Source organism: Myotis yumanensis, unplaced genomic scaffold, assembly GCF_028538775.1.
Source record: "Myotis yumanensis isolate MYYU_CA2020_CCGP unplaced genomic scaffold, mMyoYum1.0.hap1 SCAF_16, whole genome shotgun sequence".
NCBI lineage: Eukaryota > Metazoa > Chordata > Mammalia > Chiroptera > Vespertilionidae > Myotis > Myotis yumanensis.
The window spans coordinates 28,573,533-28,645,260 of NW_027223767.1; the positions used below are offsets into that span (position 1 = coordinate 28,573,533).

Genomic DNA, 71,728 nt, shown 5'->3' on the forward strand with positions numbered 1-71,728 from the left:
AGAGACAGCTGATGGTAAAAACCACAAACCAAAGCGCCCAGACACCAACGTGTTTCCCTCATTTGCATGTCAAGGGAAACTTTCTTAAGCAAATTGGGAACCTGAGAGGGGGAGAAACCTCAGAACCGTACCCTCCGGGGGACCCCACAAGAGGTTAGTATGTTGAGTGGAATTCCAGGACTGGGTCCCAGACCCCTCCGGCCATCTCCTCTCTCCCATCCCTTCTCCCCATGCTCCTTCACTTGAAACCCCAGGAGTGATCCCATCAACCCCCGGTTAAAGATTTTTCATCTAGACCAGTGGTTCTCAACCTTGGCTGCACATTAGAATCACCTGGGAATCTTTTTAAAATCCTGATTTCTGGGCCTCATCCTCCGAAAATTCTGTTTCTTTGTTATGGGGTGAGGCCACAACATTAGTAACAAAGAAACAGAATTTCCGGAGGATGAGGCCCAGAAATCAGGATTTTAAAAAGATTCCCAGGTGATTCTAATGTGCAGCCAAGGTTGAGAACCACTGATCTAGAGGCACTGGCCCATGCCTCCATGCTGACTCCTGGCTGCTGTCCTGAGATTGTGACTGAGAGCTCAGGATTTGTCCTGCCTGCTGGCCGTCTAGATTAAGTTATCATGTGTGTTACCTTACACTTGCCCACAGGGCCGTTCATCTGCCACTTTTCTGCTTACTTGCATCATCTTCCCGGTCACCTTGGCATTTCCGGGGCCAGGAAAAGGTATCTGCAAACATGGAGATGTTTGTACTCCACTCTGAGTGCTCATAAAAGCATTTAATTCATTATTAATATAGTTACCAAATGAAACCAGTCACTGTAATGGACGCTCTTCCTTGAAGAACTCTTCCTTTCAGAGCTGTCTTCCTAGAAGCTTTCTTCAGACCCTTTTCCTGCCTTTTAGACCCCTCGGTAACCTCCCTACCTCCCACCACGGCCTCGGAGCTGAAAGTTCTCCAGGGTCCCAGGCCAGACCTCCCTCCTGCGTGCCAGCCCCTCACGCACAGCTGCCTACAGAGGCTCTCCCCCTTCAGGTTCCTCAGACCCCTCACTGCAGAGACTAAAAGTGAACTCCAACTCACAGCCCTTCCCTCCCCAAGTCTCCTCCTCATCCTCTGGCTTAGCAGCTGGAAACCTTAGTCCTCCTGTCCCTTTCCCTTGATTCTATTGGTTACCAAGTTCCATGTATTCCTCCTTCACTCATCCAACAATTGTTAACAAATGGTACACAAGAGCATGTGCCTGAAGCTTAAGAACCAGCCACATTGTCCCAGCCCCAGGTGACCTTCTCCCCTCCTCCAACCACAAAAGGCAGTTTAACAAGACCCAAGGTGGAAAAGAAAGTGGGGTAGACATCCAGACAGTTAGGGTAACCCTATTCCTTTCTCCAGTCTCACCGAATTGACTGAGAAACTCAGAGGAAACTTTGAAAAAAAAATGGTGCTATTACTTGGAGGTTTTGAAAGAAAACATGGGTGAAGGTGGAAGCAGTGACCCCCCCCCCAAAAAAAGTAAATGACCCCCTTCTGGGACAATAACTAGATGGATGCCTGTGGGATTGCCAATCTCCACCCCATTTTTGAGAAGGCTCTCTGGAACCCTCACCCTTTCCCAGAGTGCCGGCGCCAATGTCATGCCTGTGGCACTTTCTTGGGATCTTTCTATTCTTGCATGACAAACTGCCTTCTTGCAGTCCCTTTGTCCATCCGGCCAGCCTATCTATACAGCACGTGGTGTTGTGGCTGTTCTCTGTGTGTGCCAGGGAGGTAGGGGCTGTCTTTCAGCGCCTGAACCTCCCAGCCCAAGGCCTGGCCGGCCCAGGAGTTAGTCAATATTTGCCAAAGGGCTGACTTCTGACAGGTGGGCGAGATATGCCTGGCTTGTCCTCAGAAACCACTCGTCTTCCCTGCACTGATGATCCTTTGTGAGGCTCCAGGGGTCCTGCCCTCTGTACAGAGGCCGCCCGCCGGTCCTGTACAAGGTGGTGAGGTGGAGAGCAGGCACAGACAAATGGAATTCCATGTAACCACTAAACTTGCTTTTAAAGTATATTTAATGCCTATAAAAATGTTACGATGTTATGAGAGAGGCTACAAACCAGTACATATGCAATATGAGCCAATTTATTTTTATTTAGTTATAAACATAGAAGAAAATATGCCAACATGTTAACAATTGTTAAATGAGGGTTTTTATAGATAACTTTTATTTTGTTATTAGTGTTTTTCCAGATTTTTTTCAAATTTCCTCCATTGGACGTAACATTCCTTTAAATCAAGCATGTCAAACTCAAAGGCTAACACGGGCCAAATAAACGAGGCATGCAGCCCACGGGCCACGAGTTTGACATGTTTGCTTTAAATGGTGTGTGTAAATACTGAGATGCAGAGAGCTCAAAAATCTTGCCTATATTTCACCTTCAAGATCTATATGATTAGAAGGAAGTTAAACATAACTAACCTTCCTCCATGATTGTGCTTAACTTGGGCTATTTCGGTCCAGTTCCATGACCATCCCCAAAGATGAACAATATGTACTCCTCTTCGTCCCCCAAGTCTAAGGGGAGGGGAGATGTGGAACAGCTAGCAGGTAATACGAGGCTGAGTGTGACAGTTACTGAAATCAAGGTGTATGCAGAGGGCTCCAGGGAGGAAGTGGTTAATTCTCATGGCGGGGGGGGGGGGGGGGGGGCGGGCGGCCAGAGAGGGCACCTTTGAACAGCTTGCTTTTGAGCTGTGCCTTGAGAAATGAACCCTTTAACTGGGGTGAAGGGCATTCCCATCTGGGGCACAGCAAAAGCTACGGCATGCTTGGATGTGGGTGAATATCCACTGTGGCCAGAGTGCAGAGTGGATGGCAGCAGTGGGAGTAGGGGGCTCAGACAGCAAGATGAGGCTGGAAAGGCAAGGCGGCTGTGACCATGAGTGGCCTGGAACACCAAACTAAGGGGTCTGCAAAGAAGGAGTATTTGCAGGCTCCTACCTGAATTTCATAGAATATTAACATTAACTTTGACTTTCCTGAGTTGAGGCAGTAAGCTCTCTTACTGCTGCACCTGACCAGCTCCTGGGGGAAGCCAGCCTGGAGTTAAGCATTCGCTACAAAAAATCCACAGAGGTTTAAAGGTTCAATCCCAGCTTGGAGCAGCAGAGTTTAGCTCCTCCTAAACCCCCTCAGCCCAGTAAGTACAGTGTAGTGGCTAAATGCCAGTCGGGCCAGCGGACGACTAAATCCCTGCCACACCCGCTTACAATCTGGGTGACTTTTCGTGAACCGCTGAACCTCTCTGAGTTTCCGTCTCCTCTCTAAAATGATGATAAGAATCATTTACCTTTCTCCTCACTAGATAAAAAACAATAATAGAAAATGATAGCCCTGGCCGGTTTGCTCAGTGGATAGAGCGTCAGTCTGTGGAAACTGAGATGCAGAGAGCTCAAAAATCTTGCCCAAGGTCCAACAATAAGTGGTAGAACAAGCTGCAAACCCAGCACATGCCTGGCTGGCGTGGCTCAGTGGTTGAGCATTGACCTATGAACCAGGAGGTCACAATTTGGTTCTGGGTCAGGGAACATGCCCAGGTTTCAAGGCTTGATCCCCAATGTGGGGTGTGCAAGAGGCAGCTAATCAATGATTCTCTCTCATCATTGATGTTTCTATCTCTCTCTCCCTTTCACTTCCTCTCTGAAATCAATAGAAATATATATATATTTTTAAAAAAACACCCAACCCATGATTCTAACACACAATGCTCACAATATGCTGGTTAATATTTACATTGTTAATTCATTTATTCCTCACTGACCCTGTGGTAGGTGCTACCAAAAGGCCTTGTCTACACATTAGGAAACTGAGGCCCAAGTTTCTTCGAAGAGCCAGGATAGGAACTTGGGCGGTTTGGCTGCAGTGTCCACTCCTCCTCACTCTAATACACTTAATGAATGATGCCTGCTTTACTTATTGTTATTTTTATCATTCCAGGGAGGATTGTCTGGAATTAATTTGGTCCAGATGTTCAGACCTGGTTCTTTTCAGGAATGAAGATCCATGGAGGAGGTTGGGGTGGGGTGGGATAAATATTCCTGCGGGGGACTTAGGGAGCAAGGCCACAGGTGGAGAAGCCTCTGGGCTTGGGTGTACTGGGAGGGCTCCTTCCTGTTTAGAGGGAGGAGCCCTTTGCGGGTCAGTAAACGGCTAGGGAAGGAAGGAGAGGAAGCTAGTACGACCTCATTGGACTGGTCCCTGAGTGGGGCTCAGGGCACTATTGGAAATGGCCAAATATCTTATTCTTTGGCAGAAGAGCATCCCCGGGACGGCATGGTAGCCAGTTCCAGGGTGAGGGTGGTAGACCAAGGACCTAGAGAACTGAGTGATGTCTTTGAGGGAACTTCCACATACTGGATGTGTCTCTAATAGAGAAAACAGAAACCTCTCCCTGAGGAGGACTGTGCCTGGTGGGGCAAGAGGACCCTGAGGCTATGACAGGACTGGGTTCTCGGGGTCCAGACCCTCAGCCCCAGGTCTCACACTTGAGCCTGTAGGGCTTGCTCCCTTTGGGGCTGGGGAAGGTAGATTCAGGGCTCAGTTAAGCTCATTCCCTAGTCAGGGAAGTCTCACATGATGGGGGCTGGTCAGAGTTGAGGCCCAGCTAGTATAATAGCATAGAGGGGCACAGCTACCACTGCAGGGATGGTTCACCAGAAGGCTGACCTGAGACTGAAAGGAGCAGGAAAATAACAGTCATTCATTTATTTATGTATTCATGGATTATTACTTTCCTTCAGTAGCTTATAATTTATTATCATCGTGATTTCTTTTGATGCTTAGATTGTTCCAGATCTGGCCACTTGCCCCCTTGCTGGCTCCCATGTTCCTCTAATACATTCCCACCCTTACTTTCTTGTGCAATGAGACCTTTTCACCATCATGGTAAAGATTGCATCAGACCACCAATGGATACTAAATCTAGGGGGAAATTTTGATGGGGAGTAGGATATTTGAATGGCCTTAAAAGTATTTTAAGACTTCTTATTAGTTTTCCAGGGGTGGGGGGAGAAGGGGGTAACTATACAATAGAGAAACTGGGCAACACCTAGACTGGGTGATCTAAATTAGCATCATTTACAAGTGATAGGGGAACATCTGTGCCTCCAGATATGATAGCCTGCAGACACATTGCCTCAGCAGTTTTCCAGCTGAGAATGCATAATCTCACTTTAATCATGGGGAAACATCAGACAAACACAAAATGAAAAATATTCTATTTTTTTTAAAGAAAAGGGTCTGTAATTTTAATTTTTAAAAAGCCAGCTATGTGAATGTTCCAAGAGACTAAAGCAAATGCAATGCTAGACCATATACTGGAGAGAAGAAAATTAGATCAACTCACAAAATTAGACTATGGATGCTAAAATAAATAAAAGTATCATACAAATGTAAATGTATAAAGTTCATAACTGGGCTGTGGTGTAAGAACATATCTCTATTTTTAGAAAATACACACAAAAATACTTAGTGGTAAGGGTTATGTATGAAACCCTGAAATGGTTCAGGGGGGAAATATAGAAAGATAGGGAGAGCTCATATGTGATTAAGCAAGGGATAAAATGTTAACAATAACTGAATCTGGCTAAAGAGTAGAGAAGTGTTTCTTGTACGATTTTTCATCTTTGCAACTTTTTGTAACTTTGCAATTATTTCCAAATAAAAAGTTTTTCACTTTGTGTTTTTCCTGCCCAAATCCTGCAATTAGGATCCTATGGAGCAGGAGCATTTAAACACATTAAAAAAAAAAAAAAAAAGGAGGTGAATGAAAAGGCATTCCTAGCATATGGAACAGCAAGGGAATGTGAAATACTGTATAAGTGTAGATGATAGAAAGGACAGATTCTAGCAAAAGTGGGTCTTCTGAAAGGCAACTGTGGCCTCTCCCAGGGATGTAAAACGCAGCCCCCAACAGCTTCCCACAAACCTCTCCCCATTCACCCACACATATGTGATTTTGATTTAGGGTACAATAAGCTGACAGATTCGGCTATACTTCAGAGAGCCCACCTGTACTCGGGGGCACGTCATCTGTGGATACCATAGAACTGAATTTTATCTGTTTACATAGAATACGTAAAAATATTGTGCAGAGTTTAGAACGTAAAGCCGCATTAGAGATGGAAACTTCAGCTGGAGGATAGCAATGCTCACCCGACCAATCAGAACACAGGAGATATCGACCAATCACAGCTCGGCAATTCTCTAGTCGGGGCGGGGCCATCACGCCCGGAATTTTTCGTTTGCTGAGGCTCCCTAAGCGTCCAGCTCTAACTCCAGCCTACCCTGGGGGGAAATCGAGAAGCGGAGGCGGCAAAGTAGAATGAGGCTAAAGGTTGGAGGTTCCCATCCCGCCTAGGTAGGTGGTGGCGCTCCCTGTCCTCTTGGCAAGGCAGGAGGTCAGGCCTGTGCCAGGCTTGCAGCAAGCCCTAAGAGCTAACTTCCTGAGAGGATGGTGAGATTGCAGAGGGAAGCAGTACAGGTGCCTTCTCTGGATATAGCGCATGTGGGGGAGTGAAACTGGAGGAACAACTCGTCTGAAGCAGGATGCACCATCCCCAGATAGGCACCTTCTCCAGGTGTCCCAGCTTGGCAGTTCTTCCCTGCGTCTAATCTGAACCCTTGCTGCCACATCTCTGGCCAGCTGCCTTTGAGATATGTGGTGTTGTTGTTTTTTATTTAAATCCTCGCCCAAGGACATTTTCATGGTTTTTTAGAGGAGGAAATGAGGGGGGAGAGGGGAAAGAGGAAAGAGGAGAGAGGAGAAAGAGAGAAGAATGAGAATCAATCGGTTGCCTCCCACACATGCCTGGGCCGGGAAACTCGCCAGGGATCAACCTAGATATGTGCCCTGGAATCAGACCTTTTGGTGTAGGCGAGGACACTCCTACCAACTGAGCCACACCAGCCAGGGCTGGGATGTGTCTTCCATCTAACTTTCTCATTCCTGAGATGAGGATCTGGTTCCCATGCTGGACACCCATCCTCAAAATCTCAGTGTGAGGTGGGGAAGCATGCAGGAAGGCATTCGGTTCCTTTGCAGGTCTTTCAGAGAATGCAGTTGTTGCCTCTGAGCCAAACGATGGCTGCTCTTACTGAGATAGGAAATAGGAGGACCAGGTGGAGGTAGGGTATACTGAGTCTGCAGCTCCTTTCTCCACACTAGGCTCTGTGCTAAGCACTCTCTATGACCTAGAAGATTCTCAAAAACTTTACTAGGTTGGAACCATTATCATTCTTACTTTATAGCCGAGGAAACGGAGGACAGAGAGGTTATGTATCTTGCCAAGTCACACAGCTCCAAGTGATAGAGCCTGGATTTACACCCAGGCCTGTCTGATTCCAAGCCTCTGCTCTTGATTCCAATCGTGTATCACAGCACCTCCTAGCTGGCTGGCCCTTATGCCCGGTCCCACCCTAGGTTCTCTGGGGGGCCTCCCAGACCTGTTGCTGCTATCTCAGGCCTTGTTGCTTGGATCCTTGTTGTGTTTCAGGCTTCCTGAAGGAAAGTCAGTAAAAACCACAGGCTGCTATGGCCCCATTAATTTGGAACTAGTATAGTCAAACTTAGAAACTAGCCTCCCTTCTGGGGCTGCTGGACTGCCATTTTATTTGGATATCTACTAACTCCTCAAGGAGGAGTCAACCAACTGCCTAAAGTTATGGGGAAAGTTTCAGAGGGATCAACATTTACATTGGACTTTGCAGGACATCTAGGGGTTCACTATGGAGAAAATGTGTTGGAGGTCATTCTAGGCTTAGGGAACAGCATATACAAAGACCCTGTTGTCTCCTTTCTCTCTCTCTTTCCCCAACTTGTCCCTTTCTTCTCCCTCAGAGATCCCTGACAGCCACAGAGCTTCTGGGGTTGACAAAGTTGCAGAACTTCCCTTGATTAGATAGGCCACCAGGGAATCAAGGCCCGCTCTCTTGGGATGAAGCTCTGAGATTCCAGGAAGGGGAGCCCCTACCTCTTTAGCTGGAAGGGGTTCATGGGTCCCCACCAAAGGGGCGATTCCCTACTAATCACCTGAATCTTACCTGTTTCTTCAGCTACTGATAGTGTCCTTCTTCTGGCTAAGAAGAACACATCTTTTCTCCTGCCCATTGACTGAAGCTGAAGTTATTACAGCTGGCTCGGACTAGCAGCCTGGAGTCCTCTGAGTAATCGTGTCCAGCCCAGGGCGGATGCACTGAGAGGAGGGAAGGGCGTCAGCATGGGGGTTACACCACAGGAAATACAAGGACATTTTCTCCAAAATCTCTTCCTTTCCTGGGCCTCTTCCCAACTTCCCTCTTTCCCTGCTCCCCCTGCCCCCATAAACAAAGGTGATTTCTCTCTGGCTCTTTACCCACCATTTTCAAAGCTAGGAATTTCTTGGCTCATGAGCAGGGACCTTGGGGACCCAGGCTTCTTTAAGCCAGATCTCTGAGTGGATTTCAGCTGACGCTGTAGTTTGTGGCTTTGGTGGTTCCTAGTCCCCCTAAGACTGACAAACGAATTAGCTTCCCATCCCAGTCTCCAAGGCTGCCTCCCCTCTCTACGAGCAGCCCCTTGAATTGACACATCTGCTCCCAGCATTGGACCTGAGCACTCCCGGCCAGACAGAGCTGCTGGACCATTCTCTTGGTCTCCTTGCCCTTTTCAGCTGCCACGACAAAGGAATACCTCACCTGCAGAACAGAATATAGTTCTCAAATGCCCATCTTTAGCCTAGCAGTTCTTGTTCCAGGCTCTTTATAGGTGTCTTTAGGAAAAAGTGGCATTCAGGTAACAGCTGAGGCAGCCAAATGCAGGTGACTTCACTTTGAGAAAACTCCATAAACAATGTGAATTTACCTAAATACCCCAGAGAATTCTTCCTGCATAGTTGGCAGCCTCATACATCAAAGAATTTACTTCTATAAGGATAGCGATTTTAAATTCTTATTTTATGCACTCTTCAAAGAGATATTGAGGTGTTGGAAGTGAGATGTCAAGATAATCAGGGATGAAGAAATTTCTGAAATTATGATGCAAGTCAGTGGTGATACAGAATCTGAAGTGAAAATCTGTCCCCTTACCATGATAGGGCAGTTTTTGTAATGTGAAGTATACTTGACCCTCATGGTCCAGGGCCAAGTTCTGGGTCAAGTGCCTGTCTCAGGTAGCGGAAAGCTAACTAGCCCACCCCTGATGGGCTGATCCAAGGAGAGGGCTAGATTACACAGTCCAAAGCAAAGCCCTTGACCCTCCCTCCATTCATTTCTTGGCAACTTAGATGGGCCTTAGATTGCCAAAAAGTGGGCAGTCAAGAAAAACTGGAGTCCAGACCTTATTGAGTGTTCAGCCCTGAACCTGCCTGCCTGCTACTTTTATAGAACAGAGGAAGATTAGCCAGTAATCTGCCAGGGTCAGACCAGCTGTGGGGGAGATTTATAGACCCAAAATGGGGTCAAATGGTATTCTTTCAGACTACAACACTCTTTAAGAAGGAAATGGAAAGAGTGCAGGACTGAGGGCCAGATTTATTAGGGCAGGGAGGGGAAAGTGATTATCATCCCATGAACACATTGGACTGCCTTTTAGTCCAACAAACCTTGAGGACTACAGAAAAAACTTCCACTATCCCATCTATTTCCCAAACCCAGGTCTCTCCAGAGAGGACCAAACTACAGGGCCCCTTGAGAAGAGCAGGGACACCTGGACAGCCAGGACTGGAAAGATTAACTAGCAACTCGGTGAAATAACACTTCCTGTTCCCAGACAAAAGCAACACCAGGAACACTTTTCCCAGCTGTTTTCACTGACTCAATAAAGAGACTAAAGCAATTATCAGAGGAAGTTTGGGAAGCTTCAATTCTGTATAGAACAGATGTAGGTACCCACAACTTGTTCGTTAAGTGTCAGATCAATCCATCTTGATTTGCTGTCTGGTGATACTCTCACTTGGGTACTTGTCATCTCTCTCAACAGCCTCCCTGTCTTCACCTTTACATGCCCTTTAGTACTTACTAGTTCCTGACATATTATTGGTACTCAGTAAACAAATGATGGACCTAGTTAAACACAAATGGATTAAGGACCCAGCCTAAAGCCCCTTTAAGAAACTGGGTTCTGGAACATGATAAATGTTTTAAGCCCATCTTCTCTTTTGGGTAGGACAGGGGACACCTCAAGGCCTGGCTTCCTGGGATTTTACTCAAGCTGATTGGCAGGGCTACCTCTCCTGCAGTCAGCCTGGTGCATTTCCACCCTCCCATGGTATCTCCATACCAACCAGTCCGACAGTCCCTCCCCTAGACCAACTCTGTCATGTGTACACCTGGAGAAGCAGTGCTTGAAAATTTCCTCTATCATCATAGTGAATTGGTGAAGCTTCTAAGGTATTAAGCAATCCATCATAACATTTGTGACCGGTTAACTTTAATTTGTCAAAATAAATCTGCAGTATTTTGCATGTTAGTAATACAGTGCTGGTATTGACAGGAAAAATCATCATCTGCTTACAAAGAAACCTTCATTTAGGAGCACACCTTAGGAGGGAAATGAATACACAATAAAAGGCAAATGCAGGCCAAGCAGTGAGCCCTAGAGCATAACAGGCTGTCAGATTTGAGGATTATCTAATACAACTGTTTAGCTGCTAATCTGATAAAGGGGAAGCTCTCAACCAGGTTACAACCAGAAGGAAAAAACAAAATCTCTGCTTTTTCGTAGAGCGGTGGCCGTTGTGCCTTCAACACTTGGTTAAATCAGTTCATCAGCATCAAAACTCAATTCCAGTTCCAAGACACCGGAGAATTTCACCATACAACCTACTAGGTCCCCCTTTCAGTGGCCCATGCCAACCCCATCCTGCCAACTCTCTCCCTCCCAAAAGAAGACACAACGTGGTTTTATTATTGCGGACAAGCTTCTTAAGTGAATAAAGAATGCATACAAAACAGCATTTTAACTGAAGTCATACAATGAAGTCTCATTCCTGTTTATTATACAATTAATTGATAAAACAATCATTTCTAGTATATATCTTTTAATTTTTTAAAAAGAACTAATACTTTCAGGGTTCTGACAACCACACTCTAGCCTGGGGGGAGGGTCCACACCTGCCCCCACTGAGTACTGCTCCTCGGGCCACTGTGGAGGAAGCCTGGGCTGTTTGAATCATGGAGGATCGTGATTACCAGCCTCATCAGAGCTGACAGGTCCCAGCAGGCAGACCCAGAACCTGGTCCTGGGGCTGCATGCCAGGAAATGTGGGCTTCCTCCAAATGTGGCCACCACCTGCCCAGTCCAAGCCTCAGCAGGGCCATGCCTGGACCTTCCCTACGAGTCTTTCCAGTAGTCCACACATAATGCTCTACATATTAAAAACAAACCATTTTTGTACTGTGGATAGGAACAGTTATAACAAAGTCATAGCTACATATTTTTCTCTACATTTTGTTTATTGAGACAAACTAATTAAAAGGCACAAACATAGGGCATGTTTACATGGACATTATAACAAACATATACATTAAAAGTGTAGGAATGTGTTGCCTTCCTGCTAAACAGAAAGTTCCTAAGCTTTTATATATACAAAAGTTGTACAATTTAATGTCCTAAAGTACAAAAGATCATTTATAAAATTATTTTACACTAAGTACTATTTATTTTACTTTTTTACTATGTAGTTCAACCCCCTCGAACTGTTTGTATAATGACACACAGATACCTATCCCTGATGTAGGAAGTCGGCCTTAGATACAAGTTATTTTGATGCTTGAACTGACACAGCAGGGTATAAACGGAAGTCATCCAGTTTGATAGTCCTGAAAACATTCTGCAAGATTACCACACTAATTTCCATTTCTCTTAACTGCAAGATTAAGGAAAAAAAACAAACAAAACCCAAAACATATTGCAACTTAAAAATCACAGCGTCTTGGTTTTAGTAACTATTTTTAAAACACAATGCTTTAAAAACATTAACGTGTGGCATGATGGTGTATCTGTTTCCCTCGCTTTTGGTTTCTACTTTATGTACAGAGACAAAATATTCTGCTAATAAAAAGCACATGTCTTAATGTGCACAATCATCGCTGGTTTCTACAGGGAATGCAGACAGCTAGCTGTCTCCCTGAAAACACCACAAAGCTGATACAAGTGTTTTCTCAAAGGAAAAAAAAAAAGTGATGTCCATATTTACAAAGTTGAATAAATCTGCACAATAACTTGATTAAGAAATGAAAGGAGAAATGAAAAAAAACACACTCTGCTTGTTCTGAAGGGGCATACTACCTAGTTAGTGGTTAGAATAAAAACTGTATACAATTTAATATAAGACATAAACTCTAGTGAGCAACTAACATATCTTTCCCTGTTGTAACATCAACAGGCTCTGATTGGGAGAGAGGGGCATATCACATCCCAGTGCCTCCAGCGTCTTCCAATTTAAAGCAATAATTTTAAATGCCCCAAAGTATTCCTTGGCTCCTGAATAGGAGTCCCATTGGCCTCCATTTGTTAGGAGTCTGCCTGTCCGCACACTTGATTTCTCCTCTGTCGGTTGCGGTCTTTTCTTACCAAAACACAATTTGTATATTTTGGTATTTTTTTGTTTTGTTTTTTTAATTTTTTAAAAAAGTCAACTACAGTGCTATATTCCATCAGGATTAATATGCTTAGCAATATTTACATCTCCAAATATCAGGTCACAATCCCTATTATATGTTGAAGTTAGAATGATAAATTATCATATGCTTTGCATATCAGAGCTGGTATCACCTTTCCCATAGGGAATGCTGCCTGAAATTAACATATTCCCAAAGGTAAAATGCATATTCTCTGAAATGCATTTTATTATGACAATGCATGTTTTACTCATAAAAACAATAAACACAGACAATTCTACACTAGCTCTCAATCCGTGGATTTAGAACTTCAGGTTAAAATAAGCCATCCACGTTATAGTAAGAGAATTCTGCTAGTGTTTAGAATAAAATGATTTATTGGGATTAGAAACTAATGCTGTTTTTAAATTTTGAAATGAGTTTTGCTTTTTTATGATTGGTTTTAATTCTGCCATTTCATCTTGTCAACTACTATCCTGTTTAAGCAATGCTGTCAGCTAAAAGGAATTTCTGATTAAACTAAAGTGGTCCAGTGATAAGTTATACATACACCCTACTTTGAACAATCCCAGCCAAATTGGAGAAAAATGCTACTACACTATTACTAACTAATGTAATAAAATCTCCCAATTTCATGGTTTACTTTTTACTTTACTAAAAGTTGCTGGTAAATATTTACTTTAACCATATTTTGATTTTATAATACTGTTTACCAAGGTGGTGATGTAGGCAAAGCCTGGGGTAAGAAAGGCATGCTCTCTACAGGCCTCATTGCTATATTGAGAGGGGCGGCTAACGTCATAGGCGTGGGCAGGTTCATTGGAGATGTGATTGTGACAGGGTGTGCTATATTCACTGGAGCAGTGACAGGAGTGGGGAGGTTGACTGGGGTAGTGAGTGTTAAAGGAGAGGTCATGGATAATGGACTGGTTATAGTTACAGGGTGCCCTATGTTCATTGGGCTGGTTATGTTAACTGCACTTGAAACATTTACTGGACTTCTCATGCTCATTGCAGCTGCCACTGTGACTGGGTTTGACATAGTCCCAGACGACACAGAGGACGTTATATTGAATGGAGTAGTGAGAGTCACAGGTGTCGTAGCAGCCGTAGAGGTTTGGCACAGGTTAGCAGCTTCTAAAATAAGAAGACAAAAGGGCCTTTAGATTCTCAAAACAGTGAACAAAATTCACTAACAGCGTTTGAATCAACTTCTTTTAATTAAAAAGAACAAACATTTAATAAGTTAAATTAGATTTCTATCAAGTAGTGAACAGGAAGGAAGGATCCTTCTGAGCACCAGACTGGGGGCCAGGAATCCCAGTGTGTGCAAATCTCTTTTCTGATTGCTATACCTCCCTCAAGAACTGACCTAGGTAACTTGTTTAACCCTGGCAGTTTTGATTTAAAGTTTAGATTTACTTACCTACCTCACAGTGATACTGGGAAGATGAGTTAATTTCTGTAAGGCACTGGGGGGAAGTGGGGCAGAGAGATCAAGGATGGCTAAAGTATTCTCATTATCACTTTATGCCCTTCCTCTGAGTTCTAAAGACTTTCTTGGGAAAAGCCAACCACCAGCAGGCCAGGCAACAAGAGTTGTTTATACAGCGCTGGGCCAGTGGTTACACAGTAACAGTTAATCAGAAAAATCTTCTCATAAGGCACATTGTACCTAGCAGAGGGAAGTGTGTGTCCTCAATGCTATATTTACTCTCAGAGGTGAAGCCACATTCTGTTAAGGTTTTAAAAATCCAGAAGTAGAGATTGATAAACAGTCTTAGAAAAATCATTTTAGTTCAATGACATAATCATCTCCTTTATGCCTTGAGTCATTTATCTACACATATTATACACACCACCAACCATACCAGCGAGGACTTAACCAGGCAAGAAGACCCTGCAGTGAATTAGGGGGACCTGGTCCTTGTTATCCAGCAAAACCTTAAAGAAAACTTCCTTCAAAGATGACACCCCCACCGCTCAACAAAATTCAGTACCACTTGCTGGTGTGTCACAAAAGAGTAGTAAGACTGTGATTGGCTGTCAAAATGAAAAAAAAAATGTATTTGAGACTAAAGATGAAGGTCTGCACACACTTCTCAATGGGTCAAATAAACTCAGGTAGACACTTGAGTCAATGAGCAGCCCTTCCTTGATAAGTATGATGTAACTTTGGCATACTTCTGTACACCGTTATCAGGAATTCCCAAATCTGGACCATGTTCACAATCATTTAGGGAGCTTTTTAAAAAATGATTTCCCAGGAAATCTAATAGTGAGATTTAGATGGAACCCGGGAAATCTGCAAAGATGATGACCTGTCTTCCAAGTTTGGGAACATTATTTAAGCCCAATATTTAAAAAGGATATGCTGATTCAAGTTTAAGTTTTCAGGTCAGGAGTCTCTCTCCCAAAATGTGACTTTACTAACATGAATACAGAAGTTTCTAACATTAGTGATCATTTCCAGAGAGATTCATGATACAAATGGGAATACAATCACATTCTGTTTCATGGAGGTCAGAAGATGAGCTAAACAATTGAGTCTTATTGTGCAAGCAAATTGAAATACAATACCAAATAGAAGAGTGCAGAAAGAAAGAAAGAGAATGAAAGAGAAAACCAACTCACTTTTGAGGTGATGGTACCATTGCTAAGGATATTCTCTTGTTTTCACCAAAGGAGTTTTTACTCTCCCGTTTGCCGTCTCCCCACCTGCTCCCCATGTTTTCTTTTTAATCTAATAGTGTCCTTTTCTATGACTTAAAACACTTTCACTCCTTCTCTAAGTAAAACATTCTTCATAATATGCTTTCAGCTTACTCTGCTATTATCATAGCATATACACACATATACATTTTTCTGTCCCTTCTCCCCCCAAACTCCCCCCACAAAACATTTTATCAAAGTAATGACAAATCTTCAATTGGGAGACAGGAACAAGCAGCACCTGAGGAAGGGTGGAAAGCCTATCTGGACTGCTGCATTCTTTTCCTCCAATGCCAGTAGATGTATGAAAACGATGCTATTCCTTTTATCTTTATCCAAGTACAGAGTGTTTAGAGGGGATCTGAGGAAGGGAACAGCCACACCACATGAAAGCAAAGGATGGAAGAAACTACACAGCAAAGGAATTACAGAGGAGCCCACATGCAGAAGATTCCTCATGAATTTAAAATAAAACGGTAAGACATGGTAAGGGTGGGAATTTAGGAATCTGTCCTGTGGCTGATGGTACGCTGACAAAATGATTTACTTGAAATGGCTGCACAATAGTCCAGAAGTCAAACCTACAATTGGCACATTAAAAAGCTGTATTAAAAATGGATATTTCAAATGATTCTTAGACATATCTAAGAGAAAAGCAGACCATTCTCAATTACAGCAATGTCTCTAACAACTGAAGTACATACATGTGAAGCCAATGCCAGCCCCAACAGACTGAATGACACTAAGGGTGAGACCAAGAGAAAAGATATCAGCATTATAGAGTCTGAAACATGTAATAAATAAAACAATACAGAAAAAAAAACACTAAACTGCAGAAAATAGCATTGCTGTAAGAAAATGAATGTATATACACATAAGGATATTTCATCTACCTCTATAAGTGGGAATATTTTAGAAAAAAAGGGAGCTCCCTAATGCATGGAGGTTGACATAAAAATGGACTGTGACCAGCCCAGCCATTGTGGCCCAGTGTTGAGCGTCAACTTATAAACCAGAAGGTCTTGGTTCAATTCCCAGTCAGGGCACATGCAGGCCCAATCCCCCAGTAGGGGGCATGCAAGAGGTAGTCAATCAATGATTCTCTTTCACCATTGATGTTTCTACTTCTCTCCCTCCTGAAATCAATAAATATATATATTTTTTTTTTTTAAATAGACTCTGAGCATACACAGCAAAGGACCAAATTTGATTCCAGATTTGTAACAAAAAGTAAACAAAAAGAAAGAACTTAAGAAATAGTGGGAATTTTTATTTCCTAGTAAAAACTTATCTGGAAGCTTGAAAGCTTTGTTGCCAATAACTTATCTTCCCAGCATATAATATTTCCATAAAGCTGGACTCCCTAAGCTATGGCTTCTTTACTTGGATCACTTGGCATACTGGATGAAAATACTTCTCTAGCCATACTTTGAGCACTAGACGCCTCATCTTTCTTACCTTTCTTTCTTGCTTTGACAGCTTCTTCCCACAGTCTCAGTGTCTCTACCGGTTTCCCCGGCCAGCTTGTCACGTGTTGTTGCTGTTGCTGTTGTTGCTGTTGCTGCTGCTTCTGGTTGCTGGTCTCTTCATTCATGCATGCTACTCCAAAGACAAACCAGAAACACTACATTTACCTTGAAAAACTGTGGTTATTTTTTTCAAAATCTAAAACTTAGATACTTTGACTCTATGATTTTTGTCATTTGACTTGATAGAGTTTACTACAGTGCATCTTTTTTGCTACTTATGACTATATTGGTCAAAATAGACAATGAATAAAAACACTGGAGCGCTAGAGAAAGCCAATATAAAAGAGAAAAGGATGTTTTGCTATATTAAAAAGCAAGTTTTAGAATGGAACTTGGGTAATATTAGCATGGACTAACTAATACTCATCAAAATACCTAAAATACTTGGTTACTTGACCACAGTGATGTACACTAAAAGTAAATTTTTATAAAGTTAACAAAGAATGAATGCTACTTACATGTACTTACAAAGAAGCAAAAATGGATAATAAAACACATTAAGTGTTCTTTCCTATTCACTTCTGTCCACCTATTTTGAGAATTGATGTTTTCTGCTGCATAGAGTACATATATAACAGAATACATAAAGTAGTAGAATATATAACAGAATAGAATTAGGCAAATAGTTTTTTCTGATAGTTCAGGAGATCTTAAAGAAAAAGCCTGGGTAAATGAAAATATTGGATTTTATCCACAAGTCTCTGGAATATTCTATCTTCAACTCTGAATTTAAGGTAAGCAAAGCACTTAAACCTTAAAATGGATTTGCTATCCATTTCTCTACAGATTTGGGTTTGAAAAGCAAACTAATTAACACTGTTTTCATCTTTAAGGTTATTAAGGACATGTTATTAATACAATCAGGAGTTAGGAGCCACTGATGCTTGAGAATCTTCCCAATGGTAAATAAGAACAATTAAAATTGCCTCGATATGATGCAACTTCCTATTGTGGCTTTTGCTGCCACAATTCTAAATACTAGAGCTTTTTATTCAAACCCCAAAGAAGAAGGGACACAGTGAAAAATAGCTGAGGGAAATTATGCTCTTCTAACATGGGTGTTATTAGATAAGCACAGGACTGAAAGCAAAATCAGTGCTGCTTGTACACATGCATATGATGTATATTTCCAATACTAATATACACTCTTCATTATTGTGTGTTTGCACACTTTAATAACAGCAGGAAACATGCAAGGTGAACAGTACAGTCTTGAGAGTACAACAAAAATACCTTCAATATATTATAAAAACATCTAGATTTCATCCATTGAAAAGAAGTACAATGTGAAGCATCACTTACTTTTAGTGATGCCTTGTTTACACGTATTACAGTTGATACTTTGGCTCTGCCCATGCGTCTTTAAGTGGCTGGTGATGTACGCTGCGCTCAGGAGCTTCCCACAGATGTTACAGGACACCTTGCCTTCGTGGCGCACCATGTGTGTCCGCAGTCTGTCTTTGGTGGCAAAGGCAGCAGTGCACGTCTGCATGAGGGAGGAAAACTTTTTTTAAATATAGACTATCCTGTTCTACTCATTTAAAAGTACGTTATATTCTAAGCATTACCCTACCCATATCGGCAAGCTGTTAGCTGAATTTTCATTGTACGTGTTACTCAGACTTATAATCATAATTAAACACTTGGTGAATTTTAGACCCTTACATTTTAAGGGAAGAAAAAATATCAACAACAACAACAAAAAAAAGAAAAAATATCAACATAGGGTAGTGAGAAGATGTGAGCATGAGGATCAGTTAAACCTGGATTTAAATCCAGCTCCCCAATTCACTAAACAGTGTAACATTGAGCACGTTAGTGAACCTATCTGAATTTCTTTATCTGTAAAATCATAATACCTACCTCACAAAATTACTGGTGGATTAAGAGCCTGACCCAAGGTCGTGCACATAGAAGACACTCCCTCAAAATGATTACTAGCTTCCTTTCTCCAATTGGACATTTCTTAGAATTCAAATAATTTACTTAATAAAACCAGTCATTAACAAACTTAATGGAAAGGAACACACACAAAAATTTCCAACAACACATTAGAATTACTGATACCTAAAACAGTAATTTAATTTAGCAAGATTCTTAATCTTTTCATTATCACAATTCATGCTGAATAAAATCATTAACATGAATAGATTTTCAAACAACTAGAAAATGCTCCAATTTGGCAATAGCCGACACAAATCCAATAAGTGATAACTTTTGGAAGAAAAATCATATTTTCTTCTATTACAGTTAAAACGACCCCAACCATCAACCCAGAAAATAATTTAAAGCACTTCATTCATTTATTCATTTCAATACACAAACTCTGCAAGACTATAATTTTTTTCTTATAACAATAAATGCTGTTACCCAAGGAAAGGGAAATGTAGCTTAACAAAAACAACACATTTACATTTTCAAGTGATCTTGCCCCACAGAAATAGAAGCTGTCATTTATATTTTATAAAACTAGAATTCAAATGGATCACATTTACTCAAGTCAGTGATTTTTAAGACTATTCAAGAACAGTGAGATTTGACTGGCTCAGACCTTCTGGATAATGTGCATTAAGGGCTACACTAAGGATAAGTCATTTTAACTCTTACTTGGCATTTGAAGGGTCTTTCTGTTGAATGGACATGTTTTACGTGACAGCTTAAATGGTCAGGCCTGTGAAAGAGAGAGTTTCAACAGAAGATATAATGGAACACACATAGAAAAATGCTACTTACTGTGATGTTTACATACTCGGCAGATTTGGGTGAGAGACATTTTAAAGAAAGCTAGCAGAATGAACGACTCCCCTGCCCCCCGATGCAAGCCTCCTTACCTCTCTTACCAGAAACAAAAGTTTTACCTGTTTTCTCTCCTAGTCAACATCAAATCATATTAGATCTTGATTCTTTACAATTACAAAATACCCAAAGTTTTAGTACTAATACTTGCCAGAAGCAGCTACTACTATGTATACTTTACATTTTTAAAGCCTTTAAAAATGAAAATTAGTGAAATGTTAATAAGCACAGAAAAATAGAAAAACATTCTCCTAAAAGTTTTATTGAGAGTATCCAAGGTCATCCCAACTTCCAGAAAATAAGTTTGATTTACACAGACAGTGAACCTCATGGCTAGTCACCCAACTGAATTGGAATCTGGTGGTTTCTCAGTGATAAGAAGTATCAATGTGCCAAATGAAGGCCTGCATCCATTAAGGTACTTCTTAAATGAAATAAGTTAATCACTATGTCACCACTTGTCAACCACACCAAACTGAAATTCGAGCTGGAGGTGTAACACTTTATCTATCACCAATCTCCTCTAATAGCACAGGCCTACCCACATCTATTCTCACATAAACATCTAGAGCACACAGAAACTGAAGTTCACTGAATACCATAATGAAAAAAAGCAAAGCAAAATGCAGTACCTCGAGAAGCCTTTCCCACAAACACTGCAAGTATAGGGTTTGGTGATGCCTCCTTCATGAGACCTCACATGGTAAGTCATCCGGTCCTTCCTCTTGAAGCGCTGATTACAAATAGGACACTCGAAGGGCTTTTCGTCTGAGTGGGAGAGCTTGTGCCGATTGAGGTGGTACACATCGCGGAAGGCCTTCCCACACATCTCACAAGCATGGTTTTTCTTGACAGGCTTACTGGGTTTCTTGACAGACTGGGTCACAGGCATAGCTGTGGTGCTGGCACTGCTGCTGGGGTTGGTGCCCGAGGAAGATGTAGTGACTGTGGACAAGATGCCTGCAATGGTTGAGACCAGCGAAGTTCGGCTGCTGTCCCCAGCGATGGTGGAGATAAGAGGAACCACTGTAGTGGGGGTTTTCTTTGCCCGGGACACCAACTTGATCCCTGTATGGCAGGACTCGTGGCGCCTCAGGTGATAGCTGTCCCTGAAAGCTTTACTGCAGTAAGTGCACACAAATGAAGTTTTGGGTTTTTCTTTTTTAATTCCAATGGCATCCTTTAATGTTTCTGGTGCAGCCTGAGGTTTCTGAGTTATTGGTATTGGAAGTAATGGTTTCTGATCAGGGGGCTCCACAGCAGAGCTCAGGAGGGGCAGCAAGCTGTTTTGTGCTGCCTGCTGTTGGTGATGAGAGCCTTCATGGGTCTAAAACCAAACATTTACACTTCAGAAACTCAGCCTCTCATAATGACCTTCAAAATTCAACATGCTCCAAACAACAGAGACCAGAAGAAACAATCAAAGAGCCTGTAAGCAACTCTCTACAGCAGAGATCCAGCAAGCACCTAGTTACTCGGAAGAGCTTCAAGACAAAGCATGAACATCACTGTGCAGACCCAAAACTGGCCACTAAGTTGCTGGCAGTGATCTTGCTTTCAAACAGCTGACTAAACTACACACCACCCTGGTTCATAAGGGACACACCAGCTGATGAAATTAGTTTGCATTAGTCTGTCAGTGCTGAAACCAAGTTTAAATAACTTTTCAAAAAAATTACACTCCAGACGTATTTAACAGTACCTTACCATAGTAATGCACAAAACACAAACATACATATTCTCTCTCTCTCTCTCTCTCTCTCTCTCTCTCAACCATCTACTTGTCTGTTACCTAGAAAAAGAAAGGCATTATATCCCTCCCTTCCAATCAGAAAACTCTTAGTGATTGAGGAAGGAGGCTGTTGCTAAGTGATAAAAGGAATCTAACTCTCTGAATACATATGCTATTTAAGTTTACTTTTTAAATTTTCACCTAATTCTACTAAAGATTTGGTTGAAATGAAACCTGCTATTAATCAACCTGGAAGGCATCTGTGAAGATAGCCCACAGCAAAACACCTGTCAGTTATTTCTCAGTTCATAGAAGTCTGGATCCTTTAGCAACACTCATTTTTCAAACCCTAAGCTCTCGAAGACAGACTAAGAGAAAACAAACTATAAGTAATTAAAATTCCTTTCATTTTCATCTTCTTCCAACAGTTGTAGGTTTTGTTCAAGTATTAGACATTCGCTGTTAAAATGTGCTTCTGCACTCCAAAACTGGGGGCTGGCCATTGTCTGGAAATTTACTTTAGCTGCACTGAAACCAAAATTTCATCATATATCAGGTTCTTGGTATTTATGACTAATTATTCTCTTGGTTTTGATTCTCCATACCTCCATCCTGATAAACATTTAGGAAATGATGGGAAAAACATTTCAAAATTCTCCATACCTCCATCCTGATACATTTAGGAAATGATGGAAAAAAATTCCTGAAATAGTTCTTCCTAATATGTTGTACTTTACCAACATTATTGTTGAAACTCTTGACAGTGAGCCCAAGCCTCTATGCTGGAGTTTTGTAATCCTAAACGGATACATGCACTCAGAGGTTCATAGTTCCAAATACTTTAAGCATACAACGTCCTAGGAAGAGCCCATCCCATCATCTTAGATACTCCAAACACTTATTTACCCTTCTCATTGTATAACCACTAGTCCAACAGTTAACTTGATTAAGGAGGGGGAAAAAAGAGAGACACACACACTCACACAGAGCTCCTCCCCTGATGGATAAGAACATCTATCATTGCTCCATATTTACTTACTTGATGGCAGCACAACAGCTAAGCTCCAGGCTCCCCTCAATCATTGAGAGGTATGGTATCCAAAGTACCAATTTCAATTTAATAATTTTGCTTGAATCTCCCTTTGAGTCCTAGAACTGTTCATAGATATTGTGTATTTACTTATGAGTATCTTTTTGGACTTAGTGATCTTACTGAATTATAGTCCACTTTTGGAGCTCGTGTAAATGTCAGTGTTTACCCTGATGACATTCGTAGAAACTACAGAATCTGAACACTAATCTTACCCCTTTCCAACCTGGCTGTAGGATACCCAACTTTCCATACAGTATACAAACGGTTAATAGCTGAAGATAGCTCAAGATATACAATTTCAAAGGCAACAGATCAGATAATAGGGAATGCAAATCTTCTGGGCAAAGTTCAGACTTACAGTGTTTAGAGGCATTTTTCGATTCTAAACAACCATTAGTTTGATGGAGTACTAAAAGCACTTACTGCCATTTTACCAACTCAGATGTCTGTGGCAACATAAAGTATTTTTACAGCATTGCTGAAGCTCACTCTCACAAGAGGGTCACACCAGGTCCCTGCTTCTTGGGTGAAATGCTGTAGAATGCCTCGACCACTACGGAAATCTCTCTCTGAGGATTCCTAGGATCCCCACACTTGTACATGAAGCCTTCTAAGAGGGGAAGTGGGTTTCCCCAACTTGCTCTCTCGGGGAGAGGCAGTGAAATAACCACCACCGCCTGCCTTTAGTTAAGTGATTTAAAATATATGCATAACTTCTGGATAGACTTTTATTTTGTATCATCAAATCAAAGGCTTTTTAAACTCTCCCAAACCTTCCTTTTTTCTGGGACTGGCAAAAAAACAAAACAGAAATGTTATTTCATCACCCAGGTGGTAGGATATGGCACCATGAAATCTCCAGTGCCAGAGGGTAAAAGATTTTGTACTGAAACAAATTAGCATCAGTGAGTCATATCTTGAATGTCCTGTTAGAAGAATCATCCATCAAACATTTTAATAAGCATGGCTTTCACTTTCCACCAGGTTATCTGGAAAGCAAGCATGTATTCAATTGTTTTAAACTATAAATTCAATAGACTGCTCCAGGAAACAAAACAAGAGAGTTTAAGTCTCCATTTTCCCAGTGAAAATTACTTAAAACTGGAACTAAGTCTATTCATACCTTTCCATAATATTCATACCTTTCCATAGAAAAGACTGAAATATTCTCTTTACCCATCCAACTGTCCTCAGCTCTAAATTATAAGTTTTCCAACAATTTTCACTGCACACATTGCCAAGCCCAGGATCAAATATGAGCTTTCACACTTCTCCATCAGGTGGAAAAAATGATTTTAATAGCTGAAAAAAATTAAATAATATAAAATCGAATTAAACAGTTTATCAATAATAAATGCTTGGCATTTGCTTTATCCAGGAAAAGAATAATGAAAATATCCCAAACAATTTTTCAACTAGCTTTCCAACAATTAGTATGGGTTTTTCCTTTACATAAAGAACTCCTGTTATGTTTCAATCTCCATTAAGTTTATAGACAGCACACTTACTATGGTAAATTTAATTCATTCCTCACATTAAAATCACTTCAATAGCCTATTAATCCCATATTTTAAAGTGATCATTTGAAAGCTTTTCCTACAGAAGGCATTTGCCACCTTTACACCAACCTGGATGGCAGCTAGCTATATGTCAATTATTTTCCAACGCATTTTAAACTTCGTTTAATGCAATTATCAAGCTCGGATAAAACAATCCTACATAAGAATAAGAAAGTGGGGAAGTTTGTGAGTCCCCCACTTTTTTGAGTATCTTCAATTTTAAGAAGCCTGCATTTATTTCAACAACTACTTAAAAATCAAACTACTCACATTTGAAAGACTACATGTCTGAAATTAATCCAGCAGCACTACACAATGGGTAATGTTTGCATTCTCCAATGTCCTATATTAGCTCTACTGAGATGGGTCCAGTGGCTGGGAGAAGTTTCTAAAAACTCTGCATCCGTTCCTGGTTAGTTCCAAAAGGTCTCAAGAGCGTTTGGGATTTCACTAAGTTATTCAAAGTAGGAAAATAACTCCGAGAGGCGGGAAGAACGCACTTAAAGTGACGAGCTTCCTAACCTCCTCCGGTGCCGAAGTTTCTCCGTGAGCTCAGCACTACTGCCCACTAAGTGTTTCGTTTGCAAACAGAAACGAAGCAAGAAAAATGTAAGTTCCAGCCCAAGTCTTCCAAATCGGGGTCCCCCACCTAAAGCGGGCTGGCGAGAGGCTGGCCAGCGTACGGGCTGCCGTCACTGTGAAGCTTCTTGCAAAAAGCGAAGATCAACACCCCAAAGAATGACTCATCGGGGGCTTTGTAAGCGGACTTTGTTTGCTCTCTCCGCTTTCTGTCTCCCCCACTTGGTCGGGGGAAACGTCCGAGGTGGAACGAGGGAGAAAAGCGGTCCGGGAGGAGGTCTGGCCTCCGGAGCCCCGGCCCTCACCGCCCCCGCCCGGCCCGGCCCGGCCCGGCCGGGGATTCCCCGGGCTGAACGGGACGGCGGCTGAGCTGGACAGAGGGAGCGGGTGTCAACTGCCAAGACTCGGCAGAGGCTTGGGAAAGAAAACATGTAAATCCAGTGAAAAAGTTTGGGGAAGGCATGCACACAGCACCCCGCAAGCGGGTAAACACGAGGTGGGGCGGCGGGAAAGGGGAGTGGCGGGGAACCCCGGGATACCCGCTATTCGTGGGGATGGGGGGGGGGGGGCGGTCAGAAAGTCACCATAAACAAAAAGAGAACAGGGAGCTGAGAAAGGAGAGCGAGCGAAAGATGAAGAGTGTGCGTGTGTGCGCGTCTTGGGGGAAACACCACTGAGAGTGGAACCTGGGGACCGCCTTCACCCCACGGCGCGGCCCGGCCCGGCGCGCAGTGGCCGAGCGGCCCGCGCTCTGCAGCGGCCCGGCGCCCTCCTTTCTCTGGGCCGCGGGTGGTGACAGCGACCGGCCTCCTCCCTTCCCCTTCGGGGCGGGAGGGAAGGGTGTGTGCGTGTGCGTGAGAGTGCTGGGGGGGCCGGGGTTCACCCCGAGGCCTGCTCTCTCCCCCGCACCCCTGAGGCCGCCTCCTTTCACCTCAGCAGCCCCGCTCCGCCGGGCGGGCGGGCAGAAAAACAAAGGGGGATTAAGGCCGGGCCGGAGCGCGGAGCCGGGAGGGAGGGGAGGAGCGCCCGCCCGCCAGCCCGGGGCCCGGCCCCCCTGTCCCCCCCGTACCCCCTGGGAGGGCCCCCACTACCTGAAACAGGAACGTGGTCCAGTTGGCCTCCATGGCTGTGGCGGCCGACCCCCCTCCTCCCCACTCCCCCCGCTCGGGGAGCCTCCTCAGCCGGAGGAGGCGACAACAAAGCGGCGGCGGCGGCGGCGGCAGCGGCAGCGGCGGCTCCTCAACATGGCAGCGCCGAGCGCGGCCACTTCCGGTAACCTCCGGGACGCACCACCGCCGCGGCGAGCGCGGGCGGGGGGGGAGCCCCGACCCGGCGGCCGCCGCCCCCAGCTGCCCCGACCCCTCCTGGGCGTCCCCGCTGCCGGCTCGCCGCCTCGGAGCTCCACCAGTGCCTGCGGGCGGTGGGGTCAGGGCCCCCGCCGGGGGGTTGGGGTGGGGCCGGGGGCGGGGATGGGGCGCGGCGTCCCCCCCCGCGGGGGTGTGTGGTGCTGCGGTCCGTGGCTCCGGCAGCTGGAGCAGGGGGAGCTCAGGAGAGAAGATGGAGGACGCCAGGGTCTGGCGCTGGCTGGCTGGGCACCGCTGGGCCGCCGCCCGTGACTCAGACACGGTGTCCGGCGGTGTCGCGTACCTCAGACCCTCAGCGGAAGGCTCAGCCACCGGGGCCACCGGCTCCCCAGTCCCTTAGGCGCAGCACACTCCCCGCCTCCAAACTGGGGGAAGCCCCTTGCACCGTCTCCCCTCCGGTGTCCTTCTCAGCGAGCTGAACCCCGCACTCGCTGTGATACGCATCTACTCTGCGCGGCCTTCCAGCTCGAGCAGGGAATCCCACGGGTGCAGCCTCAAATCCTCCCGGTGCTGAAGGAAACGCTTCCCACGCGGAGATGTCATAACTGGGTTATTCTTGGGTGAAGGGCTGAGCTTCCAACCTCCCCTTTACTCCAGATAGGATGTGAAACTCTACCCCACCACCACCACCTCTCCCGCCAAAAAATAAAAATAAAAATAAAAACAAGTGAGAAACTGCAGTCAAGAAATTATTTTAATCCGTTAGTACAGTCAGCTTCCTCACCCCTCAAAACAAAAATCGAACTTCTGGTTGGACAGCGTCAGATGTCACTGAGGTGACCCCAGCATCTGTTTGCAGTTCCAAGTCTTCCGTGTAGGCGTCACTGCTACTGGTACTGGATGATGTCTGAACGTTTTCTATCCTTTTCTCACATAGAGGTACCTATGGGGAATAGACAAGCTATTAAACAAGTGTCTCCAGCCCTAGAAGTCTCCTGTGGCAGGAATTGAGGGGGCAGGCCGTATCAGTGATATTTCTATAAATTCTGGTTTACAAAAAATTTCTCACTATTCAAGACTTCAACATCTTTCGTAAGCAACTGTCTCCTATCATCCTCTCCAGACACATTCTAATCAAGGTCACCATCTCCAACTTTTCCCATGAATACACAATTGGTTACTGCTTGCAGGCCTCGGGGAGGAATGAGTTCTGCAGTCTGGATCAGTAGCAGAAGCAGATAAACACATCCAGGAACCAGTCAGCCTAAGACAGGAGGGGACAGAAAATGAAGTTTCTGATACATTCCTTCAGCTAAACTGCTCCCATGTCCTTTGTCTCCTATGAATGTCCATTAGTCTCCTTTGGAAAGAAAAAGGAATCAGGAAGCCTAAAGTTTATGTATGCATGCAAGATAGGGAGGGAATTAAGATACCTAAGGAATTAACTAATTTAAGACCTTTTTGCTCTGGCCTTGGACATTACATGTTCTTTCATTTTCATTCAGTAAAGAAGATGGGCTTCTTTCTGGCCTCTGGAGTTCATCTCGTTTCCTCCTCCCCTCTGTAGCCTCTCCTACTTGGTTGCCTTTCAAACTGTGGTGAAAGTGAGCTTCAAGATTGTGAAAATTCGTATTTAATGAAGACCATTATTCTAATGACAATATTGCGGGACTCTCTTGAATACCTTATCCTGGGATCTAGAAAACTTTCTCCATCAACTTTCTCCCAGCACCGCTGGAGAGGGTTTCCCACTAACAGGAAGTAGAGGTCAAGTGAAAACAGTCCAGTTCTCATTATTGAAGAGCTGGGATTCAGAAGTATCACACTTTTCTTAAGGAAAATGTCTAATTTTATCTCTGTCCATAGGTGAAACCAGAATTCCTGATTGCTCCCCAAACCCTCCCTTAAAAAGGAAGTCTAACCACTTACTAAATTAAGATGAAGTTTTAAACCTAAGAACAATTATGCAAAAACAATCAGCTCCAACTGTTTTGAGGAATATAATGAAACCAGTAAGATCAAAGACTGTTTTTTTAGAAGGGGCATTTCTGCTTATCCTTAGGACAGACAATATCTTTAATCACAAACAAAATGAGCCCCTCCACAGACCATACTGGGGTCCAGTAAAAAGACAAAGGATGGGGGGAAAAAAGAGACTAGGGATGTCTCAAGACAGTAAATTTACCTTGATTATTGTATATAACGTTCAGTGAGTGAATAAATAGTATTACCCTCAGATATGATGAATAACTAAAATGTTTGGTACCTAAGCAAAAAATACACTGTGCCTACATTCACCCAAATAAAACTCAAGATTCCCTCCCTGTCCTCTTTACCATCCTTATCCCCCTGCCCCAGATTGTATAACCTGTCAACCTTTTAAGGCCTCAGTTTCCTCATCTGGAAAATGAGGACAAAGTAAATACCTATCTTATACGGGTGATTTGTGGATTAAATGAGAAATATATGTTAAATGCTTAAGAGTATTTCCTAGAATATAACAGAAGCTCAGTAAATGTTTTTATTGGTGTTGAGTGGTTCCCCATTAACAGCTGCATAAGAGCCAATTAATTAATCCTTTCTTTTAAAAATCCTCACCCAAGGAGTGAGGGTATTTTTTCCATTGATTTTAGAAAGTGAAAGGGAGAGGGGAGGAGGGGAGAGGAACTTCGATGTGACAGACACATGAATTGGATGCCTTCCACCCCAATGGGGAGCAGGGATCAGACCTGCAACCCAGGTGTGTGTCTTTGACGACCTTGCCCTGGAACCTCAGACCCTCCAGTGTGCAGGCCTACTCTCTAACCAGTGAGCTTGCTGGCCAGGGCTATTCCTCTTCCTTTGAAGGTGACAAATTTTTCCTCATGCCTTATCCCTCTCTCCTTCAAAGAGCCCTAAGGTAAGTGGCTAAAAGGCTAATGACACATGACAAAGGAAGATGCCTATTAAGATTAGCTTTTCTAAAGATAATTTTTAGCAAACATTAAAAAGCAACAGGATATTTCCTTCCTATATTGGAGAGGACTTTTAAATCCTATGAGTACATTAAGGATTAGGATTAGATTTAGAATCCTAGGAATAGAAAGCATCTTTGCTTCATTACCTGTCCCCACATAAGACCACTCAACAAACCAAAAACAAATCAAATCCAAACTTTCAGTAGAGAAGATCTAGTGAGAAGAAGCTTCAAACTATCAAGATACTGGACTAACTCATGAAAAAAAGGCGACGACTGACAATTCACAAATCTAGTAAAAACCAAGACTACAACATTTAGAAATACCAAAAAAGTGACCAGAAATGTTATCCTTCATTTCCAGCCTCAATGCAATTGAGAAAAGGAAGCACACTTTACACCGGACCAAAGGGAAACCCCTCTCCTCCAAACAAAAACAACCAAGTCTCCTTGAGAGGAATGCAGAAGTGCTCTTCCCACCCCCTCCACTCTACCCAAGCTCCATAAACACACTTGAGGGCTTAAGCCAAATGTCTGTGGCCCGTGTGGTCAGAAGTTGGGTTTTTGTTTGAATTCTACTACTTAAAGTGGCATCACCAGTTATTTTTGTTTTAACTGTGAAGGTGAGGAAGGGGAAACAATAAAGATCTTCCTTCTTCCCTCCCCTTCCCCCTATAACTATTAAGTTCCTTGAGAGCTGGAAAATAATCACAGAGAACAAAAGAACAGGGAACAAATCTACCCATTTTCCTAGTTAAACTAGTAGTTGAGGGTTCTTCAATACTCTACTGTTTCTAAGAAGGGCACACACCCAATATACCAAAAACAAATCCAAAGCCACGGAAACACATTTATCACCTTAACGCTTCTTGAAAGAAGCTGCCATAAATCAATGCTAAGCCTATCAGTTATATCCAGAAAGCATTTGATTAGAAATACTGACATTTTACAGCTCCTAAATAGTAAGCAAAATAGTATAGGACACCAGAAGGAAAGAAACTAAGGTCAAAAATACACCAAGTAAGAAATTCAATACAACTGGAAAACATACTCTCAGGCACCAACATTTCTCCTTTGGACACCTGTTCCTCCCTGCCCTCAAATGCCCCAAGCCCAGGGTAAAGGCTGAACTTGAAAAAATTGATACTTAAAACATCACTCAAACTTGCTGGGTCTGAACCGAACTACAAAGTTTAGCTCAGTTTGCCCTAGCTGGTTTGGCTCAGTGGATAGAGCGTCGGCCTACAGACTGAAGGATCCCAGGTTCAATCCCCAACGGCACATGCCCAAGTTGCGGGCGTGCAGGAGGCAGCTGATCAATGATTCTCTCTCATCATTGATGTTTCTAGCTTGCTCTCCCTCTCCCCTCCTCTGAAATAAAAAACAAACCCAAAAATCGGCTAATTGTCAAAAATAACTTAAATCCCTGCATAAAGTTATTCTGGTACAGAAGTAAAGCTTTTTACAGTATAGCTAAAGCCTCCAACTCAAATACATTCCACTGGTTAAGAGGGATGTAATGACACTAACCAGTATTGTGCTATCCATCTACATTATCAGAAAAATGCTATTGGCAAAAAAAATTTTTTTTAAATTACTACTTGTAAATGCTCTTGTGAAGTGTAGGTAGGGGGAGAGCAAAACCATAGATATATCAAGTGAATCCTCTTTACCCAAACTCCAATAGAAACAGCTATTCAGTGTCTTCATCATACCAAATTTGGGGATAGTTCAGAGTTCGGGAAGGATTTTGTTTCTGGCTCTGTTTTTCTGATACTCCTTCCTCTCCCTTTCATTGGCTTAGATTTTTTAAAAGCTTCATTGGATAAATCTGATTTTCAACTGAGGATCCCTCCATTCCTCAGTTGAAGGGAACAAGAACTACTGAAACCTGTGTTGAGGAATCTGAGTGAGGGAAGGGAGTGTGGTGACCTAAGACTGATGTGATTATCACCAGACTACCTAGACTAAGCTTTAGGAAGTCTGCTCCATTCTGGAAAGCAATGCCAAGAGATGGGACACAGGCCAAGACAGCATAAAGGCTGGCTAAGATTCCAAGAGAGGGAATTAATTCCTGTAAAGATGTTTCTTGACCCTGAGAAGTCTCTGAACTAGAAGCTGCCTAAAGTTCTACAGTCATTGGGTCCTGGCATAAAAGCAGATACAGGGGCCTGGTAAGCTCTACGGAGGGACAACAACTGTACTCATTTCCTCCTCAGGCTGTCAATAAAACAGCAATACTACTAGAAGCATTTCACCTTTGGTTGCCTGAGCAGTGGCATCAAGCTCTCTGCTAGACCTAAAGAGGACCAGAATTCCTAGAGGGCAGGATAGATTTTGATTCGATAAACAATTTAGGATGGTACACAGGGAAAACGGTCAGATTCAGAACATCTGGATTTTTCCTTTGAAGTAACTTTAGTCTAACAAAGCAAGGCCCTACTCAACTAGTTGACAGAATTAGCTCTCTACCCCCAAGGCCTGACCCTGTCCCTGCTAACTTTGTTTCACTGATCTTACATAAGCACAGCCCCAACCCAGCTCCCCAGCTGTTTCCTCTTGTTTTTTCTAGCTCCCTCCTCCTCCCCCTCCCCTTTTACTTTCTCTCCCCTTTCATTCAGCAGTGAATGCTTAGAAAGCAGATGGCAAGTAGTGAATCCAAGCCAGTGAAAACGCTTCCTGAGCATAAAGGTATAAACTAATCCCAGAAACAGATATTCTGGGAGTTGGGATACATATTATTTCTGCCTTTTGCCTGAAGAAATCCTTATAAATGTCCCATACACACAGTTATTATGCTGGGGCAGTTACTCTGATCACCTAGGCCCATGGTCGGCAAACTGCGGCTCGAGAGCCACATGTGGCTCTTTGGCCCCTTGAGTGTGGCTCTTCCTAAGCCTTAGGAGTACCCTAATTAAGTTAATAACAATGTACCTACCTATATAGTTTAAAAAATTTGGCTCTCAAAAGAAATTTCAATCGTTGTACTGTTGATATTTGGCTCTGTTGGCTAATGAGTTTGCCGACCAGGGATCCAAGTTGGTACTAATAATCTGATTAGCCCTCTTCACCAGAACTAAGACAATTGAAAGGGAAGCTTGACTACTAGAGGTTTGTGATTTATTCCATAGTGATCTTAAAATCAGAATTTTGGGATGGAAATTCTCCTGGGAAAACAGGGAGGGAGGAGGAGGGGGAAGGCACAAGTCCAACATCTCCAATTAATGTTTAATTTAGTAAGTATCTCCTGGTGGATCCAAGTGCCACCTGGTAAACACTTGGTCCTAGAGATATAGCATGGATGATATATAGAGAATCAGCTCAGATAAAGCCCCCAGTTCAGGCTGCACTAATTACAACTAAGATTGACAAGATTTTGAAAGACTAACTTCCTAGTTCATAATATATTCTAATCAGTTTGAAGACAAAACAAAGACACCCCTTAATGTGGACTCTCTCCTTAAAAAATAGCTCATGTGTAGAACTATTCTGTAACTATTATGGTTTTGCTATTTCAGTAAACATATTTATTGAGCACCCATTGAATGCCAGAAACTGTGCTAGTCACTGGAAATACTTTTCAGAATCTCCTCCAGTAAAGAAAAGTAATTTAGACATTTGCACAAAGTGCTTAAAGAGCACTAGGAAGGAAGCAACTTTTTAAAAGGGGCTATTTGTCGTCTTAATATTAAATCAAGCCTTCACTTTATTGGTTCTCACATAAGTGTTAGCTCTGACACAGAACTGTCACCCAGGATTGCAGAATATAGAAACTGATGCCGCCCTAGCCGGTCTGGCTCAGTGGATACTGTCAGCCTGTGGACTGAAGGGTCCCAGGTTTGATTCTGGTCAAGGGCACATGCCTGGGTTGTGAGCTTGATCCCATTGTGGTATGTGCAGGAGGCAGCTGACCAATGATTCTCATCATTGGTATTTCTCTCTCTCTCCCTCTGAAATCAGTTAAAATATATATGTGTGTGTGTATGTATATATGTGTGTGTGTGTGTGTATGTATGTGTATATATATATAAAATCATAATCTCACACCTGACACCTCCAAGGCTGAATACTCAGGGCTAAGTGTAATGCAGACGTTTACTGCAAACTGGAAAGTTACCACACATTGACTTAAAAGCTATCTAACCTGCAGTGATAAAGCAATTCAATCTGGTTTTATGTCGTGGATCTATTTTACTAATACAAATTTGTGTAAATATAGTTACCAAAACAAATGCAGGTGTTTATAGACATTTACCCAGTTGTTTCTATGCTACATTTCTTAGTAGGGCTGCTGTCTAGCTAGAGTGCTAGCCAGGCTCTGGCCACTGCATGACCTACTGTCCTTTTGTGGTGCCACCCTGATGAGTAGGGGTCAAAAGAGGGTAAGGGCTTCTCTGATTCTGGCTGTGCACTGCACACTGGAAAGCCAGGGAGCTAAACACATCACTTTCTGGCTGCTGGGCTCCGGGTTATGGCCACTGTGACTAGATTAACTCCTGCTTTGGAACTGCCCCCAGAAACCAGGATTAAAAATGAATCAGACAGCACCATGGGACACCCTGGTGGCATCAGGTGGATATTACAAGCTATGTTCTAAAACTAATCCCCCTAACCTCCCCACTGGAAATGACTGGCTGGCTTTAAAAAAACAATGCAGTAGTAAAACAAAAACTTGTCACCAGGAGACTTGAATTCAAGTTCTAGGCCACTTTATCATCTCTGAGCCTATTTCCTCAAACTGCAAAATGAGGCTAATACTATTTGAGGATTAAAATTAATCAAAGTACTTTCAGCTATTATTTTCAGTAAGAAAAAGGGTTTTTTTTTTTTGCCCTGGCTGGTGTGGCTCAGTGGGTTAGAGCATCAGACACCCATTGAAGGGTCTCAAACAACATTCCCCAGCCCTGGTAGGAATGAATGTGGGGGGCAACGAATCAGTTTCTCTCAACCCTCCCATCCCCCGCCCAAGCCCCCCACTCTTTCTAAAAAGCAATGGGAAAAATTCCTTAGGTGAGGATTAAAAAAAAGAAGGTATTTTTATCCCAAGTCCTTGCATTTTCTCCTTGAAGTTTTCCATTTAAAAAAGGCAGCAAAGTCACTACTTTGGGAATAAACCCAATCTGATCGGAGGACCACACTACATATGAGATCTAAGCTATGGGGTACACCTGCCTAGGATTTCATGAATCTATTTACATATTCACACTTATTAAAGTGTGTACTAGGATACTAGACATCTTGAAAAAAGTGTTAGAAAGTTAACAGTCCTTGCTCTGAAGGTTTACCATGTAGTTGAGGGAAATGCAACACATATACTAAGACAACAGCTTAGAGTTCATTAAGTGTATGAACTACGTGTCACTATATAAACATGCCAAAGCAAGCAAAACAAATAGTGCAATTAGTCCAAGAATTGTACTTTAACTGATCAGGAAAGGGTAGAACAATTTTTAAGGGCCAGAAAATGGGGGTGCTTATAGGATTTGGGTGTTGTGTGTTAAATGTTTGCTGAAGTCTCTTGGCTTTGAGAACTGCTTAAGCTAGTTCCTCTATAAGCCTAAAAATCAGGGTTCCTGGCCTGGAACAATATTATCATCTGGTTTCTTCAGTCTATGTAAATCTTTATATCTGAATCCCTTTATGGAGTAACTCGTTAAAAAAAGAACCAAAATGATATAATCACATTGAGAAATCTGCAGGAACCCTCAGTGACAGGACCACTGAATTCGGAAGTGATTTAAGACTTTGTTCTGTAATAATTAAGCTTAAGAATGATGGGAAAAGGAGACCCAGGAGGAAACAGCAAAAAAAGGAACTATTGCCTGGCTGGTGTGGTTCAGTGGTTGAGGGTTGACTTATGAACCAGGAGGACACTGTTGGTTCAATTCCTGTCAGGGCACATGTGGGTTCAATCCCCAGTGTGGGGCATGCAGGAGGCAGCTGATCCATGAATCTGTATCATTGATATTCCTCTCTCTCTCCCTCTTCCTTTTTCTCTGAAACCAACAACATATTTTTTAAAAAGGAACTACTTGCCTTAACCGGTTTGGCTCAGTGGATAGAGTGTCAGCCTGCGGACTAAAGGGTCCCGGGTTCGAATCCGGTCAAGGGCATGTACCTTGGTTGCGGGCACATCTCCAGTAGGAAATGTGCAGGAGGCAGCTGATTGATGTTTCTCTCTTATCGATGTTTCTAGCTCTCTATCCTTCTCCCTTCCTCTCTGTGAAAAATCAATAAATTAAAAAAAAGGGAACTATTCTTTTATAAAACAATGGCATCAATTCTTGATCTATACTCAAAGTGTGCACTTTGTGCAGCAAAACTTTATTTTTAACTTTGCAAGACTTTTTTGGGGGAGCTCTTTTCCAATTATACTTGGCTTAGGTTAGCATTTAAATTAATTTGCACTTCCTCACTAAGAAGAAATTATCTTAGGCAATGTTAGAATTAAAATTTTTCTCCAATAATCCATCCAGTTAACCAGTAGTTTGTGAGATGGGCTTCTATACAGTGCTTTGCTTTAAGAAGTACTAAGTTCTTTCCATCTTGTTCAATCAACATTTATTAAACTGATAGCATTGCATTTGGCTCATTGGGAAATACAAATATTACAAAAATTCCATAGGGCATGAAAAATTAACACAAAACATTCCACAGTAATAAATTGTGAGACTAAATGCATCAGAGAAGACAGCTATTATTTGGGTTTAGCAGCTTATTTTTCATAGTTGCAGAAATGAACTTTGAGGATGACCAGGATTTAAAGCTGCAGGTGACTGCTAAAGTGGGGGGAAGGAAGAAGTCTGAAAACGTAAGTACACAGAAGCAAAAACAAGCATGGTCAGTATTTGCCAGATCAATCAGAGCAGGGGAAGATGTGATTGAGAATAGTGATAAATTTAAAAGGTAGACTATAAACCATTGGTTCATATTAGGTGAAGTGACATGTTTTAGGAAGATCAGACTTAATGGCCAGGATAGAGACTGGAGTCAGTGAAATAAGGTAAGACATTTTAGTAATAAATTTGGATGCACAGACAAGGATGCTGATATGGCAAATGGAGATGGAAGACAAATCCAAACAGAATTTTAAAGAACTCCATTTGACAAGAAAACACATCTCTATAGTCTAGCTTAAGTTAGATACAATGGTACTGTGGCCAAGAATTAGTGATACAAAAAAATTTTTTAATGTCTTCAAAAATAATTAGAAACACTCTAGGTCACAATATGGAAAATGTTCTAAATATTTAGTTCTAATGCACAGTAAGTATAACTTGTATAGGGATTTAGTCCCAACTTAAAATTGAGACCTACATTTACTGGTTCTTTATTTAAGACAGGTGGGGAACAAGTTTGACCCGAAAAATCATTTGGTCTGGCCCTGCTAAGGGATTAGGGGTAAGTTAAATGTTTGACCAAATATAAGCTAATTTTTAAGTTGGTAATTTGTACGGCCCGGGAATGATGTTTTAAATGGCCCCTGGCAGAAAAAAAAGGTTCCTCACCCAATTTAAGATACTCAGAAAAGGAATTCAATTTTCTATGTTTCTTTTCCAAAGCAATTTAATAATTCATCTTTTAAGTGTCTATTCAGTGTAATAGCATTGTGCTACATACCTAGGAGGAAAGGGGATGAGAGGTTATTCCCTGTTAGAAGACAGGTGTATGGTAACACTAAGGACCAATAGTACTTTTTCAATTAAGTATTTATCATGTGCCACATACTGCTTTTATTCCTTAGAAAATAAAAATTCATGAACCAAGAAAGTTGAGGTAGATGGACAGAGAAAGCCAGCCAGGTGACATATGCTATACTAGAGCACATACATAAAGTCTGTGCCAACATGCAAGGGAATGATTCTGTTTGATGGGTGTGCCAAAAATTTTCAGAGGTAATTTCTTCAGTACTACTTGAGGCATTGCTCCCATATTCATTTCGTTGACTAAATTAGACCAAGTGAGGCTAAGAAACTGTAATACAGTATTCTTAGTGACAATTTAAACAGGAGGCAAGTTGAAATTTGTTTCCTTTACATTTTTGCAATGTAAAGTTGGGGAAGGGAGATATGAGTGACAAATGCTGAAGTACCACTCCCCAATAATTTTCAACTTTAAAATAAAATAAAATGGCACTAAGTAAACATATCAAGAGAAACATATACTTTTTGTCAAAAGATACTACTCTGTGCCTACTTACATAAGGCCCAGAAAACAGGAAAACATAAATAGCCAACCTGACTTGCAGTTCTTAAAGACAATCAGTAACAATTAATGCCAAGAAATAAGGTCACTCCAGAAACTGTTTCATGCCATAAAAACTAAAGGCTTCTGAAAGCATATTCATTTTTTGGTAGTATATGACCAATTTTATTCCAAGACTCCCCCCCCCCCCCGCCCCCCAGCATTATCTATTCCATCCAATTCTTACACTCTAGGGCCTTACTATTCCATACCTGAAGATGTACAGGGTGGCAGAAAACAAGCAGATTCATGTCTTCAGCATTTTCTCCTAAGATCTAGAATTTTTTCCTGGTTTATATAAGCTTGGTACTCGTGAAATTAAGCTCTATTCAAAACCTAAATGGATCCAGAAGCTGAAAAGGGAAATGATTTTGCCCAACAGATAAGAAGACAGAGGTAAAGTTACAGGAAGAAAACTTACCCAAAAAAGAACCAATCTCTAACTTTGGAGCTTATATATACACTATTTAGATAGTTGGTTTCCACCTTGCTGTATGGATCCTTTACAATAGGGATAATTTCCTGTTGCTTTTGCATCATAGCTCCCTCTAGTGGTTAAGTGATTTCCCCTTGGAAAGTGAAATATTGTGGGGGGGTTTTTTTTAATCACCTTAAGATATTTAGCATCCCTACAATTGGACATTTTGCTCACAGGCTCTCAATTTCTACCACCTTCACATTGATATCAACAGTTGATAGGTGACACTTTTAAGTTGTATGGTAGCAGGAGTACTTTATAACCTGGTTGTTGAGGTTAACTCCTTGGTACTTTTAAAGAGATGACAACTCAGATGAACTTAAAGTGTTGTTTTGACTGTGTTTCATACCTACCTAAATAGTAACCTCCTAAGCAAAGCATGAATAACCTCTCCCCCTGATAACCTATTATGAGGTTATTCTGCCTAAATTAACTTCTGCATGAAGTCAGACTAATTTATTTGCTATGTACTACAGAAGCACCAAGTGATTTTTGCAATAGTAAAAAAAAAAAAAAAAATTCCTTTCCTTGATCACTATAAAAATCACAATCAGGGTTAAGTATAGCTTTCAAAGCTAGGAAGAAGCACCCCTAAAGTCCTCATTCACAAGAACAGTGCTGATTTAAGTATACTCTGACTTATTGCACCTATATTTAAAATGTCTGTAAAAGAAAAAAAGATAAGTCTTTGCCAGCATGACTTTGTTCTATAGACAATATGAAGAGATGTTTCCTTATAATTTTTTACTTCAAGCCAATTCCAGCTATTTCTATAGGACCAGAATGATTAGTGCTCCTAAAAATAAAGTACTAGAAAGAAAAAAACTACCCTAAAAGAATGCAGTATTCCACTGTATACACTAAGATGGCAAACTATTTCCTTCAGTGGAATACAAATGTTTTGAACCCACTATAGCAACAGAATATACAATGTTGAGTCATACCTTTTTTTTTCTTCTGGCCACCTCAGCCTAAGTTGGGGAACTTCTACCACTTAATAAAATATCCACAGTAACAGGTTTGTTTTTAATCACATCCAAAGTTACACAATCTTTAGCCTTACGTATCCTATTATAGTTCTATAATCCCCTTTCCAAACTCTTGAAGACAAATGTATGTGAAATTCAGAGCCTACTTACAAAGATATGGCATACAGACCCTATATAAAACATAAAACCCTCAGCAAACCCCATGGTAACTATGACACACATCAGTACTTCTGCAGGAAGACAAATTAGTCACAGTTAAGTACAAAATGAAAACACTAATTTTTGTCAGGTTTTACATTAGTCCAACAAAATCAGTTTTCAATGTTTTTTGGATAAGAAACTGTGAAGCCATTTCCTGCCTTTGCATTCTCAATACAGTAATAGAATTAAATTTAACCAAAGGATGGTTATGTTACAATAGAACCTCAACCTAATTTCTCTCCTTTTAATAACTACTTTTGATAGTGTATTTACTACTTCATATACAAAGCAAAAAGGCACATGTAAATTCATCTTCACAGAAACTTAGAAACACCAGCCCTAATGAGCAAGATGTTTCAAAGACAAAACTAAAAGTTGAAATTCTAGAATCACATTGCACTTAAGCACGAGTGGATATATGCACTAGAAATGTATTAAAGTGTAAAAATTAGTAAAATATTTTAAACAAGGGAAATCTGTTCATACTCCAAACATTAAGAAATTAAACATAGCTTAATTCTTAAAATTCAGATCCCAAATAGGAATCAGAAAATGGGTTTCTTACCTTTTGTTTCCAGCATGTGGGCTGAACAGCAAGATGGGTTACTCAATCTGATGTTATGAAAAATAGGTGCTTCTTAGACTTAAGTTTTTCCTTGGTTAGAAAATAACAAACTAATTATAGGCTCCCTGTAATATTCTAAGAGGAGACAAATAGGGAGAAAAGGTGGAAAATTCAAGCCAACTTTTTTAGTTTCCAAAAGGGTGGCTTTCTTCTAATAGCTGCCAATACGGGTAGAGGTTTAAGGGCCATTCTCCTAAGACTGAAAAAAACAGGGATCTCCCCTCACAACTTTTAGCTGTCTTGCTTTTAACTGCAAAACCTGTGCCCCTCTGTAATTTGCTAATACATTGCCCTTTCTAATCTTCAAACAGCCTATCTTGTTTCCACCCTGGAGTTCAAACTAAAAGTTTTAGTAGAGCACATCTTTCAACTTAGCTTAAATGTACTCAACCTTGAGTGAAGGCAATTTTCATTTTGATCCTGTTATCAAAATGTTCAGTAAACACAAACGAAATCAGGCTTAAATTTACCCATTTACCATTCCAAAATTAAATGTCATACCCTAAAAACGCCTGATCTCGTAAGCAGTGTCAAGCCTGGTTAATAATTGAATGAGAAACATAACTTTAATCAATCTTTCTGCTTCTTGAACCTATTTTGAATTTACATAAACTTCCTTAATAAATCTATACCAGTTGCTTTACTTAATATTTCAAGTGGAATCCTAGTTTTGAATATCGCTCTTCCTAACATTCCAGTGTTCATTTACATGTATTAGTTAGGTGACCTTATGCAAATCTTGGGGCCCATTTCCTCCTCTACCAAGATTTTTAGTTTTCATAGTTTTAAATCATGTTACCTGAACAGTTGTCTTAAGTTCAGCTTCCAAATATCACTAGCACCCAAGGGAAATGTTAAAATTTAATTGGGTGCAGAAAAAGAATGGTTTGATGGCTGTGAATAGCTATTAGGAAATCAGATGAAGAATTTTAGGTTAAAATCCTCTCTAACTCAAGCAAATTAAAAATTTAAAACCAAGGGCCTATCAAGTAAAAAGACACAAAAACTGGTAGAATACAAGATATAATCACTGCTTTGACATGTTTTGGATACAGAATAATAACCTTATGTTTGAGAGGGGTTTACAAGGCAAAATTCTAAAGAATGATCAGCTTTTCATCAGCAACAATTAACTCGAATAAGCAGTTATTCTTCGGGTGTACTATTCACATTTCAAAAAGGAAGTGAATTGTGTTGAGAACTCTAATCTGTGCTGAATGTAAACATTTAATACTTACCAATTTTTGAGATGAGTTTCATGGAGAATCTCAAAGGCTACCACCAAGTTAACATTTACCAGTCATCACTCAAATTTTGTATAAAAGCCTATCTTAACTAGATGATCACCAAAAATAAGCAGCATCTATACATTTTAATAACTTTTTTATTATCAAAGTATTGGAAATTTATCTTTCAGAGATAGATCACCCATCATTCACCATATGTTACATACACAATTGCCTTTCTCACCCTTTCTTCTCTTCCCCTGAATATTTTTACAATTAACAAGAATTGCTTGATACCAATAAATTACCTTTCAAGAACCTTTAATTTACTAACACATAAATGCAAGTCAGAATCTTATCATTTAAAGTATTAACTGATAGTCTCCCAGTTAAAATCTTAGAAGAGGAAAAAGGACAACCATGCATAGTTTTTTAAAAAACGTTTATTTTTCAAAAGAAAACCGGCAACAGCCAATTGGAAACCTACTTATTCTTCAACTCCAATTTCGTTTTCTTTAAATTTAGAAATGACTTACTGATTTACTATTTTAAACAAACCCCCCCCCTTTTCCCCTTTAAGTGTTTACCATCTACTCGTGCTGAATCCTTCCAAGGAGATTGCTCCAGCGTATATCTCCAGGTCCTCGCTTTGCTCCTTTTACCAAAAAATGCAAAACACAATTCCATCGTGCATCTTAAGGGCTCCAATCGTCAAAAATAGGAAGAAAAAAAATCTTTGGAATAGCCAATTAAGTTGAATAAAAAAAAAAAAATCCACACGAATGCGGTTTGGTTGGGGCAGGAATCCACTCCTATGTTCCTGGTAATCTGATCCCGCTCCATGAATCCTTGTAATTCATCCTCCCTATCCTATCCACATTATGATTTGAATCCAATGATCCAGCTCCAAGGATTGGGATCCAGTGAGCCCTCTCCAATCCAAACCTTTATAACCAGCAAAACCAAAAAAGAGGAGGCAAAATGTTAGATACTGTAATCAAAAAAGGTTTCTGGGGAATGATGAGTTATGTCTGTCATCAGTTTAACAGATGTACATCAATAACTATCAAATTCCCCAAAACAAGTTTCTGAATGGTGTTCAGATAAACTTTAGAAACTTAATCATCATAGAGACTAATTGGAAGAAGCATTTTATATTTACAGTTCAACTGATAATGCCAACACTTGTTACTGTACAGCGTTATTACAGGTTTTGTGGTTGCAAAAAGTTATGTATTTGAAAAGTTTACTGGTATTGTTACCCACCTAAGTCTAAACTAAATCTAATGCTCCCATCTGCAATTTAATTTGTAAATTAAAGTGTTTTAAACATGAGTCAATTATGAATATAGTTTAAAGGGGAAGATGATACTTAAAAGTATATTCCCAACTAGATTATCTACACCAATATGTTGGAATTCTATAATTTGCTTTCATTTTGTCTTAAAAAAATGAAATAGCAACGCTATATCAGTCACACAGAGGACATGCAGATTTAGCAGTATTGATATTATACTCTATCTGGTTGGAATTAAAGACACCCTGTACCCACATGTACACCAACAGCAGGTCACACATTAACAGTTGTAACTAAGCACTGTGACAAATTAGCCAGTTCTTCCCACATTAGTCCCTATTAAAACAAAAAAAGGGGGGAAGGGAGCAAAATAAACTGTTACAAATGGGCAATATAATTTTTCCACAATTGCCAAGGTTTAAAGAGCAGAGCAATTGTAGGTAAAGATAACTGCATAAGATGTTTGCAAGTGTTTTAAGGTAGATGCATATATATCATTTTTAACGCTTGCCTTTTAGTATAAGGTCAATACTGCCAATTTCATCTGTGACAATAGCACTTGGAGTCATACCATTGCCTCCATTATTGATCTGATCCTCCTCAATCCTCCTTTTGACAATCCTAAAATGATTGAAATGTGCTCCACAATCCTTAATCCAAAGCATTCTTAATCCATCTCTTCAGATATGTCTACAGAAAGACACATGAAAAGCAAGATAAACATAAGAACTTCCCCAGGTAAGATAACCACAAACACCCCCAACATCCCCGTTCACACAAACCAGAGAATAGACATTTGCACAATATCACAGTCTGAAGAGAATGGAGAATTAACTAAATTTAAACAATCCTGTCTACGACATCACTTAAAATACAATTTACCAGACATGAGGGGAATGTAGATGTTAGGAGCAAGGGGATATTACACAAGAATGCAACACTTTAGCCCATTCTGAACAAAACAGTTTGAATTAAAAAAATGAAAAGATTGTACTGAGTAAAGGAAAACTGTATACAACATGGGTTCTACAAAAAGTGTCACCAATTATCTTATGTACGAGAGCGAGATCTGCTATGACGGGGAGAATAGCGTGGTGATCCTCTGCTTCTCCTTGGGGAGTAACTGCGACTCCTGCTGTTGCTTCTGCTACGGCTTCTGCTACGACTACGGCTTCGAGATCGAGATCTTCCATAACTTGGACTTCTGGGCCCATCAACTTTAACCCGGATGTAGGCAGTTTCTCCCTATTGAATAGACAGAACTTTCGATTGAAAGATCTAAGCTTTTACCTGTGTTCAGGCATGCTGAATGAGTACAATGTAGCTAAAACCAGAAATCTGGCACTTTACTTGGACACCCTTGCCTGAATCTTACCTGAAAAAATCCACTGTTAAGACCACTGTATCCAATTCTGGCCAAAGAAAAAAATAAGTGTATAACCTACCTCATGAGATCTAAACTTAGTGTTATCCAGTTTTCGAACTGCATAGGTCATATCTTCTTTCCGTACAAACTCCACGACACCAGTGCCATCTCGGTAAACATCAGCATAACATACATCACCTGCTTCACGCATGTGATCCTTCAAATCCTGCCAGCTTCCACTTGGAGGCAGTCCTGAAAAAGTGACTTTTTTTCAACACCAACTACCCTAAATTTAAAATTTACATTAGAACAAAGACTACTTTATAATTAATGATTACATTTAAGATCATGGGTAAAGAGCTAAGATTCTAGAGACCGGAGCCCAAAATTATTTGTAAAGTAAGGATCTTCATTTTCTAGGTACCGCCATCTAATTCGACAAACCTCCATTAAAATAATCTTAGCTTAGTTTCTAAACAAGAAACTAAAGTAATTTAAGACCTAGCATAAAGACTTGCATTTGTTAAACTAGTCACGCGGGGAAAACTTAAAAGTAGTTTCTGTCCCTTCTCATCAACACATATTTAACAGTAAACTCACCAGAGACAACCACTCTGTTCTCAGATCGCCTGGATGGGGGGCCATAGCGGCCTCGGGGTGCTCCGCCACCTCCACCCCCGCCGCCGCCTCGGCCGGTACCGCGGCCGCTTCGAGGAAACTCGACCCGCAGACGGTATCCATCGTAATCGTAGCCGTCGCGACCATACACCGCGTCTTCCGCGTCTCTGCGTGATCACAGAGCGCAAGAGGGCTCAGAAAAAAGGACCCGCAGGGGCAGCGAACTCAGCCGGGCCCTAGCGGCCCCCCGCACATGCGCACCAGGGGTGGAAGCGCTCACATGCGCCGCATAATAGCGATGGCCCCTCCCCCACTCAGAAACACGCCGCGCTCCCGACCCCGACACCACACCAGCCCGCAACCCCAGTTTCCCGCTCCGGGCCTGAGCCGGCTCCGGGAACCTCCACGGGGGCCCGGCCACCAGAAAGGGCAAGCCGACTCGGCTCCTTACTCGACTCCCGCATGGGCGATAGCGTCTCGCCCCCTACCTCGGAGCCGGTCTCCCACTCTCTAATATTAAGGCCTTGGAGCTTTCCCCAACTACTCCAACCGATTTCCTCAAGGCCGCAAGCCCCAGGTCGCCTCACCGCGGGTCCTCGAACTCAACGAAGGCGAAGGGTGGTCCTCCGCGGCGATTCTTGAGATCGATGTCGCGGATAGCGCCGTATTTGTAGAACACGTCCTCAATGTCCTTGGTTCGAATGTCTGGAGGTAAGTTACCCACGTAGATGCGACAATCGTTGTTCCCTGCCGGGCCACGAATCACACCACCTCCGGACATGGCGACGACGAAAAGCGCGGACTCGAGAACAGGCCTTCCCACCAAGCTTAGCGCACGGAAGAGCGAACCTGCAGCGACACCTCGGCTCCCGCGGCCCCTCCAAAATGGCGCCTTTATCTACTCGGCGCACGGATATGGGGGGAGGGAAGAAGAGCAGCGGGAGGAAGCAGCTATTTGACTTCAGTGCGCACGCGCAAGGGCGTAACGGGCCTGCGAAAGTACGCTCACGTACGCGCGACGTCACCCTCCGCGCGAAGGGAAAAAAGTTCCCTGTGTTTCCGATTTGCCAGTAGTTTGATTAGGGAGTGGCTAGCTTTTGATAAAAAAAAATACAGAGCCTTCGTTAAAGGATTATTAACCCCTGTCGAGTCTTAAGAGATAATTTTCTCAGGAAAAAGCCTTTTAGAGCAACTAGGCGCCTTGAAAACAATTGGTGAAACCTACCCTAGAGCCTGTCCCACCATGCTCTGCGGCGGTAACGGCCTTTGGCGGGAAAGACTCCCGGGGGCGGAGTCCGAGGGACGCGTCGGCTGTTCCGGAAACCCGGGCATCCTCGGAGAGTGCGCCGAGTGCAGGAGTGGCGCTACACTGGATTCGATCAGGAGTCAAGGGGTGACTGTCTTCCTGCCCCAGGGATATGAGGCAGTTTGCAGAGATACCATAAGACATGATTGAAACTGAAGAAATCCAGGGGAATGGGAAAATAAGGAAGGAGCGTTAAGATAAGGGTCATGGATAAAGTCAGTACACAAAATATCCGCAGTAATAGCCCGGTAAATTCCTAGAGATGGATTGCAAATTTGATTCTGATCATCCCAGAAGTCACAGTAAAGAAGACAACACACACACACACAAATAAGGGAACACAAGAATATTCAAAATCCAAAGTGCCTTTGAGATAGAAAAAAATAGATGGTTTAGAAGAAGGGCATTATTAGTTTTAAAAGTTGATTGCATTTTACAAATGTTTGGTAGTCCTTGTACCCTCTATGATGGTTTCCAAAATTATGTGTATATGTGCGCGTACTTTCTTCTGTAAAGAGGATTTGAAATTTTAATCAGATTCTTAAAAGGGCCTGTAGATCCCAAAAGGGGAAATAACCTCTGAAAATTTTAGAGATTATCCTTCAATGGTACTTTTTGAAAATGAGCTTTTAATTAAAAAGACAAGAACCTGATAATTTTTTAAATGAGAAGCTGACCAAAAAGGACACAATTTTAACAAATTTATTCAGTTTCTAGTGCTGTCCTATTCGGTTAGTAGCAGAAGAGATGAGAATTTTTCTTACATTGCAGGTATTATTTTCATTCAATAGTTATTTACTGAGCATATTTTCTTTCTGTTCAAATATTCATCCATCAATTTAGATTTATTCAGGTTCATCTTCTGTTGATTAATGTTAAGTCAGAGTGCTGTTTAATTTCAGGACACTTTCATTCCAGAAAAATAAGAAAATTGAATTTGCTTTGATTTATTCTTGTCTGTTTGAATTAATGCAATAATTTCTGATTTTGTTAAGTTCAGGGGAATACAAGGTAGACTTTAATACAGAGAGAATAGGACATTCTTGTTTTTCTATCAGCTTCCTTTGTATTTGAATAGAACCTGTGTTCTGGGGTCCATGGTCAGATCAGGATGTAGCAGGAAAAGTCTCGATGGCTCTTTATCAAGATCTCCCAGGATGGCGTTAGCTCAGTGATTATTACAGTTAATACTATCCATGTTGATTAATAGATTTTAGTCCACAAGAAAGCAAATAAACCAAACTATTTGTTCATTTGTTGGTGGTAGGGCAGATTCATTTTTAATAACCAGGATGCTCAAATTGTACATGCCAAGGTAAATGTTCTTGGCAGGTCTGGAAAGCACAACAGGCAATTGCTTGGTAAATGAGAAATTAAAACAAAATGAGGTGAGCCATTTTGAGAGATACTTCATTCAGATCATGTGAGACCTGATAAACAATGGAGTATATAGACCTCCTCAATGACAGGAAAACTCATAGCCCCTGGATTTTGTGTCTGTTCCTGGACAGAGCTGGGTAAGATTGGCAATTCTCTTTCTTTAAAATAATAACAATAATAATAATAATAATAATATACATACATATATTTATATATATTTTTTGTTACTGATTTCAGAGAGGAAGGGAGAGGGAAAGAGATAGAAACATCAGTGATGAGAGAGAATCATTGATCGGCTGCCTCCTCCACGCCCCACATTGGGGATTGACCCTAAGACTGGGACTGGGACTGGGACTGGGACCAGAAACCGTAACCTCCTGGTTCTTAAGTCAGTGCTCACCTACTGAGCCATGCCCACCCGGCTGGCAATAATTAGTGCAATAATCTCTTTCTGTAGCCTAATCTTCACACAGGCTTTCTCTAAACAGCCTGCTGAGACAATTGATAAGATTTCTGCTGGTTGGCAGTTTTGCCTCCAGAGATTACATCCATATCTTAATTAGGGGTTTAAAGTGTTTTTAAACTTATCAGTTACACAATCACAGGCAGCTTTATGGATTGCTGCCACAATTAATGAATTTATTAAGTATGGATTTTACCAGTTTTTAGTTCTCAGAAGCTGCTTTATTTTCAACACTGTCAATGGCTATGAAAAGTTACTTTCTCAAAAAGAAACTTTTTAAATACTTTTGAGTCAATTCAGTGCGTATATACCCTGTCAGCTCTGTATTTTCCTCTGGAAATAATTTCTTGGGGGAAAAAAGAAAAGAAAGAAATTCAAAAATTTAATTATTGCTAGGGTTGAAATGAGAAGACAGTTTTTCAGTGATTTGCAGAACATTTAAAAATCTTTAACTGTGATGATAGCTATACAACTCTGTAAATAATACTAAAAATCATGAATTGTGTAGAATTACAGTGAGTGAATTGTATAGTATGTAAATTATAACTCAGAACTTTTTAAAGATGTCTGGGGAAAAAAATATCTCCACAATCAACAAAATCACTCTCTAGTACCATTCCTCTAAAGGCATTATTGGGGTTGGGGGTGCTATAGAGTAATTTGCACTGAAATACAGCTTCCCTAATCTGGAAACACTGTTTTTAATATTCGTGTGTCTTCACTGTCTTCCCTGGGGATAACTTACATTTACCAGGTAGAGAGACACTTACAAAGATTAGGAATATCTTATTGTACTGTGTATAGGAGTTATCTCCAGGAACAGTTCACTTGCATATCTCTGTTCCAGAAATTTTCAACCTGAGGGATTTTCAACCAGTGTGCTGCAAGAATTTTTAAAACATGCAATACCTAACTATTTAGTCAGGGGCACTAACCTCTTTTCCCTTTGATTGTCAAATAAAAAAATCACAATAGCCAGTACAACAATATCATCAAGTGTGAATGAATCAAAATTATACCTATTTTTTGTCAGATAGGCAAAAAATATAATATATTTTTTGGTGTGACACAAATTTAGTAATTAGTTTTTGTGTGCCATGATTGAAAATCATTGCTCTCTTCTGTTGTTCCACTTGTTTTAGTTGTAGATATTCTCTGAAAAAGGAAGAAATAGTATATATATATATATCTTTTAATTTAATCTATATATTCATCTCATCTTCCCTGGTAAACTATGTTGAGGGCAGATTTCTGTTTTACCCCTTTATTCCCAGTAAATTCTCTCTTCAAACAAATATTATTGACAATTTATTGACTGCTCTTTTAAAAAGGTGGGATGTTAGATGAACAGGATGTTGTTTCTTTGGAAACTTCATCCTGCTGTCAGTGGATAGACAGGATGGTACAATAATTGTTTTTCATTTCACAGTATAATCAGGATGGCCACTTTTCAAACTCAAAGATGTCATCTAATAATATATTTTTGGTAATCTTATTTTAGGACTGGCCTCCCTCACTCTATGATTCCCCTGGTTTTGTTTTTAGCTAATGCTTTCCATCTTTATTGTTCTATTATTGATGACAATAGGATATGATTTTCCCAGAAAACAGCTCTTAAAGTCATCTATTAGAAAGAGATATATTTTCACCATGTCTTCCTCTTCCTAATTGTTACTCCCTCTCTCCCTCTTGCTGCTCAGTTCTTTCTCTTAGAAATTGAAACTCCACTTCATATTGTACATTTCCTAATTTGATCGAGTAATGGCTTTTTAAGGAATTATATTAAAAATATGGTAGATATGCTTTATTTGCTAAAAATGCTATCTGTTTTAGCAATTTAATCTTAAGGTCTGAGTCCTATATAAATGTTAGCTATTTTATTATTACTAGTAGTTATATGTTAGTACTGTTGCCAATTGTGTTAGAAATAATTTCAATAAAAATGTTTGATTTGAAATTTTGAGAGTGTGATTATTTTTTCTCTTTATAATTTTAGAAGATACCCCAGATTAGCTGAAAACTCTCAATTACTTTTCTAAATTTGCTTGCAACATAGACTGCATGCTCACAAGCCTAAAATACAGGGTGGGGCAAAAGTGGATTTACAGTTGTTTGTATGGAAAATAATACAATAATTAACAGTACAAGAATAAACCCTTGTATTTTATGTACTCACAACTAAACCTGTTTGCCCCACCCTGTATTGACTTATCTGGCACTTACAGAAAAAGTTTGCCAGTCTGAGAAGAAAATAGCCTGTCTTTGTGATTTTTGCTTAAACCTAAATAAAAAATTCAGTTTTGTCACGTTCTCTTTCTCATATGTGTTTTTGTCATGGGTAAGATCTTACATTGTTAAGAAGTTGTAAACATAAGTATTACACATTTTCAAGTGATATGTTGCTTCTACTAGATGCTTCATCGGCCATTACTACAGTTTAGTGATAAGGTACAAAGAGCTGGTAGAAACAAACTCCTTTGCTGGTCTAACAAGCCTAGAATAGAAGCTGTTGCTCTGCTCCAATTGGTTGCTTTTTTTTTTTTTTTTTAGTTTAGTTGCCTCGAAATGCTCAGTGCAAGAGTGCGAGTTTCTGTAATCATTCTTGCATTGAAATGATGTTGAATGCAAAGAATCCATACAGGTTTTGTTCAAAATAAATATCTACTAATGTCTACTCACTGTGGAATTTGCAGATGACATTTCCAAAATTTGCAGATTATGTTCTACAGTTCTGGGATCCCACCAGTTTTCAGACTGGTGCTGGTTCCACCATGCAGGCCCCAGAGGGCTACTACATGTGGTGAGCAGTATAGTCAATCTAGACCCATGCCCATGGGATATTTCCTTGTCTGGCTGCAGTTTCTTCTAAGTTATTGTCTATTCTTTGTAGAATTTAGAGTCCATGGGAGAGAAAATTATTTCCTTTGGCTTGTTTGGATCTATCTTCATATAAGTTTATTGAGAATGAGAATGTTTGCCTTTATAGGAATTTCCTCTCTGTCATGCAGGAATACAACCTGTCCCTCTGCCTCAGGTCAACATGAGCCAACATCGATATATTTTCCAAAGTTTGGATTGTTCACTATTAATACCACATGTAGGGCATTCTCAATACATAGATAAGGTTGAATCTTGCCAGCCAAACATGGTCCAGGGCATTTTTCCTTTTCCAATTCAGTTCCTCTAGTAAATGATGAAAACCAAGTCTGACTATGCTTTATGTGGTCTTCTGGATCTTAGTTTCTGATAGAGTGCAAGCCACAGCTTAAGTAAGAACATACACATTCCTGAAAAGCATCTACAACTGTACAGAGATAAGAAATATTTCTATCTATACATAACCCCCCATAATTTTGTGGTGGTAGAGCATGTCTTCACCAAAAACAATAATTTATATGCCCTAGTAGTATATTCAGCTTCTCAGTCTAAAATTTCTGCATTTAGAAAAATGCTTTATATTCACCCCTGCCCTTCTCACCCAAGGACACATTTTTCTGGTTCTCACTAATGACACTCAAATCTTCCATCTGGGTTTGTCATCAGGCTTAAAATTCCCACTAAGGGGTTCATTCCTCAGAAGTCTTCTGGCTGATGTGGCTCAATTGGTTGGAGCGTCATCCCGTACATTGAAGGGTTACAGGTTCGATTCCAGGTCAGGGCACATACCCAAGTTGTGGGTTCAGTCCCCAAATATGGCATGTTTCTCTCTCTCTCTTTTTTTTAAATATATTTTATTGATTTTCTACAAAGAGGAAGGGAGAGGGATAGAGAGTTAGAAACATCGATGAGAGAGAAACATCAATCAGCTGCCTCCTGCAAACTCCGCACTGGGGATGTGCCCGCAACCCAGGTACATGCCCTTGACCGGAATCGAACCTGGGACCCTTGAGTCCGCAGGCCGATGCTCTATCCACTGAGCCAAACTGGTTAGGGCAGCATGTTTCTCTCTTATCTCTCTCTCTTTCCAAAAAAAAAAAAATGCTTTTAAAATAATTTTTCCTAAGATGAGTAAAGGAATGTTGCTTTATTTATTTATTTATGTTTTTATTTATTTACTTACTTACTTACTAGAGGCCCGATACACAACATTCATGCACAGGGGGGGAGGGGGGGGGTCCCCTCAGCCCAGCCTGCACCCTCTCCAATCCAGGAACCCACAGGGGATGTCCAACTGCAGTTTAGGCCCGATCCCAGGGATCAGACCTAAACTGGCAGTCGGACATCCCTCTCACAATCCTAGACCACTGGCTCCTAATCACTCACCTGCCTGCCTGATTGCCCCTAACTGCCCCCTGCTGCTGGCCTGGTTGCTCCTAACTGCTCCTCTCCCAGCTAGCCTGGTCACACTTTACTGCCCCACCCCCCCGCCAGCCTGGTTGCCCCCAACTGCCCCCCTCTGCTGGCCTGGTCGCCCTTAACTGCCCCCCCCCGCCAGCCTGGTTGCCCCCAACTGCCCCCCTCTGCTGGCCTGGTCGCCCTTAACTGCCCCCCCCCCCCCCGCAGCCTGGTCGCCCCCAACTGCCTGCCCCTGCCAGCCTAGTCACCCCTCCCTGTCCCCCCTGCCAGCCTAATTGTCCCCAACTGCCCTCCCTGACAGCCTCATCGCCCCCAACTGCATCCCCCCCCCCCCCCCCCGCTGGCCTGGTCCCCTCCAATTGCCCCCCTGCCGGTCTGGTCACCCCTTACAGCCCCCCCCCCCCCCCCCACTGGCCTGGTTGCCCCGTGCAGCTTGCTGTTCAGTCGTTTGGTCGTCCCTCACTAACCCCCCTGCCAACCTGGTCATAGGCAGCCATGTTGTGAGGACATGAGGGTTAATTTGCATATTACCTCTTTATTATATAGGATTTATTTATTTATATGGTAAAGGTGGAAATTTATTAAGAACAAGTACAGACTCCCACATGGGGAAGAGGAAAGAATCTCACAGCACAGACTCCCATGTGGGGAGGGGGAAAGAGTCCCCAATGAGTGTTGCTTTAAATTTGTTTAACTCGCCCTAACTGGTTTGGCTCAGCGGGTAGAGCGTCAGTCTGCGGACTCAAGGGTCCCGGGTTCGATTCCGGTCAAGGGCATGTACCTGGGTTGCGGGCACATCCCCAGTAGGGGGTGTGCAGGAGGCAGCTGATCGATGTTACTCTCTCATCAATGTTTCTAACTCTCTATCCCTCTCCCTTTCTCTCTGTAAAAAATCCATAAAATATATTTTAAAAAGTAATAAATTTGTGCAACTAGAGAGCCCCCAACCCAGTGGTTCTTAACCTTCTGGCCCTTTAAATACAGTTCCTCATGTTGTGACCCAACCATAAAATTATTTTCGTTGCTACTTCATAACTGTAATGTTGCTACTGTTATGAATCGTAATGTAAATATCTGATATGCAGGATGGTCTTAGGCGACCCCTGTGAAAGGGTCGTTCAACCGCCAAAGGGGTCGCGACTCACAGGTTGAGAACCGCTGCCCTAACCTAAAAACAGTCTAAAGGATTATTCAGATCTCCCACCTTAATAGATATAGTAACTGCTTACCAACTTAAAATGTGTTTTCCTAGCTTCACCTAAATCCATGTGGTGTTGTTTTTTTATAGATTTTTATTGATTTCGAGAGGAACAGTGAGGGGGAGAGAGATAGAAACATCCATGATGAGAGAGAATGATGAGTTGGCTGCCTCCTGCATGCCCCCTACGGGGGATGGAGCCCACAACCTAGGCATGTGCCCTGACAGGGAATCAAACTGTGACCTCCTGGTTCCTAAATCCATGCTCAACCACTGAGCCACACCAGCCAGCTAAATCCAGGTTTTTAAAAAAATATGGACATTTCTGCCGGAACCGGTTTGGCTCGGTGGATAGAGCGTCAGCCTGCGGACTGAAGGGTCCCAGGTTCGATTCCGGTCAAGGGCATGTACCTGGGTTGCGGGCACATCCCCAGTAGGAGATGTGCAGGAGGCAGCTGATCGATGTTTCTCTCTCATCGATGTTTCTAACTCTCTATCTCTCTCCCTTCCTCTCTGTAAAAAATCAATAAAATATATTTTTAAAAAAATAATAAATAAAAATAAATAAAAATATGGACATTTCTGTTAATAATGCTTTATCAAGTCACAATTCTGGAGATTCTTATAAGTTCTTGGTTTACAAATGTGCATTAGAATATTGGGGCTTTAGTTAATTTCCCATCTGACAATGTGCTCTTAAAATTCTCTACTGCACTTAAGAAAAATACATTTTTCTAGATGTTTATGCAACAATTTGTATTCAACTATTTGAATGCCAAAGCCATGCCCCAACAGAGTCAATCTTCCCTACAGTGTTTCAATAATTTTTGAGGCTTTGCCTTAAATAAAAGTAAGAACTTGTTTTGAGATGGTATAAAGTAATAGAGGCTCTAAGTGTATTTTGCACCATAACAAATTACTAAAGCAGTTTCCAAAGTTTACACCACTATAAACAGCAAATAGTTAAAAATACTTATACTGCCCGGCTGGCATGGTTCAAAGGTTAAGCGTTGACCTATGAACCAGGCAGACGGTCATGGTTCGATTCCTAGTCAGAGAACATGCCTGGATTGTGGGCTCGATCCCCCAGTGTGGGGTGTGCAGGAGGCAGCCCATCAATGATTCTCTCTCATCTCTGATATTTCTATCTCTCCTCCCTTTGTCTCTGAAATCAATAAAAATATGTTTTTAAAAAAATACCTATACTAACCAACTTTTCTTAGGCAAGGCTGTAATAATAAACAGCCTCCCAAAATCTCAGTGGTTTAATAAAGAAACAAAGCTTTATTTGTTTATATTACATATTAGCAACCATGCATCAGCAGAGGCACTATACATATTATTCTGGAATCCAGAAATCTGGTGCAGTGGAAAGAGGGGCTTTGAACAAGATGGGTTTTGGTTTAAATCCCTTATCCTAGCTGTATGATCTTGCACTACTTCCTTAACCTGCATAAGCTCTGTTTCCTCATCCTTAAAATGTGGTTAAGAGTACTTTTGGAGTTGTGGAGATTAAATGAAATAACGTGGAAATCAACTGGTAGTAGAGAGGCCTGCACATGAAGGCTCTTAATTAATAGTGGTTCCTATTCAGGCTCTGATCACCTAATGTCCTTGGATTTTCAACATTTAAGGTTCAAATGTTGTTCCGTTATACTCTTCTTTGAAGGAAGGGATAAGAAATGAAACTCAAGATAGTCTGTCTTGTGACTAACTTAATATTGTGGATAGATAACTAACTGGAAAAGAATGTTGAAGTTCTTGCCTAAATTAAGTTGTTTTGGGGTTCTTTTGATGGGGGAGATATGGCCTATGCTGAAAAAGAGTTGGGAAACAAAAGTGTCCCTGGCCACACAGCCTTTAGTGCTACCCAAACATGTAGCTGGAGGAAATGGGTTAGCCCTTTTGTCTTTCTATGTTTCTGAAGAATGTTTTCCGTGTGGAAAAGTGTCAGGATGATATAAACCTCCTAATTAATGTAATGCTTTTCTCTGTTGCTTGGGGCTTATCTGTGTGTTTTTTTAACAACCAACTAGTTGGGAAAACATCTCAGGTTCTCCTTGCTAATTTGTTTGGTGTGCCCAGCAGCAGCCTATTGGAAAAGTACAGACTTTGGAGTTAAACAGATCTGAATTTGAATCCTGACAGTTCCACTTATTAGTTATATTAAGGTGGACATCTAAATTAATGTCCTTTTACTCATCAATTCATCTGTTTGTGTACTCGTTCTCATTCAGAACATTTATTGAGTACTCCCACTATGCCAGGCCCTAGGCTGGACATCAGGGGTACAGAGTTAAAGAAACATGACACCTGCCCAGGACAATTTGCCCTTGGTCTATCACAGTAGCTTGCAAACCAGTGGTTCTCAACCTTCCTAATGCCGCGACCCTTTAATACAGTTCCTCATGTTGTGGTAACCCCCAATTTCATTGTTAAAAATTGAACATAATTAAAGCATAGTGATTAATCACAAAAACAATATGTAATTATATATGTGTTTTCCGATGGTCTTAGGCGACCCTTGTGAAAGGGTCATTGGACCCCCAAAGGGGTCGCGACCCACAGGTTGAGAACCGCTGCTGCAAATTTTCCTGACCATTCATATTATTAAGAAAACATTTGAGCACAAACCCCTCACATATGTACATTTTTAAAAGATACATGACTTCTAAACTGTTACATTGTGTACATAATAAGATATTTGATTTAAAAATATATAGCACCCTGGTCAGGTGGCTAAGTTAATTGTAGCATCATCCCATACACCACAAGATTGCAGGTTTGATTCCTGGTCAGGGCACTTATCTATGGATGTTTCTCTCTCATATTGATGTTTCTCTCTCTCTTCCTCTCTAAAATCAATAAAAACATATCCTCGGGTGAGGAATATGTAGATATAGATATAGATAGTATCACATACCACCTAGTGCATACATCCAACTTTAGAGACCAGTAGTATCCTAGTGGTAAGCTTTTTGAACTTTACTTTTCTTATCATTAAAATTGTAATGATGAAACCTTTCTCATGTTATTTTTTTTTTTGTAAACAGTAATTTTGATGCATTGGTTTTGATTATCATAATCTTCCAGTGGTGCTGGAGGCAGATCTTTGGAACTCATGTTGAAAGCATGAGTTCTTTTTCTGTGTCCTCTCATTACTCAACCCCACTCTCCAAAGGCTAAAGCCAGGTGACCATGAAACTTTGTGTATGGTTATTCATAAAGTGAATCACTAGAGCCAAGTGTAGTGCTCAAAGTTTCCCGTGCATGATTTTATTTAATCCTCATGACAACCCTATTGTTACCTCCCATCTATATTAATAAAAGGGTAATATGCTAATTAGACTGGGTCGACTGGACATCTTCCAGACATCCAACTTCCTTTCAGACAAAGCCATGGTGGTGGGGACCGAGGCAGAGGCAGTTAGGGGCAATCAGGCCGGTGGGGGAGCAAGAAGTTGCGGGGCGATCAGGCTGGCAGGGGAGGGCAGTTGGGGGGATCAGGCTGGCAGGGGAGGGCACTTAGGCAGCAATCAGGCCGGCAGGCAGAGGCAGTTAGGGGCAATCAGGTAGGCAGGCAGAGGTGGTTAGGGGCAATCAGGCAGGCAGGCAGGCGAGTAGTTAGGAACCAAAGGTCCCGGATTATGAGAGGGATGTCCCCCGAGGAGTCCCAGTTTGGAGAGGGTGCAGGCCGGGCTGAGGGACACCACCCTCCCGTGCATGAATTTCATGCACTGGGCCTCTATTTTTATAAATAATAAACAGAGACACAGAGAGGTTAAGAGTCTAGCTCAAGGCAACCAGTTAATAAAACAGCTATTTAGGGTTGGTACCCATAGATGCCCAGTCTTTAATGCAAACTGAAGATTGATGTCCACTCTGATGATCCCATGTTCATCTGAACAGGGTTCTCAGATAGGCTTATGACTGGGAAGGAGGATAGACATTTTGACCCTTGATACCAGAGTGAGACCAAAACAGTTACCCAGTAGCAGATAAACAGGTAATCCTAACATCTCTTGGCCAAGTTCTTGGAATGCAGGAGTCTGCAGCCACTCCTAAGTGATGAAATTTCAGTCTGGTTTGGGTTTTGAAAATATTGCAACTAGCTCTTTGCCCTTACTCTCCTTTAGAAACTTGTTCCTGTGGCCCCAGATGAACCCAGAGCCTTCTGTATCCAGCTAAAGCTTGGACAGCAGCACCTTTAAAATACTTGAGCCATTTGAAGCAGGGCCTCAAGTCAAGTTGTTGCCATAAAAACACACATTCTGGGACTCAGAAGATACTAAGAGAAAAAAAAAGGATGAAGTTTCTTTTGCTGGTAGAGATGCTCATAGAAGCCCAGCAATCCTAGCTCTGTCTAGGGCCAAAGGAGAGAAAATGAATGTAAAGGGTAACAGAAGAGATGTTGTCATATGTCATCAAATTTAGATCCCTTGGCCCTGGGAATTACCCGAGAGACAGAGGTTTGCTTAAAAGCAGGGTTAATATGAGAATCACTGAACTTTGAACTGGAAAAAAATTTTAAAAATCATCCAGTCTAATAATTTTATGACAGAAGGAAAGAGGCCAAGAGAGTGAGGCAGCTTCCTGAAGGTCACTGATCTGAAGAGTTTCAGGCTACTGCTCACAGCTCTGCCCCACCTGGCTAAGACTGGGGGAGGGTGTAAACAGGTAAGGAGGAAAGTGCAAAGCATCTTCAGGAATGCCAGTAAACAGAGCAGCATAGCTACAGAACAAAAAAAGGTTGTTGGAAGAAAGGCACTGCTCAAGATTGGAGAGAGCCCAAAGGTAACAACAGGGAGTCCAGGAGATTCACACTTGAGGAAGGGGCAAGGCAGGGAGGCCAGTGAGGACACTATTGGGGAAGGTGTGTGCTAGAAGTCCTAGGATTTTATATTTTACCTCCTGATGCTGAATACAGACAAAACACAGCAACTAAAATGTTTGTTACTCCTTCCTCTCCCATCTTTTTAATGGTGGTTTCTGTTGCTTCTGATTTGGGAGTGGGAAGAAGCAGGAACATTCCCACTTAATTGGTCCTGACGTGGGGATTTGGCATTGATGTTCTCAGAACTGGGCAGGTTTTTACAGCTGACACTTTCATGGGTACTTTATACACCACCCCCATCATAATCAGTTCAGGCAGTTATAACAAAGTAACACAGACTGGGTGGTTGATAGTCAGCAGGAATTTATCACAGTTCTGAGATCAGGGTGCCAGCATGGATGGATTTTGGTGAGAGCTCTCTTCTGGGTTGCAGACTGCTGACCAGTCTCATTGTATCTTCACAGGGCAGAAAGACAGCCAGCAAGCTCTCTGGTCTCTTATGAGGACACTAACCCCATTCATGAGAGCTCCACCATCATGACCTAATCACCAAAGGTCCCACCTGCTAATACCATCACATTGGGGGCTAAGATTTCAACATATGAATTTGGGGGAACAGAAACGCTTGGTCCAGAACACCTGTTAACTGGGGACCTCTCACCTGCATTCTCATGGGTGACTCCTCTGGCTCATCGACTACTTCTTCCTCCATACCTCCTGCCTCCAGCTTCTCTTGGCTGAAATATCTTTTTGCCCTTCTTGGCTATTCCAGGCCAAACCTCATGGCTCTCAACTTTGCCTCAACAACTCTGAGTATAGTTACTTCCCAAGTGTAACCCTCTACTCTGCCGTGCCTCTTGCCATTTTGATTTCTCAGGCTTGACACCCTGAGGTAGGGGTGGAATGGAACTCCTAGCACAGCATTCTCCAAAGATTTCTCATCTAAAATCTTACCTTCATCTCTTCTGTACCTTAAATATTCTCTGCCACTTACTTTGCAAATCCTGGTCTAGCGCTTCACTTTGACATTTGATATTTATTGTGATTCAGCTGAAACTTCTATGTCAACATTTGATTTCATTTTAAGACGCCTCGTGAACCAAAATGCTCCTGTGTGAATCCTGAGCATTAATATGACATTTACTTCTATTTTTCAAGCATAAGATACTGGATTTATTCCCCAGGCCCCACATCTTTTAGATACAAATCTGGATTCTAGTGAGAGGGGGGCTCTAATTAAAGAGAGGGGGGGATAGAGGGATTCCGTGTTTCAATCAAATTATGTAAGGCCTTGATGCAACCCTGTGTGGCACTCTAACTCCAGAGGGAAGTTGTTGTCCCTCCCCGCTTTCTAGCATCTCCAGGATGTAGTGTGAGGTGGAGGAGCAGTGGCAGGGGGCAGACTGAGACATTGTGGGGGCTCCCTGCAGGAAGAGGCAAGAGCCAAAGGAATTCAGGAACTTGGGCCATACATGATCTTGAGCAAGTTACTTCTCTGAGACTTGCTTTCCATATCTGTAGAATAATAATCCCTATGTTCCTCACAGCCAAGATCCTGTGAGGTGCTTTCTAAATAGAGAAGTGGGTCACAAGTGTCAGGAATAGGTACTTATAGGTAGACTTGATTTTAGCATCCCATCCTGAACTGTGTAGACCTTGAGGTCAAGGCTCACATCATGTTGGTTTTCTTCTATCCCAACATGAGTACAATTTCCTGGATGGAATTGTGGTGCTGAAGGCCTGTGTCTGTTTGGAATGTCTGTGGTGTAGACTTGCTCTGTCTGCAGAGCCTCATGTTTATTTCACATGTGCTCTTTGTCAGGCCCAATCTGGAGACAGTGAGTGAAGGACCAGTACTACCCCCAACTTCATCACATCCCAGAAAACCCAAGTTAAAGCCCCTTTAATACATTATGTAATTACTTAGTTTCATTTTCCAATATATTTTTTGAAATAGTGAACCCAGCTCTCTTTGCTTCTACTTTTACTGTGACTCAAATTCTTATTCCTGAGTTTTCTTGCTGTGCCCCTTATTCTTTCGATAATGTTGTTTTCCTCTTCTCTTGCCTCTGGTTTTTTAATGTGCCCTGTGAACTATATTCACTCGCTCAGACAGGGGTGTGGAGGAAGCATAGGCCAGGAAACCCAGCAAGCTCTAGCTAATGCATGGGAGCCTTTAGCTTGGTGATTACTACAATTGTTGCCTAGTGGAACAGTGAGCCATTAGCTGAGTTCCTACCCCCCTATTAGTATACTCTATAATTTAATCACAATTAGACTCCTAGAAACATAGACATAGGAAACAAGTAAGCAAAGGAGGCAGATGGCACAAAGCAACAGCAGTTGGGAGTTTTAATCAAAGGCACTGTTTTCAGAAGGTATATGGCCAAGGAAGGGCGAGGTAAGAGCTTAGAATGAGGTAAGTGGGGAAGTGATTAAAGGTACTTTGAGTTTTACTTTCTGGCATTGAGGTTGGGGTCAGCTGAACACTGACATCATGGGCTGAGCTGAGCTGGGCTTGTTTAATAGCATCCTATTGCTATTAAAGGGGCAAATGATAGAGTGAAGGTACTTTATCATTTGATAGAGTTAGGCGACCCCTGTGAAAGGGTCCTTCAACCGCCAAAGGGGTCACGACCCACAGGTTGAGAACCGCTGCTCTAACCTAAAAACAGTCTAAAGGATTATTCAGATCTCCCACCTTAATAGATGCAGTAACTGCTTACCAACTTAAAATGTGTTTTCCTAGCTTCACCTAAATCCATGTGTTGTTGTTTTTTTATAGATTTTTTTATTCTAATTGAAAGGCCTTGAGCAGAAGCCCACTTCCCATCGTCTCCACAGCAGCAGCCAGGCTGCACACTGTCAGATGGGAAATTAACTAAAGCCCAATATTCTAATGTATATTCTAAAGTATCACAGGTACTTTATCATATCAAAGCCCCTCTTTCCACTGCACTTGGAGGTCTTGAGAGGTGATCTCATGTCCCCTTCACCTTCTCCCCTCAGAACCTGTAGGAGGAAGGTCTCAGAGGAGGTTTTTGTTTGTCTCACTTGGCTTTCTCCCTTAGGGTCCAAAGCAAGCCCATGACTGTACATATGTTGGAATCAGCCTCCTTTCTGAGGGCTCACGGAAGACTCAGGCCTGGAGATAACCATTTCCATTGGCTATGTGTCCTACTGAGAAATGTAGATGTAGGCAGTGTATATAACTAGGGCTGGAAGTAGAAGACATTGTGTAATAGAGGACATTTGAGGAGGATGTCCTTAGACCCTTCCACAGGATTGTTGTCCTACTCAAGCTTCAGAAACCTGGGTTGCAGTGTAGAAGAGAGGAACCCCATCACCTGAGCCCTCAAATGACAAGGAAACTATTATCTATCCCACTCCTGCATGGAATTGATTCACAAAGAAAAGAGCCAGATTCCCCTCCCCTCCCCTCCACCTTATCCTCTCCTCCACCTCTACTCCCCTCTCCCTCTACTCCCCTCCCAGAACCTTCTACCTCTCCCCCAAACTCCCCCTCGCCCCTCTCCCCTTCCCCGCTTCCCTACTCTCTAATAAAGCAAAAAAAAAAAAAAAAAAAAGAGCCAGAACCAGTTTGGCTCAGTGGATAGAGCGTCAGCCTGCGGACTGAAAGGTTCCAGGTTTGATTCCGGTCAAGGGCATGTACCTGGGTTGCGGGCACATCCCCAGTGGGGAGTTTGCAGGAAGCAGCTGATTGATGTTTCTCTCTCATCGATGTTTCTAACTCTCTATCCCTCTCCCTTCCTCTCTGTAGAAAATCAATAAAATATATTTTAAAAAAAGAAAAAAAAGAAAAGAAAAGAGCCATGTGTGAAAATTTAGCCCAGTCCAGTCCCTCATTATCCTATATAATAAAAGGGTAATATGCAAATCGATTGAATGGCAGAATGACTGGTCGCTATGATGCACAGTGACAACCAGGGGGCAGACGCTCAATGCAGGAGTTGCCCCCTGGTGGTCAGTGTGCTCCCACAGGGGGAGTGCCACTCAGCCAGAAGCCTGGCTCACAGCTGGCGAGTGCAACGGCAATGACAGGAGCCTCCCCCACCTCCGTGGCAGCATTAAGGATGTCCGACTCATGGCTTAGGCCATGGAGAAGGCCTAAGCCATCAGTCAAATATTCCCCAAGGGCTCCCGGACTGTGAGAGGGCACAGGCTGGGTTGAGGGAATCGCCCCCCTCCCCCTCGAGTGCACGAATTTTGGCAACAGGCCTCTAGTTTTTCAATAACAGCCACCTTTGACCAAAGTCAAAGTTGTTAACAGCAGAGTTGGCTGAGGGTGCTGTGGGGATATGGTGGGGAGTCGGGGGTAGGGGCATCTGGAACAAGGCAGGGTGAGGAAGAAATTGGGAGCCTGAGCAGCTATAGGCAAAATTATGAAATACTTTGCAAGCATCCATGTCTCTTTACTCTCTCTACTTCTCTTACCAATAAGGATCCAGTCCTCCTATCAATCCACTAATCCTATATAATAAAAGGCTAATATGCAAATTGTCCCCTCGACCAGGAGTTCGACCAGGGGGCAGTGCTGGCCGGCCAATCGCCCATGACCCCTTCCCCCAGCTGGTCCCACCTCAGATTAGCCCTCCCACCCCAATCGGGGTGGACCAGCCAGACCCAACCCTTGCACAAATTCGTGCACTGGACCTCTAGTGTATTTAATAACTGAGGGTGCTCAAGGGTATTAGAAGAAGTTTTTTTGGTATTCCAGAAGATTCTGGAAACCCAAGGCTTCTTTCCTCAAATCAGAAGGCAAGACCTGGGTGCATGGGAAAGAGGATTTCTCCCTCCTTCTGACTCTCTTGGCATCAAACTCTCCACTTCTCATGGTAACCTTGTGATCCCAAATTGGGGGCTTTCCAGGACAATTCCAGTTTTAAATATCTTACTCTATTGTCCTCATAAGTACTTGTGAGGCCACATGTCCTGATTTGTTATGGAAAGAACCATAAGTACAATTCTAGCTCAGAGTATTTCCTGTCCAGCTGAGTCTACATAAATCTTGCCCTTCCCTGGCACCTAGGCATAGTGGTATTTGGAAGATTTGCTGGAATCCAAGCTAAGGAACAGTTAGCTTGCGGGTTGGTGTAGGAGCAAAAGATAGGTGACCTGTTTTGTTTTTTAAATATATTTTTATTAATTTCAGAGAGGAAGGGAGAGTGAGAGAGAGTTAGAAACATCAATGATGAGAGAAAATCATTGATTGGCTGCCTCCTGCATGCCCCCTCCTGGGAATTGAGCCCACAACCCGGGCATGTGCCCTTGACCAGAATCAAACCCGGGACCCATCAGTCCATAGGCTGACCCTCTATACACCGAGCCAAACCAACTAGGACTGACCTGTTTTTTGAAGCTTGATTCTGAAGCCCCCCCAAAACAGACAAAAATCCACCCTCATGATGGATAGAGATTCAGACTTGTTTTCGTCTAAGCCTCAGACAAGGCTACGTGGCTTCATCCTTTAAAATGTCTTTCTCCCACCAGCTCTTTGATAAAAATCCCTTTAATAGGGAATGGAGCCTTTTCCTCTATAATGAGAGAGGAGAGTTAACTGGCCTCTTCCTCCTGGGGCACTGTTTTTCACACTGAAGGTCTCAACCTACTGTTGGGTCATGAAATCAATTGAGTGGGTTCTGACCTCTGGCAAAACCAAAACTATAGCCCTGGTCCGGCAGCTCAGTTGGTTGGAGCATCATCCCGATATGCCAAGGGTGCAAGCTCATTCCCCGGTCAGGGCACATACAGGAGTCAACCAATGAATGCATAAATAAGTGGAACAAGTCGATGTCTCTCTCTCTCTTTCTCTTCCTCTCTAAGATCAATCAATCATATTTTTTTAAAAATTTCAAAACTATGTAGATAGATATGGATATAAATATAGAAGAGAGAAGAGATGAGGACAGAATATATAGAATACATCACACTTGATTTGGATAAGTACTGATTTGTGAGACTCTTGTTTCTGTTTTATCTGCCTATATGTATGTGTGCCTTGAGTCACTATGTAAAATGTATTTTTTGCCTGTGGTCACAGTATGAATAAAAGTCCAAGACTGCTGTCTTAGGAGAGGCCATACAGTTGCACATGTTCACACTGAGACTGAAACTGCGAAGGCAGACCCTCCCCTTGCACAGGGAAGGGGAAAAGAACAGCAGGCAGCTGAGCACCTGTGGGGGCGAGGAAAAACAGTGCAGAAGGAGAGAGGAAAGGCCTTGAGCAGAAGCCCACTTCCCATCATCTCTACAGCAGCAGCCAGGCCGCATTGAGTGCCAGCAGCTCACCAGGCACTCTGCCAGCAGCTCACCAGGCACTCTGAGCTATCCCTTTCAAGTGTCATCACGCCCATAAGGAAGATGAGTACTATTATTACTGTCTCTATTTTATAGATGAGGAATCTGAGGCTCAGAAGGGTAAATAACTTGCCTGAGGTAACACAGCTTGTACATTGCAGGCAGAATTTGGTCTCACACCCAGGTGTGCCCTATTTTTCAGTGCATGCTCTCATGCAAACACAGTAAGCAGCTCTTCTTCGGCCTAAGAACCTAAAAACAGGGTTTAGTGTTGGCTCAGTATCAATGATAAAGGTTAGCTAGCCAAGGACCTTGCCTGGGAGCATAGGGCAGGCAGGGTCAGGAAGCAAAAGAGCCTAGGGTTTGGAGCCCAAGGGGGTGGGGGTGGGGCTGGTGGCTATGAGGGTGGCATCCCTCTCCTAACCCCGCTCCTGCTTGCTGCAGGCTGCGGCTTTGCCACAGAACACGCTGCTAATTATAACCAAACAATGAGCAATCACAGCCGCACTGGCGGTTTAGCTCTGGTTAGAGGTCTGGCAGGCTTTTCATTAGAACTTCCCTGCCCCCTGAAGGCTCCCTCCTCCCCTTCCTGCTCCTTCTCCTCCAAGACTGGTCTACCCAGTTCTGTCACTGCTTACTTAGCTCCTGCGGTGCAGGCTCTGTGTTCAATATTGCAGTGGGGTGTGGAGGCAGAACTTTATTCTTGCCTTCAGTGAGCTCCTAGTCGTCCCAGCAATCTCTTGAGTAGAATAAAAAAGCCAGGCCCCTTTGTGCCTGGTGGAGAGGAGAGAGGTTTTGGACAGCTTCGTGTCCTTGGCTGCTTCTCTCTGAGGACTTTCTTGGGCACTGTGAAAATTCATTTTCTGCCGTTCAATAATGTGGGCACAAAAGTGCTTGCTCTGTATAGATGATCACTCGTGGTGCTCATTTCTACAGGATGTCCCAGGGACAGAAACTCTCAAAATCTTGGGAAATGTAAACCTGGGCCAATAAAAGAGACTCGTAAGTCATTATGGGCCCTGGAATCCGGAGAAAAAGTTTCTCAAGTGCCTAGTTTGAGGGCTCAGGACATTGTCAGGGGGGTGAGGGAATAGGTAGCCTCAGATGGTGGAACATCTGCCTGGTTCTTGGGAAGGGGACACTGTTAACTGTTCCTGGGCTGAACTGTGGACAGGCTGATCCTTGGCCAAACTTCAAAGTACCTCCACTCTATCATTCACCCCTTCATCCCTCACTCACCTTTCCTGGCATCTAATTCCCCTCAGGTGTATGCTGGGGACCATTCTTCCTGCTCCCATGTTATCTCTTCTTTATCAGCTATCTATCAATCACATTAAGCTCTTAGTTGAAAATTTATCAAGATACTATCCCTTTAGGGCACCATCATGGGTATTAGGAATACCTGGGTCCTGTTCATAGAGGAATCTCTGAAGCCTCCCTGGCAGGATGCCTGCTCAGAGCAGTAGGTGTGGTGCCCCTCTGAGGGATGAACAAAGAAAGAGCTGGGAGGGACATGAGGGGCTTCCGGTGAAGATCTCATTTTCCAGGGGAAGATCTAAGGCCAGTAGGGGAATCCATTGTCTTGGTTTACCCAGGACTGAGGGGATTTACAGGGCACAGGACTTTTAGTTTTAAAACCAGACTAGTTGGTCACCCTACGAAGGGTTGTGATGAGTAAATAGATGTGGGCAGAGTAAGCAGGCGAAAGGAGTTGGTTGGATTTTGTTCACCAGAAAGATGGAAGCACCAGACAAAATAGATAGGACCAATAAATATTTTTAAAGTCCAAACTTGCCCTAGCTGGTTTGGCTCAGTGGCTAGAGCAGCAGCCTGCTGACTGAAGGTTTCTAGGTTGGATTCCGGCCAAGGGCACATGCCTGGGTTGCGAGCTCAATTCCCAATGGGGCGTGCAGGAGGCAGCTGATCAATGATTCTTTCTCATCATTGATGTTTCTATGTCTCTCTCCCTCTGCCTTCCTCTCTGAATCAATAAAAATATATTTTTTAAAAGTCCAAACTTACTGGTAATATCAAAATACACACTGACGAAATTTTCACCCGTTTATCAAAGATTTAAACATATATGAACAGCCTGGGAAACCAGAACTTTCACTCACTGTTAGCGGAAATGTAAACTGTTTCAATCTTTCTGGAGGACAATTTGGTACGAGGTTTTTAAAAATGTCTTTAAAACATTCATACCCTGCCCTGGCTGGGCAGCTCAACTGGTTAGAGCATCATCTCAATATGCCAAGGTTTCAGGTTTGATCCCCCATCAGAGCATATATACTAGAACACATACAAGAACCAACCGATGAATGCATAAATAAGTGGAACAACAAATTGATGTTTCCCTCTCTCTCAAAGAAATCAATAAAAGAAAAAGATAACCACACCCTTTGATAAAATAATTTCATTTCTTAGAATCTGGTCTTAAAGAAATAGAAATAAGATCAAAGTTTTGACTACAAGGATGCTTATTTGTTCATGACGGCTTCACAGTAAAGTCAAGTTGGAGGCAACCTAAACTTTCCTCTTAGAAGGCCACATGAAAAAAAACAAATTCCTCTTGATTTTAAGCAAAGCCATTCAACTCTTCTTTTGTTCTGCCCTCAACTTCCAACTTATGCCTGAAAGCCTATATTTTATACTCAGTTTTTTCTCAAAGAGGAATTTGCCATTGCCCTCAAAAATATTTTTTCCAGCAGCTTATAGCTTGTACCACCCACATTGGCTGTTCAGTCCTTTGGTGTTGTTACTCTGGTCAAAGCATTTTTGGTTGTACATAAAAGAAAGCAACTCAGACTACCTCAAGAAGGAGGAGGAAAGGAAAGAATGGTAGCAGGGAGGGTTTGCCTAAAGAGAGAGAGGCAAGGGGGGTCAGAGAGAGAGAGAAACATCAATCTGTTGTCCCACTTATTTATGCAATTCACTGGTTGTTTCTTGTATATGCCCTGACTGGGGATTGAACCCGCATCCTTGGTGTATCAGGACTAGATGGACTCTTTCATTTAACACAATTCTGAGTTTGATTCCCTAACTTTGGCCCTTACTAGATGTGTGCCCATAAGTAAGTTACTTAACCTCTCTGTACCACAGTGGCTTCATCTGTAATAAGAGATTGTAAATAACTTATGTAGCACTTACTATGTGGCAGATTGTAGTATAATAAAAAAATATATTTGGGGGAACACCTTGTAAAGTATATGATTGTCTAACAACTATGCTATAGACCTGAAATTAATACAAAAAATTGAATATAAACTATTATATATATATTATATATATATATATATATATATATATATATATATATATATATATTGCACACTCCCTACTGGGTATGTGCACACACACACACACACACACACACATACATACATATTGTTCCTGGTTCTGGCACAAAGCTCCTAAAACCCACAAAATTTCCTGAGTGATACTATAGTAGTGTCTTATTATTCATAATGAGCCCTTTTGGACCACATCTAAGTTTATGCTAATGAGATGACTCAGCATGGAGCCCCTAGACAGCTCAAGATGCTGGCTGGCCACCAAAAAGATCAAACAGGTAAGATTAGAGGTAAAATTAGATCAGCTCCAACCATTCCTCAGTTTCCAGAGAATGGGGGAGGACTGGAGATTATTCAAGATAAAAACTTTTGAACAGCAAGACCCAGAAGAGCTTCTTGGTTGGTGAATGCGTCCACATGCAGGAAGGGTGGTGCACCTGAACTCCTTGGGGACAGAGGCTCCTGTATCTGGTCCCAGCCCACATACCTGTACATCTGGCTGTTCATTCATAGTCTTTATAATGAACCCATAAATGTAAGTAAAGTGTTATCCTGAGTTCTGTGACATTCTAGCAAATTACTGAACCTCAGGGGGTTGAGCGTTGACCTATGAACCAGGAAGTCACAATTCAATTTCCTGGTTGGTTGGTCAGGGCACATGTCCGGGTTTCGGGCTCCATCCCCAGTGTGGGGCATGAAGGAGGCAACTAATCAATGATTCTCTCTTACCGTCAATGTTTCTATCTTTCCCCCTCACTTCCTCTCTGAAGTCAATAAAAATATTTTTTAAAAAGAACTAAGCCCTAGGGCATTCCAACCTTCAAGTTAGTGAAAAGAAAAATGGAAAAGGAACAGCTGGTGTAGTATGGGGAAGATTGGTAGACTCTGATATCTGAAAGCAACTGAAGAAAGTGTTTCAAGAAGGGAGTGATTGCCCTAACCGGTTTGGCTCAGTGGATAGAGCCTCGGCCTGCGATCTTAAGGGTCCCAGGTTCGATTCCGGCCAAGGGCATATACCTTGGTTTCGGGCACATACCCAGTAGGGAGTGTGCAGGAGGCAGCTGATCCATGTTTCTCTCTCATCGATGTTTCTAACTCTCTATCCCCCTCCCTTCCTCTCTGTAAAAAATTCAATAAAAATATATTTAAAAAAAAAAAAGAAGGGAGTGATCACATGACTACTTGCTGCTGATGGGTCTGATAAGAACAGAGAACTGACAATTGAATTTGTCAGCATAAAATCATTGTGAACCTTGACAAATGTGGTTTCATTGTTCTGGAAGGGGCACAAGCCTGACTGTAGTGTATGAAAGAGAATAGGAGGTGAGAAAATAGAAACAGTTTAGGCAATTTTTTCAAGTTCTGCTATGAATAGTTAGCAGACAAATATTTGGTGAAGTCACTGGAGGGGAAGGTAGGGGCAAGATTTTTTTAAAAGATGAGAGTTATATTCCATTAGTGTGCTGTTGGGGATGGTCCAATAGAGAGAGAAAATTTGACCATGTGGATGAGTAAGCAGATAATTGCTGGAGTCATGCCTAATCCAGTATATAAGGGAGGGCCTGGCCTCAGACAGACGCAAGGTCCATTCATCATATAGAGGAGTGAAGGCAGAGAGCGAGAGCCTGAATATTGGAGGATAATATTTTTGGTGGTGGGAGGATAGGATTTTTTCTTCTGATTTCTATTTTCTCAGTGTGGGAAAAAATAACAGTGGCTGAAAGTGAGAAGCAAGGAGATTCTGTCCTAACATAGGTGATGTGTCATTGTGTAACTGGATTTTAACCTTCCTGGGGAGGGGCAAAAGGTCAGGCAAGTCTATCTCAAAGCTTGAGGGGAGGGAGTGATGAGTGGGTCATTCAGCAAACAGAGGGGCTGAAAGGATGCCTCCTGTGCTTGCCCATAACTCCCTGGGAGCTCAGAGGGCTTGGGCTGCTAGAGCCAGGTGGGGCATGTGTTCTGTGCCTGGGGTTCCTGGATTCTTGGAAAAGTGTCAGGAAGTTCGGGAAACCCAGACACTGTATGAGGAATTTTGTGTGTGTACTTTTGTTTCAATGGTATAAAGTCTTCTGAGCCCACCTGCTTGGGTTCCCCCTTCCCTTGTCATAAAACAGAAGCAACTCCCCAGAAGGGACAAACATCTGAGAGATCATAAATGGTGGATAAAAATCATTAGATAGAATTTTTTTTTTTTTTTTTTTTTTACACTGTTTGCCAACCTATTGGAAGAGAACAGAGGGCATGTCCTGAAGTGAAAAAAGTCCATCTGAAAGTGAAAACAGCCACACACTTAGGTGAAGGAGAATGATGATCAGACCTGCCCTCTCTGTAGAAAATGCAGGTACCTGGGTGCACATATACCCACGTGCTCTGTGTGTGTATGGGATAACAATTAACACTTGCATTGTCTGATGGTTTTCAATGGGCATTTCCATAACACAGAATGGCCACAGGCCATGGCCACTAGGTCACACATTTCCCACAGGTTCAGAGAGTGTAGTGCTCAGAGTCCCTCACTAAATGGCGATGCTACAGCCCACGTTCAAGTATTTTGTTTCTTCTTTTAGTGCTCTATCCTTTAGATCAGGGTTTGTAAATCAGCATCACCTGGATGCTTCCCTACAATGTAGTCTTGGGCTCAGCTCCAGCCCTAGAAACTCTGATTCAGTATGTCTACAGCAGGGCCTGGGTAACTGCCCTGTTGGAAGCATCCCAGGTGAATCTGAACATCACTTAGACTTGGGGAACAACTACCCTATGTAAAAAGCCGTGTGTGTGTGTGTGTGTGTGTGTGTGTGTGTGTGTACGTACAGTGGGCAGGTGTCCTCCCACAGGCAGGCCTACCAACCCTGTAAAACATCTTGGATGCCTTTCATTCCTCTTTTAAGGATCTTCTACCCTTTGGCCATCCTTCCTGGTGCCTCACGGTTCTTTTCCTAACCCTCATCAGATGATGGCTTAGTCCCTCTTAGGGGGTGGTACATTGTCACAATGGGGAGATGTTTTAGGGAGGGGATATGTCTTAGCACACAGTATAGTGGTTGTGTATTTGCCATGGCAGCTCTCTACCGCAGAACTCCCACATGTATATCACATGCTTGCATGAACGCTGTACAAATATAATACCCACAAAACTCTCAGGATGGAAAGTAAACACATATAATGAGCAGGTTGGTTTTTAGAGCATCCAATCTTTTCTAGGTAAAAAAAAATTATGACAGCATTTTAGTGTCAAGTCTTACCACAAGGCATGCTCTTGAAGTGAGGCCTCCAGAAATACCAGTTTGTCATGGAAACGCTGACAGGGCTTCAGTTGGGAGATGCTCACAGGTGCAGCCTGGAATGGCGCAGCCTCCTGTGGCTTATTTACATCCTGGCCCATTGAATGAATTCTCTTTTCCTGTTTTCTGGCCCATGGAAAGTCAGCTGGCCTTCCAGGGACCTGGAGGGTTCTTACCAGGAAGGTGGCTGTGTCTCTCTTGGTGGTGGTCTTCTGACTTCTGAAGCAGGGACTAGAGGGAGGTTTTAGGATCATTTTTACATCTGCGAGGAGGGCCTGGTGAGTGTAGAGAAAAGAAAGAGGGAAGGAAGGAAGGAAGGAAGGAAGGAAGGAAGGAAGGAAGGAAAGGAAGGGAAGGGAAGGGAAGGGAAGGGAAGGGAAGGGAAGGGAAGGGAAGGGAAAGGGAGCGGAGGGCATTGGGTCCCTAAAGATATGGATTCTCCCTTCCTGGTAGGAGCCAGAGAGGAGCATTAGCTGCTTTATGGGTCAAATGGGCAGGGCCTGAGAGGTCTGGAAAGAGAAAAAGGTAGTTTCTGTCTGTGGGAAGTTTCTATTCAGTGGGGAAAGTGTAGTCACCTAGGGGCTCCCAATCCAATCTGACAAGGGAGGCAAGAGTTCTACACATGAGTCCAAGAAAGATGGAAGGCAGAAGGCACAGTCCCGGCATTCCAGGGCTCACAGTCTGGAGAGAGAAAGACTTGTTTCTTCAACCCTGGCCACAGGCTGCCCAACCCCTCACCAACCATCTCAGGAATTGAAGCCACCAACCCCACCCGGACCATGGAAGAGCTGGGCTGAGACAGACCCAGCAGCCCCCTCCTGTGCGCCTGCCTCCTGCTGCCTATCAGAGCTGTTGGCCAGGCCTGGGCTCTGCTGGGAGTCTGGTTTGCAATCAGGCCGCTATGATCAGGCCCACCTTTCCTCTAGGGAGCGTGAGAGGCATCCCAGGGCTGGCTCTGACATAAATTTGTGCTCAGTGCGCAGGCGATCAGAGCTGACTCCTCTCGCTTCTCCCTCGGAGGTGTTGATAGTAACAGCAGAGACGAGCTGCCAAGTTGGCAGGAGAACAGAGAACAACAGAGCGACTGTGCACTGCGGATTGAGGCGGGCGGAGAGCAGCAAGCCAGCAGAGGGCTGGGCCTGAGCAGCAGTTTGTTTATCCTGAGATCTGAGATCCAAAGTGTCCCTCCAGTCTGGGCAGCCAGCATGTTGCACAAGGAAGGGAGACAATGTGGGCAGGTGATGTCTCCAGGGGAGGCCAGGGTGGGGGATGGGCCGGGGGAGGGAGGGGAGGTGTGCAGGGTGTGGTGTCTAGGAGGCTCCCGGATCTGGGTGCTGCAAGAGTTGATGGGCGGGACCTCTGGCTGGGCCTGAAGCCGCCAGCCAGCCTGGCCCCTAGAGGCTTGCCAG

At 42.5% G+C, this 71,728-nt stretch overlaps 2 protein-coding genes across 8 annotated transcripts; both read right to left on the reverse strand.

The window, feature by feature from the left end:
* Window positions 1–10,435: 10,435 nt before the first annotated feature.
* On the reverse strand, window positions 10,436–26,102 carry VEZF1 (vascular endothelial zinc finger 1). Of its 5 annotated transcripts, none has more exons than XM_070395125.1 (6): window positions 25,741–25,992; window positions 20,319–21,013; window positions 19,498–19,561; window positions 18,193–18,394; window positions 16,820–16,963; window positions 10,436–13,786 (listed from the first exon to the last, which is right to left on the reverse strand). In XM_070395125.1, exons 1-6 carry the CDS (start codon window positions 25,771–25,773, stop codon window positions 13,359–13,361), a joined length of 1,566 nt encoding a protein of 521 aa, XP_070251226.1. In that variant the 5' UTR covers window positions 25,774–25,992; the 3' UTR covers window positions 10,436–13,358. The 5 variants fall into 5 exon arrangements, with proteins under 5 accessions (XP_070251226.1, XP_070251228.1, XP_070251227.1 ...); XM_070395127.1 differs by having other exon boundaries at window positions 18,193–18,376; window positions 25,741–25,979; XM_070395126.1 differs by having other exon boundaries at window positions 16,820–16,960; window positions 25,741–25,973.
* A 587-nt stretch (window positions 26,103–26,689) lies between these two features.
* Window positions 26,690–44,873, reverse strand: SRSF1 (serine and arginine rich splicing factor 1). Of its 3 annotated transcripts, XM_070394716.1 has the most exons (5): window positions 44,541–44,871; window positions 43,936–44,120; window positions 43,415–43,587; window positions 43,028–43,214; window positions 41,811–42,659 (listed from the first exon to the last, which is right to left on the reverse strand). In XM_070394716.1, exons 1-5 carry the CDS (start codon window positions 44,732–44,734, stop codon window positions 42,637–42,639), a joined length of 762 nt encoding a protein of 253 aa, XP_070250817.1. In that variant the 5' UTR covers window positions 44,735–44,871; the 3' UTR covers window positions 41,811–42,636. The 3 variants fall into 3 exon arrangements, with proteins under 3 accessions (XP_070250819.1, XP_070250817.1, XP_070250820.1); XM_070394718.1 differs by lacking the exons at window positions 41,811–42,659; window positions 43,028–43,214 and adding an exon at window positions 26,690–26,896 and having other exon boundaries at window positions 44,541–44,873; XM_070394719.1 differs by lacking the exon at window positions 43,028–43,214.
* Between the last annotated feature and the right edge of the window lie 26,855 nt (window positions 44,874–71,728).

Bases quoted from the DNA above. Each gene is read 5' to 3' on its own strand.
- VEZF1 (XM_070395125.1), bottom strand. From the start codon at position 25,773: ATGGAGGCCAACTGGACCACGTTCCTGTTTCAG. The intron at 18,395-19,497 runs GTAAGAGTTAAA...ATTTAAAAAAAG, and splicing joins AAAGACCCTTCAAATGCCAA to TTTTCCTCCCTCATGCAGAC. The intron at 13,787-16,819 runs GTAAGAAAGATG...TTCTTATTTTAG, and splicing joins TGTCAAAGCAAGAAAGAAAG to AAGCTGCTAACCTGTGCCAA.
- SRSF1 (XM_070394716.1), bottom strand. From the start codon at position 44,734: ATGTCCGGAGGTGGTGTGATTCGTGGCCCGGCAGGGAACAACGATTGT. The intron at 43,588-43,935 runs GTGAGTTTACTG...TCACTTTTTCAG, and splicing joins GAACAGAGTGGTTGTCTCTG to GACTGCCTCCAAGTGGAAGC. The intron at 42,660-43,027 runs GTACATAAGATA...GTCTTTCTGTAG, and splicing joins TCATAGCAGATCTCGCTCTC to ACATATCTGAAGAGATGGAT.